Source organism: Rhipicephalus sanguineus, chromosome 11 (genome assembly GCF_013339695.2).
Source record: "Rhipicephalus sanguineus isolate Rsan-2018 chromosome 11, BIME_Rsan_1.4, whole genome shotgun sequence".
In the NCBI taxonomy this organism is placed as follows: domain Eukaryota; kingdom Metazoa; phylum Arthropoda; class Arachnida; order Ixodida; family Ixodidae; genus Rhipicephalus; species Rhipicephalus sanguineus.
The window spans coordinates 123,690,935-123,763,023 of NC_051186.1; positions in this window are offsets into that span (position 1 = coordinate 123,690,935).

The following is a 72,089-nucleotide window of genomic DNA, read 5'->3' on the forward strand; positions in this document are numbered from 1 at the left end:
GTGACGTTTCGAGCTTGATGCATGTAACGTGTTGACACCGACGCTGGACGACGCCGCCGACGGTTACGTTTCGAGCATGATGCATGTTACGTGTTGACACCGACGCCGGACGACGCCACCGATGGTGACGTTTCGAGCTTGATGCATGTAACGTGTTGACACCGACGCTACACGACGCCACCGACGGTAACGTTTAGAGCATGATGCATGTTACGTGTTGACACCGACGCCGGACGACGCCACCAATGGTAACGTTTCGAGCTTGATGCATGTAACGTGTTGACACTGACGCTGGACGACGCCACCGACGGTTACGTTTCGAGCATGATGCATGTTACGTGTTGATACCGACGCCGGACGACGCCACCGATGGTGACGTTTCGAGCTTGATGCATGTAACGGTTGACACCGACGCCGGACGACGCCACCGATGGTGACCTTTCGAACTTGATGCATGTAACGTGTTGACACCGACGCTGGACGACGCCACCGACGGTTACGTTTCGAGCATGATGCATGTAACGTGTTGACACCGACGCTGGACGACGCCACCGACGGTTACGTTTCGAGCATGATGCATGTAACGTGTTGACACCGACGCTGGACGACGCCACCGACGGTTACGTTTCGAGCATGATGCATGTTACGTGTTGACACCGACGCCGGACGACGCCACCGATGGTGACGTTTCGAGCTTGATGCATGTAACGTGTTGACACCGACGCTGGACGACGCCGCCGACGGTTACGTTTCGATCTTGATGCATGTAACGTGTTGACACCGACGCTGGACGACGCCACCGACGGTTACGTTTCGAGCATGATGCATGTTACGTGTTGATACCGACGCCGGACGACGCCACCGATGGTGACGTTTCGAGCTTGATGCATGTAACGGTTGACACCGACGCCGGACGACGCCACCGATGGTGACCTTTCGAACTTGATGCATGTAACGTGTTGACACCGACGCTGGACGACGCCACCGACGGTTACGTTTCGAGCATGATGCATGTAACGTGTTGACACCGACGCTGGACGACACCACCGACGGTTACGTTTCGAGCATGATGCATGTAACGTGTTGACACCGACGCTGGACGACACCACCGACGGTTACGTTTCGAGCATGATGCATGTAACGTGTTGACACACGCTGGACGACGCTGACGGTTAGGTTTCGAGCTTGATGCATGTAACGTGTTGACGCCGACGCTGAACGCCACCGACATTTTACTCCTGATGTATCGAAGGCTTTTGCCTTAATAAGGTTTTAGCCTAAAAAAAGGCCTTTGAAAACACACTGCAAATCACTACTAAACATGCAGATCATGAGTAGGTGGGAGGGAGGGGGGGGGGGGTTGAACGGCTGGCCCCAAAATGGCGGCGCACAACCAAATTATGCTAAATTTGGCGGAAGCTGGCAACAGCGTGCCCGATTGCCCGCTGATTTTGGCTGAGTTTTTTTGAGGGCACTTATTAAGATGTCTCCACCCTAAAAACGGCCGTTCATGTAGGCTCCCTACGGTCGGCGGGTTGGTGTTGCCCTCTGGGAGCGGTAAAGTAATTCGTCAATACTGTGGCCGGCGCGATTAGCACATGCAACGCGTTAGATGTCCGTCCCATTCGGCGTGTTTTCACTAGAAGTTCAATTTTGCCAATGCCTTAACACACCTCGAGGTGGCCATCTTATGGGATCTTCGGCTGAGCCACACGGGCACCGTGCCAGTACGCCGGAAATTACGTCAGGCACGACACGAGTTCCGCGCCCCGCGCGATGCCAGACGAACGTCCGATTTGCTGGCGCCCCCTATGCTGCGCGTCTTAGCAGACGACATTTAGCAGACGACACTGCCCCTTCGCATTACGGAAACCTGAATTTCGATCGCGTTGCAATGAACACGGTGGAGCTATACGTCGACGGCAAGTGTTTTAGATGTCAGCTGACAAATGAGCAGTTGGAAAACCTCCAGGCAGGTAAGTATAACATTTTAGTTGACATGTTTCTGTGTCGGAGATAACATGCGCATGCTTCGACTTTTGCGGATCTCAAGTGTTTCTATTTGCGTTTGGACTTTTTCCCTCTTTGCACGAAATATTAGATCCATCTCGAGTTCCTGGTTTCGTTGCTTCATTACAAGCGAGTGGTGATGAAAACACCGAGGGACCGGCGGAGAGTTTTGCAAATGGTAAGCTGCGCGATGCTTTCTCATTGATCAGATGCTGTTTTGGGCTTTGTTTCAAGAGATCAACGTTCATGGAGCATAATGAAGTTGTAGGCATCTCATGCTCACAAGAATGTCACACATGTACGCGATAAATAGATAAATAAATAAATAAATAAATAAACAAACGCGTGCATATGTCTGTGCGAGCGAAACTACGTCAAGGCTTAAGGTGTATCGCTACATCCTTTGCAGGGGACACAACTGCAGAAGCCCAGTCGAAGGATACAACCTTATGGAGTGAGGGTGAAACGCGGAAGCTGCTGGAGAAATTCACAAACTGCATGCCAGAAGTTGGACCGATGAAAAAATTCAAAGACAAGAAGACCATGTGGACAGCCATCGCCGCAGAACTGCGCCATGAAACCGGCATCGAGAGGACACCACTGCAGTGCGAAAACCGCTTGAAGACGGTGAAGAAACGCTATAGCAATGCCCGGAAGCACAACAGGCAGTCTGGGGTTAGCCCCGTAGAAGTCCCCTATGCCGAAGAAATGAGCAAGCTCGCCGCCGTAGATTACAGCGTGTTCCCTGAAGTAATGAGAGGTGTCGGGCGCGTAGAGCGGAACCCGCCTCATATGAGCCAAGTCAGCGCCTCCGCTGGCCAAGCGAACGTACAAGCGTCTGGCGTTGACCACGGGTCGGGTGCTGCTCAAGAGACTGACGTCGCAGCTTCACCGTCAGCTTCAAAGCGACCGAGAACCTCTCAGTCGCTCGCCAACGTTCTGTGGATGATCCACAAGGACAGAGAGGAGGCTAGGGAGCGAAGACATCAAGAAAAGATGGCCCTCATCGGGCAGTTGTTTTCCGAAAAAAATTAGATGTATTGACAGATGCCAGAGATTGCACATAGTCAGCAAACATAAAATAGTTTATTTTCTTGATCGTTGAGGGAAAACGTAATAAAGGTGTTTTTTTGTGTGTGTGGGTTCGTCTAGCTGCGTCCGCTGCATCTTCAGCGGAAAGAACGTATCAACTTACATGCTTTTTCGCATCGTCTAGCAGATCGTGATTTCGGTATCATCTGTGGCACTTGTTGTCGCCTACCGGTTTCCTGACCTCCGAAACTTTTAAGGAAGAAATAATTCGTTGTTGTTTCGTTGTTTATTCGTTTTTATTAACACGAAAGTGTTTTATGCCGGGGTCCACCAAGTACATCCGTCACGGATATGACGTTGATAAAATGGACGCCAACGGGTGCGAAAGAAAAAAACCAAGAAAAAGATACCCCGCTGGGAATCGAACCCACGACGTTGCGGCCGCGACGGCAAGCGCCCGACGCTCTACCGACTAAGCCAACTCGGGAGATGCTAGGCACGCCGCGAACGCGCCTTATATCTTTCACACCTTCTCTTTCGCGGCGGGCGGAGCGGGGCGGTGCCGCCGTCTGTGAGAGGTGAAAAGAAGTAATGCTTCACGATCGACACTTACTAGCGCTTACTCCGAGATTGCACGTGATATCGGCGGTCATGGTTAAAGCGTCTCGATACCAAAGAGGTAGACTGGCCGCGTTGGCGTCGCCGAGGCACCCTTGACGCAGTTACGTTCTTTGCCTTTGGATTCGTGTTAGCGTGCGTCGGCTCATCGGAGTAGTGCAGCTTCCACGTGCACGAACGGGATTTCTCTGCCGCCGACTGCTTCAATTGCGAGAGCACCGACTAAAAAAACTGCTGCAATATGCGTTGCAGAAAGGACGCGATTTCGACGGGCGAATGTCGTGCCTTGGTGGAGCGAGAGCAGCGCCTGCGAGACAGAGGCCAGCGGGACGCACGCGTTTGCGGCTCAGGCTACGAACCTCTACCTCCCGCGTTGCTGAAGTGCAGTGTGTGTTATGAATGCATGAGCACAGGCGTCGGCTACCCATTACTAGAAAGCGGACACCGTGCCGTTTCTCTCCTTAATTGACGACGCTTTGAAGAAGTGCATACGGGGTACCGATGTTGATTATGAGCTTGTTGATATCATCCTTACGCGGGATTCACGATTCCCTGTGTCCAAATATATGTTCGCACCGTAAGCTACCACAATGGTTTAATCATGATCATGGGCGTTAGTCGTCGCGATAGAGACATGCTGTCAACATGGGTGCATCCACGTTAAACGGTGCTATAGCTGCCGAACACGAATAGACATTGTACAAGCTCTCATATATCACTACACAATAAGCACTACTTCTGTGAAGACACGTTTCACTTTCGTGTTATACCGATTCCTATGACGGAGGGATCAGCCATGTTTTTTGTGTACAAAACGAGCTCACATAATACATACAGCATCAGGAGGTCCCAAAGTGAGACACTGTCAGGGGGACCTCCTATCAATAGTATGGTACATAAAAGGTAAGTAGCAGCAGCAAAAGTTAAAACTGCGAACAAAAATAAAAAATGCATTCAATAGAGAACAATGAATAGTGAAATAGAAAAAGTTAATTTACCAGAACAACATTATACAAAACTAAAAAGTACACAAGTAGGAATACGAAACAAGGAAGTGATAACAATAACAATAGTATCTGGGGTTTAACGTCCCAAAACCACGATATGATTATGAGAGACGCCGTAGGGGAGGGCTCCGGAAATTTCGACCATCTGGGGTTCTTTAACGTGCACCGCCTAAATCTAAGTACACGGGTTTCGAACATTTTCGCGGACCTCGAACATTCACGGGCCTCGAACATTTTATTATACTCTAGCAGTAAACATGGCCCTAAGGTCTGCTATAATTAACAACATAATTAACATTCAGTTGAAAGATCGCGCCAAGGCGCGCCTTTTTTCCTCCCCGAGTCGCCTAAGCAACCGAGTGGTGACGGTGCTATCTTGCGTGGTTTCCTCGTCGGAGCTGTCATCCGTCCCCGACTCGTCATCCAAATCCTGTTCCCCGTTCATGATACATATGTTGTGCAGCACGCAGCATGCAAGCATGAATTTTGTTGACCTCTCTGGTGTGTGAAACTCGAGGTACAAAAGTTGCCGAAACCTACTCTTGAGAACTCCGAAGGCGTTCTCGATACGCACGCGCGTTCGGCTTAGCCTGTAGTTGAATCGCTTTTCCTCGGCGGTCATGTGCCCGTGGTCGCGGTACGGCGTCATGATATACTCACGCAGTGGGTACGCCGCGTCTGCAATTATATGGAAGCGGCCAGCCTCGCAGATTACAGGCAGCTTTGCGCTCACAAAAGATAAATCATAGACGTTTGAGTCATGACAACGACCCGGCGGTCCGCAAAATACATCTAAAAATAATCTATCTGCATTGCAGATTCCCTGCAGTGTGTACGTCGGGGTGTCGTGCCTGTCGACGAAGCTGGCCTTGACTTTTTTGTTAGGGCACCGGGTCCGAATATGTGTCCCGTCCATTGCGCCAAGGACGTTCGGGAATCCCGCTATCTGAAATAAAATACAACAGGGAACAGTAATCATTGGTAGCGTGGACCATGCGTATGTAATAGTGTCTAAATTTCCAACATGAAAACTGTTGAGGCGAGCGCTGCTCTTTAATTTTGCTGACCGTTAATAAAACCGTGATGAGTTCTTGCCTTTAGATACTGCAATTGGCATGCGCGTCAGCTTCGCTTACGTGGGCTGACCGTATGCTGGCCCTTGCACAATCGTTCATGCACAGAATACATACATACCGCCTCAAAGCAGACACTCGTCTGCTGTTTCTCCTCTTCTGTGAGCGGCATCTTCAGGTACTTAGGAGCAACAGCCTCGAGGAAGTCGGCGACCCGGTCCACCACTTCATGGAGCGTGCTCTCCGACATCCCAAATAGCTGGGCTACAGATCTAAATGTGGCCTTGTTCCCAGCATACCTGTAACAAATAGGTACATCCAGATCTCAACTGAAAATGTCCTCGTGACTACATTTTTTCGTAGCTTATTATAATTGTTTTCAACAACGTTTGAGCATTCTAATGTAAGCGCACTCTCACCAAAGGAAAGCTAAAATGTGTTCTTCGGCACTCTTCTGTGGCGTCCCGCCATGTGAGTGGTTCTTGGGGTATTGGGGTGAAGCAGCGAACTGCCTCGTCAGCAATTCGCAGGTACTGCGACTCAGTCTGAAGTGTCTTCTGAACTGGAAAGAAATAACGAAAACAAACGTTACAGGATCAAACGTCGAACCTGACCCAACTGCTTTGTACCTCTTCATCATCGAACGATGCCACAACATCAGCGACGAAGTTGTCCACCTTTGGCCGCTCGCGTCGATGCTCTTGGATGGTAGCGATGATTGTGTCGTCTTCGCTATCCGATGAGCTACTCGATTCTAGCAGTACAATTAGCTTTTTGCAAGACGCGGCATCCATCCTGACCGTCTGCGAAAAATGCCCTCTGAACTGCGCGGCCCTCCTGCTACGTCGTCTGCTGCCGCAGTGTCGTCTGCTAGAGCGCGCTGCACGACGGGATTGCACCGCGCTCCACCGTCGATCTCCGCGGTGGCGCGGTGGCGTGCACTCGTGTCGTGGCCGGCCCAGCCGAACATGCGGCACCGCACGCGTGGTGCCCAGACGAACGTACGGCACCGCACGAGTGCGCAGAATACGCCACGAGTGCCGCCAGCCGAAGATGCCATTAGACGAAGCGTCGTAAAAGCGTCGGCCTCGCTCATAGCATCACGCTAATCCAAACCAAAAATAGCTCTGCACGCGCGCCTGCCTCGCCGGGCTGCATAGAGTCATACAATACCCTAGAGAGGAAACTGGCACTGCGATCGTTCAACCACCATGGGAATGATGGGAAGTACAGGCTTCGGATTGGATAGCGTTAGCTAGCGAACTGTCTACGAATCTTTTTCTATAGTTTCAGCTTCGTTCTTCGCGAGGCGTGGGTAGTGGGGTGCGTTTCAAAGCATTCAAGCAGCGCCTTTGTTGTTCAAAGAGGCTGAAGACCGCTAGATCTCTTGGTTTGCTGCGACGCTGCTGCTTTACAGGTTGTATTTGACAGCTTTAGCAAAGCGTCGTGCACTCACCGCTGCGCACAGATGTAGCGTCCCATGTCAGTGCAGCAAACTGCATCGAGTTCACGTTTGTTTGATAAGCGTGTCTTACCAAAACTCGTTTAAATCAGCTGCAAAACGACGGCGAAGCTAAGTAGACGCACCGTCGCGCTCCTCTGGCTCGACTTCACAGCAAAACGAGAGATGCGCTGGAGGCAGACCACTTGAACGGACGCACCTGGCATCGCCGCAGATGATACGTTAAGTGTTTCTCACTGAATACAGTACTGTTATTTCCATAAATTGATAATGCGTACTTTCGAGGGAAAAACAAGCGTGTTTTTTTCAAATGTTGTACAAAAATAATTCATTATTTGGTGATGCCAAATCTGGAACACAATTGCAGTGCAATGCATACCCTGGTGGTTGAATTTGTCCAGGTTTCAGTTCCATCTCACGGTCACGCAAACTTTTTGCAATAAGTTTTACATACAAAAGAATGAAGCAAGTTTTATTTGGAATTAACTTCATATCCCTTTGTTTTACACTCGGCAAACAAGCGTTGCGAATCTCAAGAACCTAATCCATCCGAAGCAAATCCGAAGCCTGTACTTCCCATCATTCCCATGGTGGTTGAAGCGCGTCTCAAGGAGCACGCGTAGACACTAGCGCCAGGTTCCCCTCTAGGTATTATTGTAAGAAACTCTATGCCTGGCTGTAACACCGCGTTCACCGCTGATGCGCTCGCCCCGAAAAAAATCGTGGCTGGGCTACCGGGGCGGCCGGACGCGTTTTGCGTTTCCTTCTAGTCCGGCCGAGGTGTTCAATCACATTTTAACATGCCGCGATACGGCGACCAAGTTCAGCGTCCAATATGCGACGCTCTTCTGGCTATCACACCTCGTCCTCTGAATACGCTTTCACCGTTAACTCCTACAGCTACCACAAGGGTTTGTTTAATCTTTTAACATGGACGTCAGCCGTCGGGATAGAGATGTACCACCAATCATCGAAATGGGTGCATCCACGTTCACGTGCACCTAAAGCTAAGTACACGGTAAACGGTGCTATAGCTGCCAGACATCAATATACATTGTGCAACCTCTCTTATATCAATTCAGTTACTTCTGTAAACATTCAGTTACTTCTGTAAGGGCACGCTTTACTTTCGTGTAATTCCGATTCCTATGAAGGAGGGATCAACCATCTTTTTCTTATTTCGGCCACATTACCCCAGAAAAATCATTTTACGAAAAAATCTCTATCATATCGGTTTGTAATGAATTTCCAGGTTTCTTTTAACAACTCCTTTAAGTGTCTATCCTCACCGTACGTGGGCAAGCCAGTCATACTGTCTTTCGTATTAACACGATATAACGAGATAGCGTTAAAGAGCTAGCTTTGCTGAAATTCCGGTGTCGGCGTCTGGTTGTGAGCGAAAAATCGCCGTTGTCCTTGAACAAAAAATGTGAGATAGATGAAAATAAATAAATAATAAAAAATCTTCTGTTCGGGTGAGAATCGAACACAGGCCTTCTGCGTGGCAAGCATGTGTTCTACCTCGGCGCCCCGCCAGGGCGTGAAACTGCTTCGCAAAGAATGCTATAAGGATTTCATGTACTTAACGCCTGTAATATTGCGTGGCAAGATCGCATATTCTCACCAGGAGCCAAAGCATTTGAATTGCCCAACGCAGTTGCGCGTGACACCTTAACGGGTGCGTATCGCGTACCTGGTCAATTTGCAAAAGGCAGAATTATGGCCTATTGGGCACTTCGCAACTGAACTTGCAGTAGGAATTCTACGATAGTTTGAAACGTCAATGTCACCACGCGCATAAATGTTCTTTTCCTTGCAGCACGGCTGAAGACGATATACACGGGGCCGGATACGCTATCGCGCTCTATACTTTTGCAGGCGTACTCAAGCGTCCTCCCAAGTTCTTTTCCGCCAATTCTCCTCCATACACGTGCTCGTAATAAGTTGCGTTTGCTCGTCCTTGAGTTGTGTGATCGCACAATTGAGTCGCTGAAGCAACACATCCACTGTGCTAATACCATATATTGCGCACAGAATGAATAGATGCGCACACACAAAATAGATTCTCTTCCAATAATGAATCCTCGACGGCAAAATTATCGACAATACAGTTCGCAACTAGTAGGTGATAAGTTTAAACTAACTTGGTATTTCACTATAGTCTCCGTCTTAAGCTGCGACAGCGGAGCAGTGAGCAGCGAATATTTAAACACCGTTAGGGGTATGGGAATATTCGACTGTCGAATTCGAATCGAATAATACTTAATCGAATAATTCGATTCGACTTTCGAGTAGCTAATATTGGAAGTTTTGAATAATTCGACAGGACGAATATCTAAAACGTGACAAAGGCCATTGGTGCAACTTGGTCAGTGTGGGGTGTCTAAAACTAACGCTAACGTCGTTACAGTAGGCCTTTCGTTTCAAAAGCGAGCGCATGTTCACAATAAAGTAGATTATGTCATTTCTGCAGGGGAAAAAAACGCATGAGAAAACAGTCAAGCCCTTCAAAACTTTGCTTCCGAAACGAAGGCACGGACTCCTTGCTTAGTTCGGTCGCGTACGCCGCATGCGCCGTACAACGTCGACACTTTGGCCCGGAAACCCTCGATGATTGGCTTCATTTGTGCAAAGTTGTTCACGCTGTGAAGTCGCCACTGCCGCACAGTAACACTCGTTTAGAAACTCCCATCTTTCGGGCGCGCAGTCGACGAAATTTGGGCCCGGAGCACTCATGACGATGGAGCACAACATTGCCGTTGTCAGATGAGCCGTAAACACCGTAACATCACGGCGAGAGAGCCTGAAGCCACGTCATATGGAACAGCTTGTGTCTCTCCATGATAATTTGCAGTCTTTCGGTAGCAGTCACTCACCGCGTTATGTTCTCGAGGGCATGAGCAGAATTAATTTCTTTGTTCTTTCTTTCAAATTTCAATAACATATTTTGTATTCGATATTCGATATGTTTGACCAATATTCGGCACTATTCGATTCGAACTCGATTTACATAAAATTTCACTATTCGCGCACCCCTAAACACCGTAGCACTTTTTTTTCACGTGTTTGAGGTTTGTTCCTAGAACAACCAAGGTTATGGTGTGTTATCATATTTCCTCCAAGTTCTGCTTCTTGCCATGCATAAAGCGCAACTTTCTGTGGCAAAATATACATCGTAATTGTGGCTAGGCCAGAGCAAGTCGGTTTCGGTTACGAGTGCCGTAATCTTCAACAATGCTCAATACTGACTGTACTAACTTTGCAGTGAATTGCAGAATAACGGAAAGGTAAGCGCGTTGGTTAGGGTTCATAGTGTAGTGTAAGGGGCAGCGCTAGAACGAATACAATATATAAGTGGCGTTTTGTACAAGAAAATTTTAGTTGTGAGTACAGCGCATGTCCTGTCTTTTCTCGTCCTTGTATTCGTTCTAGCGCTGCCCCATACACTAACCCTCGATGATTGGCTTCATTTGGCAAAGTTGTTCACGCTGTGAAGTCGCCACTGCCGCACAGTAACACTCGTTTAGAAACTCCCATCTTTCGGGCGCGCAGTCAACGAAATTTGGGCCCGGAGCACTCATGACGATGGAGCACAACATTGCCGTTGTCAGATGAGCCGTAAACACCGTAACATCACGGCGAGAGAGCCTGAAGCCACGTCATATGGAACAGCTTGTGTCTCTGCATGATAATTTGCAGTATTTCGGTAGCAGTCACTCACCGCGTTATGTTCTCGAGGGCATGAGCAGAAATAATTTCTTTGTTCTTTCTTTCAAATTTCAATAACATATTTTGTATTCGATATTCGATATGTTTGACCAATATTCGGCACTATTCGATTCGAACTCGATTTACATAAAATTTCACTATTCGCGCACCCCTAAACACCGTAGCACTTTTTTTTTCACGTGTTTGAGGTTTGTTCCTAAAACAACCAAGGTTATGGTGTGTTATCATATTTCCTCCAAGTTCTGCTTCTTGCCATGCATAAAGCGCAACTTTCTGTGGCAAAATATACATCGTAATTGTGGCTAGGCCAGAGCAAGTCGGTTTCGGTTACGAGTGCCGTAATCTTCAACAATGCTCAATACTGACTGTACTAACTTTGCAGTGAATTGCAGAATAACGGAAAGGTAAGCGCGTTGGTTAGGGTTCATAGTGTAGTGTAAGGGGCAGCGCTAGAACGAATACAATATATAAGTGGCGTTTTGTACAAGAAAATTTTAGTTGTGAGTACAGCGCATGTCCTGTCTTTTCTCGTCCTTGTATTCGTTCTAGCGCTGCCCCATACACTACACTTTGCAATGAATTCACGGACGTGGACACAAAAAGAAGCCGCAAATAAACTGTTCACTGGAATTAGATTATGCCTGCCTGCTAGTTTGTTATTCATCCAATCTGCGACGCTTATCCACATATGGTTCAATGCGGCTTTTCAATTTTCATTTCTACAATTCGCAGCCGCCTTGTGCTGTTACTTTCCACCACTCGATGCGCACGACAAGTGGCATGTAAGTGTTGACTTCACATTTTCTTTTCATTGCGTCAGCTTTCGTTGCGACAGCCTAACGTGCGTACTGTATTTGTTTTATCATGCAGTCCAGGAGCCCGATTATCACATCTTTACGTATCGCGTTTCATTTCACCGCAACTGGTTGAACGTGATACGCGGTATCGTACGCCGTAGAAACCTTCAACGCAGAATTTATTTTTTTTTTCTTCTATCTAGAACCATCCGAACGGCTCGTCCGCCTGCACCAGCACCAACTGCAACCAGACAGCCCAGGAAAAGCTCGGATATAATACAGTAAACGCCCAATGAAGACGTGAATAAAATGGGCCTTGTTAAGCGTAAATATGTTTACAAGCGTCGTAGAGTAAACACAGCTTAATCGTTCCATGGCATTTGCTGTGTCAGCGTGAAGACGCAAAAGTAATAATAATATCTGGGGTTTAACGCCCCGAAACCACGATATGATTATAAGAGACGCCGTAGTGGATGGCTCCGGAAATTTCGACCACCTGGGGTTCCTTAACGTGCACCTAAATCTAAGTACACGGGCCTCAAACATTTTCGCCTCCATCGTAAATCAGCCGCCGCGGCCGGGATTTGATCCCTCGACCTTCAGGTCAGCAGTCGAGCGCCATAACCACTAGACCACAGTGGTGGGCAAGAAACAAAAGTCCGGCAGTCACAATTCAGCTGGGGTCAAGAAAATGACGTCATCGTATTTCGCCAAAATATACATCACACGTGTGCAGCAACTGAGCACGCGAATTACGTGGTCAGAACAGTTAAAAATGGTTAGATAAGAGGCTTAAGAATGAGTGGTTGTCAATACATGTGTATATATTGCAACGGGTAGATTTAAGGGCGCCGGTTAGCTGGAATGCACTTAACTTGCGAATAAGATACGACTCTGTCTATTTTCTGTCCCTTGGCGACCGGGTGTCGGGAAAAGTACCGAGAGAGAGAAAAGAGAGTTCTGCATGTTACCCGCAGTTGTGCAGGCATTCTTGCAAAAGCTGACATGACATTTCGGAAATGCTGATTTTAATTTCTCTATTAAGATGACCACGGTAATAGTAAAAGCTAAAATGTTTGCCGAGAAATGTTTTCCTAATTAGGGACTAGTTACTATCTCTCAACATGCAACACATGGCAGTCTCACTGATGGCGTCTGTAAGGCCGAACTGACAGTCCGAAGGGGCTATTTTCAAATACCGAATAAAGTATTCCTAGAAACACCATTCATATAGAGTAGATCAAAAGCTCGGGGATAAGCTCGAGAGCGAAATCACGAATGATCAATATAGCGAAAGATCAATAGCACTTTTTCTGCAGCGGAAATTAGTATAATTAAAACCATTTAACATAGACACAACGACAGGCTGAGTATGTCTACGGCTACTGCATGCAACGGCCCACAGATATGGCGCAGATTAAGCCGGAAAAACCAATAGACTGCCATGAGTTGCCCATTGAACTGTAGATGAACTTAAGTAGACTCCCGAACGATTCCCGAACAGACGGTTCCACAACGAGGCCAATTAGTGCCCCGCTTCGTAAAAACTCCGCAACGTGAACGGGTCGACTGCCCTTATGTGAGGCTTAGGCAAATGACAATGCGCTCATCACGATGTTCAGAAAACTAGATGTTTGCGGTTTTGACAAAAAAATTCACAGTTTCGCCGCAACGGCGAAGCAATGATTGCGATAGCAATACATTGTCATGTAACGCGAAGAACGGAAAGCAGCTCGAAATTGCCAGCGCTTCGCTCGAGCCGAAAAGACGCACGAAAAGAACGCACACAGGGCCCGTATTCCCAAAAGGCGACAATCGCAAAAGTATCGCCTTTGGTGCGCGCTGATTGGCTATTGAGCAAACCGGAAAAGTTAGGGCGCCATCTGGTAATTCCGCCGACGTCAATTTTGCGTCATGGTGCTCGACGGTGCTCTCGACATATTTGCAATAAGCGAAGACACCGTCAACCGTCGGTTCGTGGTGAAGTCTAGCATTTCAGTGACGTAGGCGGTAGCTTCTAGTATTCAATCCTCGGTGGATATACGCAGCATTTTTTACGCTGAAGCTTTCATCGAGCATTACCTTGGGGTGTCATCAGCACTCGTTCTTTGCCAGCGCGTGTTTTTTCGTGGTTTGAACGTCCCAGGAGCATGAACCGTGCGTTGCTCGCCTGGCTTATCGCGAGCCGGCAACATGTTGAGATCTTGAGACAATGTCGCTGCGGCGGCACGCTACAGCTGAACTCTCCGAGTACGCCGTGTTAAACTCTCAACGAAAATACGTTTCACGCAAAGTTGCATTCTTTAAATATTATAATGTGCATTAAATAATCGAACAAAAAAACGTTGAAAGCACTTTCAACATGTCTTACACTTCAAGTAGCCACAGCCAAGCCGGCCAAGCCTGGCCACTGCGTAGAAGCAGCAGCACACGCTCGAAAACGCCGTACTCGGGTTGCTCTGCACTCGTACAGTGCGCTCACTCCAGTGTTGTGAGACATTCATACTACCAACGGCCAGTTGCAACAATGACGTCACAGGCAAATCTTTTTTTTACTTATTGAACGCATCATATTCTACGTCACCAAACGCGATACTATCGCCTTTTGCGATCGTTTGAGAATACGGGCCCAGGACGAGTGCGAACTAATGCGTCACAGCTCGATACTTGAAGCGCACTGCTCAAACATAAAGCAGGACGCACGAAACAAACGAACAGGTACACACAAGACGAGCGCGAACTAATTGTCACAGTTGTTACTTATTTCCGTTTGAACAGCGCGCTCCTTTCGCAAACGCGGCCGCTGCAGCGAGCGAAGCGAAGCACCCCACCGGCCGCCCCTTCTTTCCTCGAGATAAGCGCACGAAAGCAACGACGCCCTGTAGAGCGAACAGCAACGGCGTTCGCAGGGGCGGGGCGACGATCTTTAAAGCGCGCCACACGCGCGCACGTCGCGCCATCTATGTGGCCACTAGGAAAGCATGCTGAATTACATGGTGTATATAAATAGCTCGCCGTTAGCAGGCTGAGAGACGGTGCTGTCGTGGCCTAACGTCTAACGCGGCGGGCTGCAAAGCGAGAGGTCGCCCGTTCGATTCCGCGCGTCGGAAAGAATTTCTTAATTATTTTTCTTTGTGGCCTTTCTATATATATACATACTTATACATATACGGTGAATGACGGCGACGGGGACTGACATTTTCCAGCCGAGACTGTCCATATAATTGCTATCGCAATAAAAAGAATCACAGTTTCGCCGCATTAGTGGCGCAGTGAACACGATAGCAATCCCTTCGAATGTAATAGGAAGAGAGAGAGAGAAAGCATTTTATTAAAAAATATAAACCAAGCATGCGGGAGGGAACCCTAGTGCCGGGTCCGTAGGATGATCTCGGCAACGACACGGGCCCGTTGAACCAAGACCTGGCGGACCTCGGGAGGGCCTCCGCAGAGGGCATCGTCCCACAGCTATTTGGTGCGGAAGGGGCGCGGGATGGTTGGGAGGAGAGAGAATAATTTTGCGGCGTGCTCCACCGTGATATAGAACGCCGTTAGGGAGCTGCCACAACCCGGGCACGAGTCTGCGTAGCGGCCAGTGTAGAGTTTATGCATGGAGGGTAGGTTGGGGAAAGCATACGTTTGAAGTTGGCGGAGTGCCACCTCTTTCTCTCGCGAGAACGATGGTGGTGGCGGGTACATGGTGTGTGCAGCTCTGGTGTAGTATGCTGATATGTCTCGGTATTTAAGTGAAGGGCTCACTTGATCCGGACTCTCGGCCTCGCCATGCCAGGCAGCTCGGCGGGAAATATCTCGAGTGAACGCGTGAGCGCGATTATTAACCGGCAGTGAGGCATGGCCAGGAGTCCAGAGCAAGTGGATGCGTTGCGGGCTGAATGTGTCTATGTTTGGTGACTTGTGTAGGATGTTGTGAGCTGTCTCGAAGAAGCCGCATCTCATCAAAAGGACTCGGCATGCTTGCTGCAAATCGGTTTACATGTACACCTCTCCAGGAATCTGAAGGGCGTGTCGTACAGCAAGCGCGGCACCAACGACTTCGCCGCCTGTAGGTTTAGAACTCCACGAAGAGGCGGCCGCAAGTAAAATTTCGGCGTCTTCCAATACTACCGCGAAATGCCCGTTGCAGCACCGTGCAGCATCAGTGTGTAGCGTATTTGTCTCAGGGGCGTCCCCGAGCATGCGCACCAGTAAACGTAGCAGCTGACTCCCTTAGAATGCGACCTGGCCTAACTCAACAAAATGCTAGCATAAGGGAAATACCGCCGCTACACCTAGTGAAGCAACATTCGGGCGGTCTATGGCTTCAAGGCAACCTGAGTGTTGAGAACACAGCAGAAAAAAAAAGCGCCGTGGGAGCCGTCTGTTTATACCTTTCAAGATATATACCTTTCAAGATTTCATCATCCGGCACGAAATGATTGCTAAAGCCAACAATTTGTGCTTTATTCTCAGATATTATGATTTTGAGGGGTTTCTGGTGTACTTCTTTACGTTTCCACCAAAAGGCTACTGAAATAGTCATTTGAATAACAAGGTCGCAGTCGTTTTCACACACGTGTGGCTACTTTTGGCTACTTTTAGTGCCCTTGGCTCAAGTTGGCTACTTTCTGGCTAGTTTTTCTGATTTATTGGCTATTTTTTGTCTTTTCGACCTGGCAACCCTGGCTGCGGTGTTTTTTCCACTGGTTCCGTACACCGTGCACGTACACACTGGGTGAGGTTCCAGTTGAGCGGTTGACATTTCCAGGTGTTGTTTGGATATGCCAGGACTATAAGAACTGTCTTTTTGTGTGGCTGCCTTCCGTGTCGATGACCCGGGCGTCGTCAAAATTGATTCGATCGTCCACCTTTTCGCTGTGTTCTGCGAGAGCGTTTCGCGCAGCGTTGAAGCTACGCACGTGGTTTTGATGTTGCCGTATCCTTTCGGGGAAGTTTTTTGTGTCACCGATATAAGTGGCGTCACAGTCCGTGCATGGAACCTCGTAGACTAACCCGGGGAATCTTTATTTTGGCAACCGGTCTTTTCGCCGTGGCAAGAGTCAGCCGATTGTTGAAACGGGTTTGTGCGCCACCTGGATGCCCTCCTACCTCAGCACCCTGTACAGTTGTTTGCTGATTCCCGGAACGTATGGAACCGAGATGCGGTAGGAACGTTTGGGGAAGGCTTCATTGTTAGTGTCACCCTTTGCAGAAGAATGAAAGTGGAGGGGGGGGAGAGGGCGCTTTCCCGGCCATCACGTCGCTGGCGTACTCGGTGAACAAGGCTCTTCGGGCACCCATTGTCCAGGAGGTCGGTGGTGATCGCTTTTTCTTCTTTTCTCCGTATTTCTTTGGAGCTGCAGATGGCCCCTGCGGGATTTCAGGAGTGTGTTGACCACTGATGTTCTGTGGGCGGTCGGGTGGTTACAACTGAAGTGCAGATATCGTCCGGTGTGCGTAGCTTTTCGGTACACCGAGAAGCTCAAACGTCCTTTTAGCCCCGCTTTTTGCCGTTTCACTAGCACATCCAGAAAAGGAAGAACGTTGTTCTTTTCACGTTCCACGGTGAATTGAATCGTCGGTTCCATCGAATTTAGGTGTGCCAGGAAACTTTTGATGTTAGACTCCTTGATCACGCAAAGGTCGTCATCCACATATCTCAAAAATATTTTTGGTGGTTCAGCGAACGTGTCCAAAGCTCGTGCTTCGATGTGTTCTGCCGTAAAGTTTGCCGCTGTGGCTGAAATGGCGGCTCTTATGGAGGTTCCGCTTGTTTGTTGGTAGAATTCACCTCCGACAGAAACATATGTTGCGTTGAGGCAGAACTCCATCAGACGGCACAGTTCGTCCGTGGTGAGGTTCGTCCTTTCGCGGAGGTTCTCATCCCTCTCCAGGGCGGCTCGGGCAGCTGAGACCACGATGGGTACGGGCACACTCGTGAACAGCGAAACTACATCGAATGACACGAGGCTCCCGTCACTGCCGATTGTCACCTCCGACATACGCTGAACAAAATGGGTGGCGTTTCTTACATGTGTGGCTGTCTTCCCCACTAGTGGTGACAGGGTCCTGTGTAGATGTTCAGACAGCATGCGAAGTGGGGATGATCTAAAGTCAACTATCGGGCGTAGCTGTATCCCCGGCTTGTGGATCTTTGGAAGGCCATAGAATTCCGGCGCAGAACTGTTTCTGCATATGAGGCATAGGTAAAGCGTTCTTGATTCTTGGTGGTCTTTGAAAATGTCAGCCGATAGCTTGGTTAGCTCCCGTTGAATCCTGGACGTGGGGTCTTTCGGGAGTTTCACGTATTGAGGGTTGTTAAGAAGGCTTTTATCTTGCCCTCATAGGATTTGAGATCAAGTATAACGGTCGAATTACCTTTGTCTGCTGGTAGGATGGTTATGGTTGAGTCTTTTTGGAGTTCTTGAAGTGCTGCTTTTTCAGGTTTTGTAAGGTTCCCTCGCTGTCGAGCTGGTACCTTCGAGAGGATTCCAATGGCTTTGAGTCTTACGTTGTCTCTTGAGTCGCTGCTGTCTATGTGTTGTATGCCATCTTCAACAGCTTCGATGATCTGTGGAAGAGGTGCCGGAGTTGTCTTGAAATTGTGCCCTTTAGACAGAACGCTTGCCTCGTGCTCCGATAGCTGTCTTGATGAGAGATTGACGACGCTTTTGGTGGTTTTGCTGTCGTTCCGGGGCTCTTTGCTGTTCTTCAGTGCCGCGAGTTTACTCTTTAGGGCTGTTTGTTTGATTTGGTCTGCGGTTGCGGCGACGTTTCTTGCGAATGTGTCCAGGGACCCGAATACGTAGGGCATCTGGTATTATAGTTGCTTACGGAGGAAGTATAAGTCCAGTTCCTTCTTCCTGAGGATGTTGTGGCATTCGTGTACTTGGGCTTTCACGAGGCGGCGTTGGGCTTGTGTCATGGCGTTGTTTCCTTCCCGCGTGTGGACAACGCGCTTGTGGCGTAGGCTGCGTGGTATCACGTTCAGGTACTGGCACGTCTTCATGAAGGAGAGGTGGTTCTTGTAGGTTGACCCATCCCGGGTTAGGTTGACGTACGGCTTCGCTAGCGGTGTTGCTTCTTGGCCGTAGTCAGAGCGTAACGCTTTAAATGTCAACATATTCGACAGAGATTTGTCTGGCTGGGTGAAAATTCATACGAAAAAATAATAAACTGGATGGATGTGCTAGTGAAACGGCAAAAAGCGGGGCTAAAAGGACGTTTGAGCTTCTCGGTGTACCGAAAACCTACGCACACCGGACGGTATCTGCACTTCAGTTTTAACCACGCGACCGCCCACAAAACATCAGTGGTCAACACATTTCTGAATCGCGCAGGGGCCTCCTGCAGCTCCAAAGAAATATGGAGAAAAGTAGAAAAAGCGATCACCTCAGACCTCCTGGGCAATGGGTACCCGAAGAGCTTTATTCACCGAGTACTCCAGCGACGTGACGGCCGGGAAAGCGACCCTCATCTGTATTCTTCTGCAAAGGGTGACATTAACAATGAAGCCTTTCCCAAACGTTCCTACCGCATCTTGGTCCCATACGTTCCAGGAATCAGCGAGAAACTGTCCAGGGTGCTGGGGAAGGAGGGCATCTAGGTGGCGCACAAACCCGTTTCAACAATCGGGCGACTCTTGCCACGGCCAAAAGACCGGTTGCGGAAAGAAAGATTCCCCGGGTTAGTCTACGAGGATCCACGCACGGACTGTGACGATACTTACATCGGTGAGACAAAAACTTCCCCGAAAGGATACACCAACATCAAAACGACGCACGTAGCGTGAACGCTGCGTGAAACGCTCTCGCAGAACACAGCAAAACGATGCACCATCGCATCAATTTTGACGACGCCCGGGTCATCGACACGGAAGGCAGCCACACAAAAAGACGGTTCTTAGAGTCCTGGCATATCCAAACAACACCTGGAAATGTTAACCGCTCAACTAGAACCTTACCGAGTGTGTACGTGCACGGTCTACGGAAACAGTGAAAAAACGCCGCAGCGTCAAGAACGGTGGGAAGAAGGACGATGGAGAGGGGGACACCAACAAAAAAGTCGCTAGCTTCGGAACCGGGCGAACAGTCACCCCTGACGAAGGGACCAAATCGGTCCCGAAACGTCGGGTCAGTCTATAACTTTTAAATTTTAACTTTAGCAACTGTGGACTGTAAGTGGCTGGAGAGTTTATTATATTTTCGTATGAACTAAGAGAGAACGTTAAGCTGTTGCTTACTTAGTCTGCCCTTGTGACGACACTGCTACTTTGTGTGGAAAAAAGTAGACAATTCATAGCATTATTTGCTCCGCTGCGAGAGAGAGATCAGCCGTCTTGTTACGCTATGTTTGCGGTGTGTTTATAAGATATGGTAGACGATCTAAAACGTTTAGAAAAAGAAATGGGGGGAGTTTGCGCGAAGTTGTGCAATACTTGGCACTGCGAAGCTGGTTGATCCTCAGGTCGTCGTGCTGCAGGACGGAAAACACAATGCCGGCGGCGATTGGATCCAGAGTGCATTGATGAAGAAGCGGCAGCCAGGAGACGGCGGCGGGCGTATCCGGAATACGGGCAAAGCTTGTGTTGAAATCGCTGTCTCTGAGCCGCGGTGTAAGAAACTGCGGCGGTCGCTATGGCCACAGCTTGGTAGCTTGGCTATATTTAAACCAGGTGGCGCGCAACACTGGCGGTTGCTATGGCAACGGCGCAGCAGGTTTTTTTTTTTGTTAATGGACCCCTTACTGTTACTTTTAACTGCTTCACTGTTAAAAATGTAAAGCGAGAGAGAGAGAGAGAGAGAGAGAAGGAGAACAGGAAGGCAGGGAGCTTTACCAGAAGGTACTGTCAGGTACGCTACCCTGCACTCCCCGAATGATTTCTGCACCTAACGTGCTTTTTCCCTGCCACCAGAGTCGGAGGCATTGTAAGCATTCCTCACCTCACCTGGTTTTGCAATAGCACCGGGATCGGCGCATTTCTGACCGTGCGATGATATCGTGTAATGACGTCACCACATGACGTCTTGATGAGGTCACATGGTGAAGTCACCAACCGTAATCTCTGACCATGTGACTGTGCGTATTTCGTGTTAAACGGTGTTTCAGCCCACGATCCAATGTACTGAGTCGCCCTGAAAGTTCTTTTTAGTGTGCTGCTCCAGTGCATTAGCACAGCCTGTATCAAGGGTAATACGGTGATCATGCTGATTTTGCGTTGTTTTTGTAGCCAGTGCTCTCGAGAACGGTGGAATATATGGGAAACAAGGCCAATACGAGTTGTGGGGAGCTGTGAAAATTTCTGTTCAAACTTTGCTGGTTTGTTTAGGAATATTTATTATATCACAGATGGTTAACATGAATAACAATTCAACATAGCATGTGCTTGATAGGCATACGTTTACGAGAATGACAAAACAGACTACAGTATACTACATGCTCAAAGAGGCAAGACACAACAAGACCAAATAGTACTAGAGTACGCGGTTTGACATACCTCTGCTGGGCTTCTTGGGAGGCAGGACCACATTGTAAGCACGACTATTTGCCGCTCAGCGCTCGATTTCGACCACACATACAGTACCTTGAGGGTCGGAATGGAAAGGGGAAACGCCACATTCACCACATGCTCTGGTCTTTTATGCAAATGACCGAAATTCTAATTTCAATAGCAATGCACGCATTGGGGTGACGCTGTGGTTTTATTTGATGGGACTGCTTGTTAAGATGAAATGAAGAGGTGTAGTCGAGGTGCTTTCCTTCTTCTTTCCTTTCGCTCTCTATTTCTCCTTCCTCTTTCCAAGTCTCTCTCTCTCTTTCTATTTGTCTCTCTTTCTGTCTTTCTCTAGAGTTTTTTTGTCTCGTTTTTCTATGTTTCTTTCTCTCTCTCTCTCGGTCTGTTTCTTTCTCTGCCTTTCTATTTTTTATCTCTCTTTCCTTTCTTTCTCTCTCGCTGTACTCGTTCTCTCGCTCATCAGAGTTATTGCATCCCACGCTAAACAAACCGGCGCACGTGTTCTTGGAGCGAAGAAGAAGGCGAAGAAGAAGAAGAGAGAGAGCCCGAGCCCGCCGAGTTATTGCGTTCACGATGATGCTATTATTTGTTCGCGCCTAGCGGAGTTCCTCGGAGCGTAGAAAGCTCCGCTCTTAAAGGGCCCCTAAGCCACCCAGAGATCGAAATCAAGTTGTGGCGTTGCAGTTGTGCACGAGTCTACAGCGAACGCTGGCGGAGTTGCACGCGCTTTCTCGTTTCGCTCTTTCCTTCGCTAGGCTGCGTTCGTCGGCTCGTTTATCCACCTCTCCGAGTGCCCTTCATCAGCGTCAGAGGTGGAAGCGCAAGAAGCGCGCACATCTGCTAGTAGAAAACAGACTCTTGTATGCCCGCTGACAGCGTCTCTTGCTCACTACGTCACCTAATCATACAGGTGACGTCATGACAGCTGTTGTGCACGAAGAGGAGCAGGCGAGCGTCTGTTGGTGGTTTAGAGGCCCTTTAAAAAAACTCGCATGGTCACTTATGCACTCACCTAAGACGCTTGGAAGAAGGCGAAAGCCGTCTTGTTTTATTGCGACAGCAATTATATGGACAGTCTCGGCTGGATTTTTCGTATATGTATAAGTATGCATATATATATATATATATATATATATATATATATATATATATATATATATATATATATATATATATATATATATATATATATATATAAAAGCCCCAAAGAAAAATAATTCAGAAAAAATCACAGCATATCCACGGAGTGAATGATGATGAGTGGGCGAAGCTGCGGAGGTTCATCGGTAAACCGTGAATCTTTCGTGAATTCTGCCCAGTACATCATCATCGACGTGAGATCGGGCGCGTTTATACTAAAGGTTCGATGAGAGATATGACGATTTGCAGCTCACTTTAATTTTACATGTACGCTGTGACTTTTCATTGTTTAGAAAACTATTGCTTTAGAAAACATCTGGCGTCTTTCGTTAAGCAGCTGGCGTCTTTTCGTTTTGCTTTAGAAACATCTGGCGTCTTTTCGTTTTGCTTTTAGAAAACATCTGGCGTCTTTCGTTGGTTTATTTCATCAATCAACGGCGTTTTAAACAATATTTTTATTGTTTAATCACGCACAGGAGAAATCTCACCAGGCACTACCTTGGAGGTAAACAATGGCTGCTAATGGGAATGAGAGACAGAAGAAGTCGGCTTTTAGCTAACAATTACACTTCTACTAACGTTTCCTACTGGAACATGCCAATGGCTGCTAATGGGGAATGAGAGACAGAAGGATTCGGCTTTTAGTTAACGCGCACGCTGCGAATTTTTTATTGTTCAACAACGCACAGGAGAAATCTCCCACCGGGACCACCTTGGAGGTCAAGATTTGGTACTAGCGTTACGACTGGTTACGCACTACGAGGGACGAACGGGTGCCGCTTCAAGGAGCTTCGCCCCTAAAATGCTTCCGATTCCCGGAATCGCAACCAGGGACCTCTTGCTCCGCAGCGAGTGGTGCTATCCACTACGCCACGAAACGCAGATCCTCCACGTAGCTAACGGCGGGCGTTATATACACACCCTTTACCGCTGGACGGACTCAGAGACGGGAGGCGCTTATAAGCGTTTCTTCATTACCAGCGCGATGGCACTAGGAGCGCGACGGGCGCACTTAAATGTCGTCGGCGAGCTCGCTGGCTTCTTCTATTTGCGCAGGAAGAACCTTGCCCTTCCGCTGTCTGCTCGCGCGGCTTTCTCATGGTGAGGGGAAGAGGGGTGTTTCAAGCTTTTACCGTGATGTCCGCGCTCATGTTACGGAGCGTACGAAAGTCACTCGAGCTCAAGAGACGCCGCTAAACCAACAAGCAGAAGAGCGCGAACTATCAAGTGTCACAGCCCGACACTTGAAGCACGCTAGCTTCCTTCGCTGCTTCGGCCGCCTTTGCAACAGGAGCGCTGTTCAAACTGAGAGTATCCATTGGCAAGCCTCATTTTGTATAGCATTAGTTATCTTGCTATCGCATTCATTGCTTCGCCCATGCCGCGAAACTGTGACTTTTTTAAATCTCAATCGATATATTGTTCATCTCCCGCTACCCTGTGAAAGCTTTTTGCACCTAACGTGTTTTATTTTGCACTGCCTCCAGGATCGGAGGCACCTCACCTGGTTTCGCACTTCCTCCGTGATATGCCCACCGTTGACCAAGCTACGATGCCGCGTGATGACCTCATCACGTGACGGCACGTGACGTCACGATGATGTCGTATGGACGTCCCAAAATTTATTGATCTGTGACGTCATGATGACGTCATGATCTGTGCCCTACACATATCTAGCTTTAGCTTTAGTTAAGCGACGGACGTACGTATACGCTAAAGCAATCATCTGCCGAGCGCGCACGCTTTCGTTGAAGTATGGGATCGAGTGTCGTGAATGTAGTTCACATAACGAAATCAAAAGAACTTATCATTCGCACCACAATATGACACTAGTATTAGTCTAATAATAACATCAACCTACTCTACCAGTCAGTCCTTCCATGTGGGCTCGTACCGCTGAAAGCCGCACCATGGCCGCACGTCACCGTCAACAGTGAACCAATGTAACGCTCAATCTCGGCGTTTTTAGCTTCTGATTTGTCTAATCGAAGGTGCAAATTTGGTCTCGCTTTAGTCAGGTATGATCGAAACTACATTTGAACGGTTATTAGATACTTCGTAATTGAATATCCGCGTTCTTCACAGCGGTCGCGGCGCACGGAGTACAGCTCTAAGCATAACGGTTGGTTCGGCTAGGGTGAACTATACTGCGGCTGTATATTACGCGGACCATAAAGAGAGAGGACGGAAATATGTTAAAACGGGTGACTAAAACTAAAGTTCCTAGTGTGCAGTTTAGATAAACATTTTTTTCTACATAGGTAAAACTAACATCTTATTGAGTCAGTGCGATCGCCGCAACACATCTGCGGTTACGCTAATATTTTTTGCGGCAAAACGTGCAGCACATAAAAAACAAGTGAACTATCTTCTGTTAGGTTCTCGCGAGCTAGAAGAGACTGAAATATGTGTTTCTAAACGAGAAAAATAAAAATAGTGGATACCGGAAGTAGTTATAACATGAAGAAAAAAGAGACTGACTGTCGTCTTCCAGAGTCAGGATGCGGGGTGCGTCGAGGTGGTGGGTTCGACTCCCGCTCGCTCGTTTTTGTTACATTTTAAAGGTTTTTCTTGCCGCAATGCTCGTATTTCAGCCCTAATTAATATCTGGGCCACAGTTTTTACAAACAATTTAAAAGCCCGATTTCGGCCCGTAACGGGTGTCCCAGTGTGCAGCGCGCCAGCGTCCAACGTGCCTCGCGTAGCGTGCCAGCGTCCCAGCGTCCCAGTATCCAGCGCCACACTGGTCCAATAATTATGCATGGCACTGGGACAGCGCCACTGGGTTTTCCAATAGGGTCGCGTTGACGCCGCCGCTGCCGGACGCCGGTCAGTGTTCTCGTTTGATGAGGCATCTAAGGCTTTCGCCTTAAGCTCTCACGTCGCGTTTTCGGCTGAATCGCAGCCAGCCATCGTCCACCCTTCATCTCGCAAACGTACTCTTTTCGGGTGGTGCCCGGTCAATAATAAAGTCGTTTCGCCCTGTTAATGTAAACGCTGGGTTAATTCTAAGATAAAAGATAATTGTTCCGGAGAAATGTAATATATCGTGATGGGTGTGATGACTTGATCTCCAACATAATTTACCAAGACTTTTATGTTTGTTAAACGAACCAGTAACACAGAGACACACAGTCAGCAGTCCGAAAAAAATCGCAGCATATCCACGGAGTGAATGATGATGAGTGGGCGAAGCTGCGGAGGTTCATCGGTAAACCGTGAATCTTCCGTGAATTCTGCCCAGTACATCATCACCGACGTGAGATCGGGCGCGTTTATACTAAAGGTTCGATGAGTTATGACGACTTGCAGTTCACTTTAATTTTACATGTACGCTGTGAATTTTCATTGTTTAGAAAACTATTGCTTTAGAAAACATCTGGCGTATTTCGTTAAGCAGCTGGCGTCTTTTCGTTTTGCTTTAGAAACATCTGGCGTTCTTTAGTTTTGCTTTTACAAAACATCTGGCGTCTTTCGTTGGTTTATTTCATCAATCAACGGCGTTTTGAACAAAATTTGTATTGTTTAATCACGCACAGGAGAAATCTCACCAGGCACTACCTTGGAGGTAAACAATGGCTGCTAATGGGAATGAGAGACAGAAGAAGTCGGCTTTTAGCTAACACTTACACTTCTACTAACGTTTCCTACTGGAACATGCCAATGGCTGCTAATGGGCAATGAGAGACAGAAGAATTCGGCTTTTAGTTAACGCGCACGCTGCGAATTTTTTATTGTTCAACAACGCACAGGAAAAATATCCCACCGGCACCACCTTGGAGGTGAAGATCTGGTACTAGCGTTACGACTGGTTACGCACTACGACTACGACTACTACGACTACGAGAAACGAACGGGTGCCGCCTTAAGGAGCTTCGCCCCTAAAATCACAGCATGTCCACGGGGTGAATGATGATGAGTGGGGCGATGCTCCAGAGGGAATCATCGGTAAACCCTGAAACTCTTCCGTGAAATTCGCCCAGTACATCATATAAAGAGTGCAAAACAGCGTGTATAATAAACATCAAACTTGTATTGTACTGTTCGTTTACGTGGTCCCTTCAATATCACCACTTTGTGATCGGTGAAATGCAGGGAAAGTGTCCGCTCCCGACCGAAAGAGAAAGTGCGCCAAGAGCGAGCGCGACTCCGAGCGAAAGAGAAAGCGCGCCAAGAGCGACCGCGTTCCCCGCTCGCCCTGTGAGAATTACGGGAAGTCTAGAGGGAAGACACGACGCGCGTAGCGTTACTCTTCGCGTTCCACGATACGAGGTCGCTAGCATGTCCAACGAAAGCCAACGGAACGCGATCGTGCAAGTGCTCCGGCTTCGCGAACAAGGCACGGCGTTTACTGCACATAAAGCGTCCCAAAACCAAACATCTTGCTCAAGGTGTGCTTTGCGTTTTTCGTAGAAATAATGTTTTCATCATATACATTAAGACGAAAAGTTGAAAGCTTACTAGAGCATATCGCCCGCAAAGTATCTCTTTTAGTGTGATTAAATGAAGGAACACCACGATGCCTTGTAAATTATGATATCCAATGAATTGCTCATCTAGTGAGCAATTCATTAAACTAGAGCTGGCTACATACTACTACTACAGAGGAGGGAACGACCCACACCCCAAACCCACACCTCTTTTATTAGGGGCTTCTCCCCTAAAAAAACGTTGCTTATTAAACTTGTAGGGCACCGGAGCAAAACGCTCCCTTCGGTGAGCGCTAACATTTTGTCCTGACACTACTGAGATGGTGACCGAGGCGGCCATTTCATGGATGGTACAGCTTCAGTCTTGAAGCATAATTTCCACTCTTGAATTCTTTTCAAAGGTTCTTCCTCTTTACCTTAATCTGTTGTCTTCCATCTTTGTATAAAAGTACTGTAGGCGACCTTGATCCTTGGTTTAGGCGTCTGGTAGTTGCACTCGCACATCGGCGTTCGTGTGCCCTGGTGTAGTCCTTGGAAAAACTTTGTGTTTCGTCTCACTGCCGAAGCGGATCTCAGATGCCTTGTGTGATGCAGGTTCTTTTAGGGGCGAAGCTCCTTAAGGCGGCACCCGTTCGTCCCTCGTCGTGCTTGTAGTAGTGAGTAACAAGTCTTACCCTTTGACCTCCAAGGTGGTGCCGGTGGGAGATTTCTCCTGTGCGTTGTTGAACAATAAAAAATTCGCAGCGTGCGCGTTAACTAAAAGCCGAATTCTTCTGTCTCTGTAGAAGTGTAAGTGTTAGCTAAAAGCCGACTTCTTCTGTCTCTCATTCCCATTACCAGCCATTGTTTACCTCCAAGGTAGTGCCTGGTGAGATTTCTCCTGTGCGTGATTAAACAATAAAAATTTTGTTCAAAACGCCGTTGATTGATGAAATAAACCAACGAAAGACGCCAGATGTTTTGTAAAAACAAAACGAAAGAACGCCAGATGTTTCTAAAGCAAAACGAAAAAGACGCCAGCTGCTTAACGAAAGACGCAAGGTGTTTTCTAAAGCAATGGTTTTCTAAACAATGAAAATTCACAGCGTACATGTAAAATTAAAGTGAGCTGCAAGTCGTCATAACTCATCGAACCTTTAGTATAAACGCGCCCGATCTCACGTCGGTGATGATGTACTGGGCAGAATTCACGGAAGATTCACGGTTTACCGATGAACCTCCGCAGCTTCGCCCACTCATCATCATTCACTCCGTGGATATGCTGTGATTTTTTTCTATGACAGCTCTCTAAGGCTGAGCGTCGGAGAGCTTTATTAAAGGGCCTGTGACCAGGTAATATAACGAATTTTATTTAGAGATTGGAAGTTGTTGCGAGCCCAATAAAGAGCATTCTGACAAAATAATTTTTCTAATCGGTCCGTTAGACGCTGAGAAAAACAATAATTTGTAGCGGCGCGAAACCATGATGCGAGGAGGCGACCTGCAAACAGTTGCCGCTCGCCCCGTGTAGCCTTCGCAAGCAAAATACCTTCCACATAATGCATACGCATGAACCAAGGAGGTTTGCAATGAACACGTCTTGCGCACACAATGTCACGAGCGCATGACGTGCCCGAGCCAGCCCGAGCCGAGACGCGAGCGGTGTTGTGGCGGCGTTCTTTGCACTTCCTCTCTGCAAGTTATGCCGAACGCGCCCTCGCCGATCGCTTGGCTTTCAACCGATTACCTTTGAACATGCTAATCTGTTACCTTTGAACATGCTAACCTATTGTCCTTTCAGCTTGTTTATCTTGATGTTAACCTTGTTTCATATATTTTTGTTGCTTTTCACTGTAAAACATGTAGCATATGATCCTACAGATGTCTCCCCTGCGATAACGCCTTTGAGGTAACGCAGGTATCTTCTAAATAAATAAATTACTGAGCACGAAAGCTGCGACATTTGTATGGACGCGAGACTAGCGGTGTGCCGCATGAACCACTGACCTCCATTAAAAAGGCTGGACGGCGCATCCCCTCTCTGCGAGGCGGGCGCTTGTGAAGCCACCGGAAGGTCCCCTGTTTGTCCCGGAAGCTGGCGTCTTCTGTCCGTCTGAGTCGCGCAATTCAAATATTCTCGGGTTGCAGCTGTTGTTATGATCGTTTTTCTTTTTTATTTTTTCAAACTCTGCGATTACGCCTCACTTTAGACGCCGACGAGCGCTACACGAAAGATCACAGACGCCATGCCGACACCGTCCGAATACGGCGGAGTGCTGCAACGTACAAAACGCGTAAAAAGTAATGCAACTTTGATGTACTTACGCGTGAAATGTCTTCCCTGACGAATTTTCCGATCGATTCGTACAGTTTACTGCGCTAAAGGCACGTATTTCTTTAAAAAAGAAGAGAAAAGCTCTCTTCAGGGACAAAAAAAAAATCACAGCATATCCACGGGGTGAATGATGATGAGTGGGGCGAAGCTACGGAGGGAATCATCTGTAAACCGTGAAACTCTTCCGTGAAATGCGCCCAGTACATAATATAAAGAGTGTGAAACATCGTGTATATATTAAACATCAAACTTTTATTGTACTGTTGGTTTACGTGGTCCCTTCATTATCACTTGTGATCGGTGAAATGCAAGGAAGAAGTCCGCTCCCGAGCGAAAGAGCGCCAAGAGCGACCGCATTCCCCGCTCGCCCTGTGCGAATTAAAGGCAAGGCTAGAGGGAAGACAGGACGCGCGTTCCACGACGCGGGGTCGGTAGCATGCCCAACGAAAGCCAACGGAACGCGATCGTGCAAGTGCTCCGGCTTCGCATCGCCTCATGGTTCCATTTAGCGTCCCAAAGCCAAACATATTGCTCAAGGTGTGCCTTGCGTTTTTCGTAGAAATAATTTCTTTATCATGTACATTAAGACGAAAAGTTGAAAGCTCACTAGAGTGTATCGCCCGCAAAGTATGTCTTTTAGTGTGATTTAACTCTCGTACGGCAGGGTCCTCGCGCCGTTGCCGGTCCACCTCGCCCGTTGACGAACGGGCGAGGTGGCTACATACAAGTACTACTACTACACTTTAAGAAAAACATCTGGCGTTCTTTCGTTCTGCTTTTACAAAACATCTGGCGTCTTTCGTTGGTTTATTTCATCAATCAACGGCGTTTTGAACAAAATTTTTATTGTTTAATCACGCACAGGAGAAATCTCACCAGGCACTACCTTGGAGGTAAACAATGGCTGCTAATGGCAATGAGAGACAGAAGAAGTCGGCTTTTAGCTAACACTTACACTTCTACTTCTACTAACGTTTCCTACTGGAACATGCCAATGGCTGCTAATGGGGAATGAGAGACAGAAGAATTCGGCTTTTAGTTAACGCGCACGCTGCGAATTTTTTATTGTTCAACAACGCACAGGAGAAATCTCCCACCGGCACCACCTTGGAGGTCAAAGCGTAAGACTTGTTACTCACTACTACGATCACGACGACTACGAGGGACGAACGGGTGCCGCCTTAAGGAGCTTCGCCCCTAAAACGGCGGCTTCCGGTGGCTTCACGCCCGCGTCGTGCTCGATGCGCCATCCAGCTCCTCCTAGTGGAGATCAGTGGCATGAACATCTAGTTAGACGCGGGAGGCTAAATGAGCCTAATGAGAGCGGGAACGCGGTACAAATCAGTTTCGTGGTAAAGGGTGATGTCTGCACGATGTGCAAAGCGCGAGAACACGAACGCGTGGGAAAGGTAGATTAGTCTCGAATCTCACTGCAATTCGCAGAAAAAAATTAAACAAGAAAACGCACACATTCCGTTTGTATGATTTATTAGGGGCGAAGCTCCTTAAGGCGGCACCCGTTCGTCCCTCGTAGTCGTCGTGATCGTAGTAGTGAGTAACAAGTCTTACGCTTTGACCTCCAAGGTGGTGCTGGTGGGAGATTTCTCCTGTGCGTTGTTGAACAATAAAAAATTCGCAGCGTGCGCGTTAACTAAAAGCCGAATTCTTCTGTCTCTCATTCCCCATTAGCAGCCATTGGCATGTTCCAGTAGGAAACGTTAGTAGAAGTAGAAGTGTAAGTGTTAGCTAAAAGCCGACTTCTTCTGTCTCTCACTGCCATTAGCAGCCATTGTTTACCTCCAAGGTAGTGCCTGGTGAGATTTCTCCTGTGCGTGATTAAACAATAAAAATTTTGTTCAAAACGCCGTTGATTGATGAAATAAACCAACGAAAGACGCCAGATGTTTTGTAAAAGCAGAACGAAAGAACGCCAGATGTTTTTCTTAAAGTGTAGTACTAGTAGTTGTATTTAGCCACCTCGCCCGATCGTCAACGGACGAGGTGGACCGGCAACGGCGCGAGGACCCTGCCGTACGAGAGCTAAATCACACTAAAAGACATACTTTGCGGGCGATACACTCTAGTGAGCTTTCAACTTTTCGTCTTAATGTACATGATAAAGAAATTATTTCTACGAAAAACGCAAGGCACACCTTGAGCAATATGTCTGGTTTTGGGACGCTAAATGGAACCATGAGGCGATGCGAAGCCGGAGCACTTGCGCGATCGCGTTCCGTTGGCTTTCGTTGGGCACGCTACCGACCTCGCGTCGTGGAACGCGCGTCCTGTCTTCCCTCTAGCCTTGCCTTTAATTCGCACAGGGCGAGCGGGGAATGCGGTCGCTCTTGGCGCTCTTTCGCTCGGGAGCGGACTTCTTCCTTGCATTTCACCGATCACAAGTGATAATGAAGGGACCACGTAAACCAACAGTACAATAAAAGTTTGATGTTTAATATACACACGATGTTTCACACTCTTTGTATTATGTACTGGGCGCATTTCACGGAAGAGTTTCACGGTTTACAGATGATTCCCTCCGTAGCTTCGCCCCACTCATCATCATTCACCCCGTGGATATGCTGTGATTTTTATTGCTCACAAGTTTAATTCATCCATTCAAGCAACACATTACACAAACTACACTTCGTGTCAAATAATTATCGCAGTGTCACGTGCTACTGTTGGCGACGTCAGAGCACAGTCGTCTACGTAAAGGAGCGACGTCAGAGCACTACCATCTACGTAGGGCCATTCCACCGTGTACGTCATCCCTTGATTCGCTGGGCGCGCGGCCGCGAGAAGGGCAAGCAGCGTTCTGCTTGAAGTTTGACCCATTTACGCGGCGCATAGCATTGCAAATTTTGGCAGACGTAATCGTGAACACCCAGTGCATGCATTGCGCTCATGAGCTTAAATATGTTAAACCTGGTGAGGAGGTCTTTTATTAAGGACAAAGCGGTTGGGTTCAGCACACACACACACACACACACGCACGCACGCACACATACACACACTGTGTGTGTGTGTGTGTGTGTGTGTGTGTGTGTGTGTGTGTGTGTGTGTGTGTGTGTGTGTGCCTGCGCACTCTGGGACTCCCGGCAACGAAGCCGCCAATGACTACGCCCGAGGTCTCATCAATTAGGCGGCGGCGGAATCAGAGTCTGGCTCTTCCAGGGAGTGCATGCATACGTTCAATGAGACGACCCAGGCATATCATGGCGAACGCCAGCTATACCCGCCACCCCACCAATCCCTTGACAACTGTCACCAAATATTATGGCGCCGCCTTCAGAACTGAAGCCTTCCCTCCCCCTATCTTTTTTTCCCGTATGAAACCGGGAGCATACACACTGCTCGGTGTTCACTGCACCCACCCCCATGTTAACCTAAATCGCATTTAATCGCATTTAAATCGCAGCAGGCTAGTACCCGCTATGCCATTATTCAACATTCTGCGGAGGAGTGAAGTACCCACTGCGCATCTGTAAGGTATTAATGTGTAGTTAGTTGATGCTGTGGCTGGCGATGAACAATTATTGCTGTTCTATTGTTAATGGCTGGGAAGCTTTTAACTACCCACTCGTTACGCAATTCGCATTGTGTGGCACCTGGTTCTTATTTAACCCTTCTACCACGCTATATTAAATCTCTTAATGTCATTCCTTGCCCTACATGCCTCCTGCATAGGTTCATTTTGCGAAGGCGTTTCATGCAACTGCATGGCTTTGTGGTAGAATACTCGTCTGCCACGCAGAGGGCGTGGGTTCAAGTCCCTCACGATCTTGGGTATTTTTTTCTCAGTGTGCGCGATAGCGATTACGGACACCGACAGTGGCGGCGGTCAACTAGGCCACAAAAATAGGCTGTTGTAATCTCCAAAGGACATTCGCTGCAAAGCCGCGCCGAGTGATGACGCCACCATGCTTCGCCTAGCAACGCGTTTCCAGCGGTGCCAACTCCTCGCCAACTTCAATAGCTGCGCGCTCTATCTAGCTATGCCTTCTTCCTCAGCCCCTCAATACAGCTGCGCGCTCTACCTAAGTTTGCCTCCTAGAACAAACCCTCGCCACAGCTGTGCGCGCTTTACCTAGCTCTACCTCCTCACCCAACCCATCGCTACAGCGGCGCGCTCCACCTAGATTTTTCGCCTCGCCCAATGCACTGCCAATGCTGTGCACTCTGCTTAGCTCTACCTCCTCGCCCAAACCCTCGCCACAGATATGCGCTGTACCTAGCTTTGCCTCGTCGCCCACCCCTCACCACAGATGCGCGCCCTACCTAGATTTGCCTCCTCGCCCACCCCTCACCACATCTACGCGCTCTACCCAGCTTTGCCTCGTCGCCCGCCCCTCACCACAGCTACGCGCTCTACCCAGCTTTGCATCGTCGCCCGCTCCTCACCACAGCTGCGTGCTTTACCTAACTTTGCCTCCTCGCCCGCCCCTCACCACAGCTAAGCGCTCTACCTAGCTTTGCCTCGTCGCCCGCTTCTCACCACAGCTGCGCGCTCTACCTAGCTTTGCCTCCTCGCCCGCTCCTCACCACAGCTGCGCGCTCTACCTAGCTTTGCCTCCTCGCCCACCACTCACCACAGCTACGCGCTCTACCCAGCTTTGCCTCGTCGCCCGCTCCTCACCACAGCTGCGCGCTCTACCTAGATTTGCCTCCTAGTCCACCCCTCACCACAGCTACGCGCTCTACCTAGCTTTGCCTGGTCGCCCACTCCTCACCACAGCTGCGTGCTTTACCTAGCTTGGCCTCGTCGCCCACCCCTCACAACAGCTGCGCGCTCTACCTATCTTTGCCTCGTCGCCCACCCCTCACCACAGCTTCGCGCTTTGCCTAGCTTGGCCTCGTCGCCCACCCCTCGCAACAGCTGCGCGCTCTACCTATCTTTGCCTCGTCGGCCACTTCTCACCACAGCTGCGCGCTCTACCTATCTTTGCCTCGTCGCCCACCCCTCACCACAGCTGCGCGCTCTACCCAGCTTTGCCTCGTCGCCCACCCCTCACCACAGCTGCGCGCTCTACCTATCTTTGCCTCGTCGCCCACCCCTTACCACAGCTGCGTGCTTTACCTAGCTTGGCCTCGTCGCCCACCCCTCACCATAGCTGCGCGCTGTACCTAGCTTTGCCTCGTCGCCCACCCCTCACCACAGATGCGCGCCCTACCTAGATTTGCCTCCTCGCCCACCCCTCACCACATCTACGCGCTCTACCCAGCATTGCCTCGTCGCCCGCCCCTCACCACAGCTACGCGCTCTACCCAGCTTTGCATCGGCGCCCGCTCCTCACCACAGCTGCGTGCTTTACCTAATTTTGCCTCCTCGCCCGCCCCTCACCACAGCTACGCGCTCTACCTAGCTTTGGCTCCTCGCCCACCACTCACCACAGCTACACGCTCTACCCAGCTTTGCCTCGTCGCCCGCTCCTCACCACAGCTGCGCGCTCTACCTAGCTTTGCCTCCTCGTCCACCCCTCACGACAGCTACGCGCTCTACCTAGCTTTGCCTGGTCGCCCACTCCTCGCCACAGCTGCGTGCTTTACCGAGCTTGGCCTCGTCGCCCACCCCTCACCACAGCTGCGCGCTCTACCTATCTTTGCCTCGTCGCCCACCCCTCACCACAGCTGCGCGCTCTACCCAGCTTTGCCTCGTCGCCCACCCCTCACCACAGCTGCGTGCATTACCTAGCTTGGCCTCGTCGCCCACCCCTCACCATAGCTGCGCGCTGTACCTAGCTTTGCCTCGTCGCCCACCCCTCACCACAGATGCGCGCCCTACCTATATTTGCCTCCTCGCCCACCCCTCACCACATCTACGCGCTCTACCCAGCTTTGCCTCGTCGCCCGCCCCTCACCACAGCTACGTGCTCTACCCAGCTTTGCATCGTCGTCCGCTCCTCACCACAGCTGCGTGCTTTACCTAACTTTGCCTCCTCGCCCGCCCCTCACCACAGCTACGCGCTCTACCTAGCTTTGCCTCCTCGCCCACCACTCACCACAGCTACACGCTCTACCCAGCTTTGCCTCGTCGCCCGCTCCTCACCACAGCTGCGCGCTCTACCTAGCTTTGCCTCCTCGTCCACCCCTCACGACAGCTACGCGCTCTACCTAGCTTTGCCTGGTCGCCCACTCCTCGCCACAGCTGCGTGCTTTACCGAGCTTGGCCTCGTCGCCCACCCCTCACCACAGCTGCGCGCTCTACCTATCTTTGCCTCGTCGCCCACCCCTCACCACAGCTTCGCGCTTTGCCTAGCTTGGCCTCGTCGCCCACCCCTCGCAACAGCTGCGCGCTCTACCTATCTTTGCCTCGTCGGCCACCCCTCACCACAGCTGCGCGCTCTACCTATCTTTGGCTCGTCGCCCACCCCTCACCACAGCTGCGCGCTCTACCCAGCTTTGCCTCGCCGCCCACCCCTCACCACAGCTGCGCGCTCTACCTATGTTTGCCTCGTCGCCCACCCCTTACCACAGCTGCGCGCTCTACCTATCTATGCCTCGTCGCCCACCCCTCACCACAGCTGCGTGCTTTACTTAGCTTGGCCTCGTCGACCACCCCTCACCACAGCTGCGTGCTTTATCTAGCTTTGCCTCCTCGCCCACCCCTCACCACAGCTGCGCGCTCTACCTATCTTTGCCTCGTCGCCCACCCCTCACCACAGCTGCGTGCTTTACCTAGCTTGGCCTCGTCTCCCACCCCTCACCACAGATGCGCGCTCTACCTATCTTTGCCTCGTCGCCCACCCCTCACCACAGGTTCGCGCGTTGCCTAGCTTGGCCTCGTCGCCCACCCCTCACCACAGCTGCGCGCTCTACCTATCTTTGCCTCGTCGCCCACCCCTCACCACAGCTGCGTGCTTTACCTAGCTTGGCCTCGTCGCCCACCCCTCACCACAGCTGCGCGCTCTACCTATCTTTGCCTCGTCGCCCACCCCTCACCACAGCTGCGTGCTTTACCTAACTTGGCCTCGTCTCCCACCCCTCACCACAGCTGCGCGCTCTACCTATCTTTGCCTCGTCGCCCACCCCTCACCACAGCTTCGCGCTTTGCCTAGCCTGGCCTCGTCGCCCCCCCCTCACCACTGCTGCGTGCTTTACTTAGCTTGGCCTCGTCGACCACCCCTCACCACAGCTGCGCGCTCTACCTATCATTGCCTCGTCGCCCACCCCTCACCACAGCTGCGTGCTTTACCTAGCTTGGCCTCGTCTCCCACCCCTCACCACAGCTTCGCGCGTTGCCTAGCTTGGCCTCGTCGCCCACCCCTCACCACAGCTTCGCGCGTTGCCTAGCTTGGCCTCGTCGCCCACCCCTCACCACAGCTGCGCGCTCTACCTATCTTTGCCTCGTCGTCCACCCTTCACCACAGCTTCGCGCTTTGCCTAGCTTGGCCTCGTCGCCCACCACTCGCAACAGCTGCGCGCTGTACCTAGCTTTGCCTCCTCGCCCACCCCTCACCACAGCTGCGGACTCTACCTAGCTTGGTCTCCTCGCCCACCCTCGTTACAGCCGTGGAAGCGGAGCGCCGACGCACTTCCTAGCTTTGCCTCCTCGCCCATGCCCTTGCCACAGCTGCGCGCGTTGCCTAGCTTTGCCGAGCCATTGCTAGAGGACTGGATTCGCCGAGTATAGTGTAGGCTCCCCAAGCAACGCTTAGTGGCGCTGCTGCTCTTGACAGCCAGCGCCATCTCTGGCATAAAAATACAAACTGCGTGCATGCAACGCGCGTTTTCCCTTCTCTCCAACGCGCTGCCGCTCTCATCCGTGCACGTGCAGAGCTCTCGCGGTGCACTTGCGGCGCCTCAGAATGTACCGCCTGCAGTGCAGCTTCAAAAAGATCTTCAAGCTGGACAGGCACTTCCCAAAAGTGAACTTGTTAAAAGGAGAAAGGCTCGTCAATCACGTTTACGGTGAAGAGCAGACGATCGACTACAACGACGCCCGACTCAAAGCGAAATGCATTTCCCAAGTCGCGATTACACCGTGTAGGACGTATACCTCGATTCTCATTCTGTCATGGTAAATATGAATAAAGGTCCACATGTACTCCGAAATGAAGCCGTACACGCTATCGATGTTCTGCGGTGTGGACTACGAATCATATGATTGTTGTTTTGATATGGCATGCTTACAGTAGCAGCCTTGTACTTTCGTGATAAAACGTTTGCGGTGTGCGAAAACAAGAAATTATACGGCCATGGCGCTGTTTCCTGAGACGATTAGAGTCAAGTCCTCCGTGCCGCTGCATAATCATCCGCCGATTAAGACGCGAGGCAGCTAGCTGAGATTTAACCACTGTGAAGCAAGATGAACTGCTCGCCTCGTTTTTTCGGCTGTCGCGTCGTGCTCGCACTCTCGTTTTGTGAGGATATCGATTTACAGACGTATAAAACCTGCTGCGCGAACGCGGCTTGAAAATCGCACAAAGTCAGAAGGTGGTTACTTGAATGTTGCAAATGCAAAGCATGTATTAAGTGCCAGTTATAATTAGCGGCTTAAATATATATCGCCCTTATAAAGTGACAAAAACAAAGCAAACCTGCACGCTTGCTGAAAATGCACAGACGTCCGTTAAGGCAGGATAAAGCAAGCCTTCCCGACGCGTGAATTGCAGGCACCGAACTTCTGACAATGTGCCGAGTTCAGTTGCTTTCAACGAACCGCGCAACGCTAATGGTATAACACGAGTGTGAACGTCCAACAACGAAGGGTAGGTCTCAGGAACATGGGGAATCAAAACACAAAGTTGTTTCACCTATAACCGTAACTGGACTTTCACAATGCGAGAAGACAGCGAGTAATCATTACTGTAGTCGCTGCGTGCATGTGCCGCGTTACGTACCGATTCAGGTAGTCGAAACGAACGAAAGCGATGAACTCAGACAGCCAAAATAGAAGGCGAGACAGCGCTGTCAGCTATCCACGCTTACCGCCTTTATTTCTCGTTCGACACGTCCGGGAACCGATACAGTTTTACAGGCGGATCGCGTGCCTTGGTGTTGTATGTACTGTTGTGGCAGCCCACGACAGAGCAATACTTTCGACCTTACGTCCACTTCCGTGGGATCGCTTCTGCCATCGCGGAATTGTGCAGCTTCGCACAGCAAACCTCTCGGTTCAACGTGCCGACCTGACGGCCCCCCAGTTACCCGCACCGACAGAAGAACGCGTGCGCACGTGCGCTACACCCTTCCCTATAGCAATGGGGTAGGAAATGGAAGTGAAAATGAGGAGCAGTGATCTGAGGGTGAGGAGGCGAGAAAGGGTGAAGAGGAGGAGGCGGAGATCACCATCTCCGAGTTTACTCAGTCTTCGCACCATTAGTGCGAGCTGTCCCAACTTTTAACACGAGCGTGTTTTATGCAGTAATCCCTCAAAACTTCACTGACTTACTTCCGTCACGGATATGACGTTCGTAAAATGCAACACTAACGGATGAGACAGAAAAAAACTGAAGAAAAAGTTCTGCCGCCGGGAATCGAGCCAATGACTTCTCGGTCCGCGACGATAGGCACACGGCGTTCTACCTACTACACCACCGAGGCACATGCCACGATGTTCTACAAACGCGCCTCACCTCGCTCACACACATTCTCTCTCGCACGGTGCTCTCTTTTGGCGGGGCTAGGTGATGCCGCCATCTGTGAGCGGTGAAGTACCGCGTCATGATACTAACAAGCGCCGATAGGGCGCGATTTGGGAATGACGCAGTTAGAGCATGGCCTCCGAGATTTCGCGCCGGCAGGCGTGAAATCTCTGAAGCCGTTGTTAGAGGTTCTCGATGCCAGTGAGGGATGCTGGCCGCGCTAGCATCGAGGAGCCGCCCTAGACGCAGTTACTTTGTCTTTCGCTGTGTGTTAGCGTGCGACGGCTCGATGTCGGAGTAGTGCAGCTGCCACATGCGCCAACGTTGCTTCTCCTTCGCCTACTGCTTCGAGCGTGATAGCACCGACTAGTAAAACTGCTGTAATAAGCGCCGCAGAAAGGCAACGATGTCGACGGGCAAATGTCGTGCCTTCGTGGAGATGGAGGCCAGCGGAACAATGTGTATCGCCTTCGCGTGTTCGCGGCTCAAGCTGCTAACCTCTGCCACCCGTGTGGTTGAAGCGCAGTGTGGTAGTATATGCATGAGCGCAGGCTTAGGTTACCCTATTACTCGGGAGCGCACGCCGTGCCGTGTCTCTCCTGAATTAACGACGCTTTGAAGAAGTGCATACCGAGTACCCGTGTTTTTATCTTGTGATTTCATCTTTGCGCGGGATTCACGATACGCTGAGTTCAGGTATATGTTAACAACTTCATCTACCTTAACGGTTCAAACTTGATCATGGTCGTTAGTCGTCGCGACGGAGGTGTGCCACTAGACGTGAACGTGGGTACAGCCACGTCAAACGGTGCCATGGCTGCCGAGCACCAACAGACATGCATGGCAGAAGATCTCATATATCACTACACATTAAGCACTTCTGTGAGGACACGTTTCCCTTTCGTGTTATACCGATTCCTATGAGGGAGGGATAAGCCATGTTTTTTATGTATATTCGGAAAACGGTAAGGTAGCGTTCGACCGAATATGCTTAGAAGAGACACAAAAGGTGTCACTCGGTGCTTGTGCCACTGAAAGAAAGAAACATGTACGGTGCTTCAGTGGTTTTGCTTCCGACGACCAAATAACATTACGGGAAAGGCATTAAAGGGGCCATGACACGCAATTTTGGATCATAACCTGTGTTGTGAGGGTTAATGCTAATGGGTTCACAAACAAGCTGGCGAAATTTTAGCATATTTGGTCGATCGCTTAATTTATAATTGAATATTTTTACCAGCACAAGTGCTGCCTGAGAGTCCGGCAATACTGGCGGACTCACGAGCTGTGACGTGACAAGCTGCTTGCTTTGCCAGCGTGTGCACTCCGGCGAAAAATTTTGTTCCGTTGTCAGCGGCGCGTGCGGTCGAGCATTTCAGCTTTCCTGAGCTTGGCACTGAATTGGAAGGATTTGCAGCGGCTGAAATTTTGGTAGAAGACGACAGCTCCGCACCATGCAGCGCACGACGTCACACAAGCCATGGCAAACTGGCGATTGCCGGGGGTGACCTGGGTTTAGAACAGGCAACTTTTAGCACTCATTTTGCACTGAAATGTTCATTCACCGTGCATTCGTGTGCCGACTTTAAACAAGCTAGAGGAATAGCCACTCTTGTCTGCAACGACGTCAGCTTTGTGGAGAGGACTACCCTCGCATACAAGCAAGGCCTGGAATCACAGCTGGTCGAAATCATCCCCGGTCGTGCTACCAAATCCAACATCTTTCTTCTGAACGTTTACAGTCCCCCGCGGGACAGGCTTTGAAATTTTAACAACCTATTTCTGGCAGCTACAAAGCAAATCAAGGATAAACCACTAATCATCGTTGGAAACTTCAACGTGCACAATAGAGCGTGGCGTTATTCTAAAAATGATGGCAAGGGAACAAGCTTGCCGAGTGTTCGGAAATCTTTGGCCTGAAACTCATCACGGACCCGAGATTTCCGACACGCAAGGGCAAGTCGGCACAGAGAGATACAACCCCAGATTTGGCCTTCCTGCGCAACGTAGAAGGGTCATGGGACAACCTACAGGAGGCCCTGGGTAGTGAACACTTCATTACGGAAATCAACGTAAGCATTACACAACCCCCACCTAGAATTTACACGTACATTGACTGGGATGTGTTCCGCGACATCCGGACCAAAGAAGAAAGGCCCCGGCAAATATTCCAAGACCTCATTAGTAATCTCAAGGAGGCGGTCCACAAGGCCACTAAAGACATCTCCACGGAACTGGAACTAGCGGTGCCTGCAACGGACTCTAGACTAGCCCATATCCTGGAGGCCAAAGACGCCCTCAGTGACAGGTGGAAGAGACAAAAGATGAACAGGAGGCTCAGAACCAAGATATCCGAACTCAACAAGGAGATCGAAACGCATGCCAAGAAGCTCGCCGCGAAGCAATGGGATGAGGTATTCAACGAGGCAGATGGGAAAATGCGCAAAGGCAGCAAGTGGAGCCTACTCAAGCATCTGCTTACTGACAGCAACAAACCATCCAAAAGCAGCGCCCGGTTGGAAACTGAAAGGCTTGTGCACATGAACACCAAGGACGGCGGCGATCCGCAGACCTTCGCTGACAAATCAGCGGATATTTACATCCCGCTTGAGGGCAAGTTCATTCCGTGGAACTCAAGGCCTGAATACTAAGGATCCCTGCAGTCAGCCTTGGACAGACCTTTCGAGGTTGCGGAGATTGCTCATGCCTTGCAGGACCTAAACGGACGGTCGGCGCCCGGCCTAGACGGAATCATCAACAAGCTCCTTAGAAATCTGGACAACTCGGCGATAGAAGTCATTACAGAAAACATCAACCAAGTGTGGTCCGATGGCACAGTACCCGAGGAGTGGAGAACAGCCAAGGTCGTATTCATACCCAAACCGGGAAAGCCCCTTCAAGCAGAGAATTTGCGACCGATATCGCTCACGTCATGCCTCGGGAAAGTAGCTGAACATTCCATTCATAACCGAATTAGCGAGCACATTGAGGACGAAGGCCTCTTTCGCTACAACATGGTGGGCTTCCGGAAATGTTTGTCCACACAAGACGCTATGCTCCTCATTAAGAGTGCCATAATTGACAGCACATTTGTGGACACCAAAGGGATACTGGCGCTCGACCAGACAAAGGCCTTTGACACGGTCAGGCATTTTTATTTATTTATTTATTTATTTATTTATTTATTTATTTATTTATTTAATTATTTACAGGTTCTGCAGGCCTATACTTAGGCCCAAGCAGGAAGGGCAAGAAAAAAAAGAAGTTGTACATTGTCACAGCACTTAATCAGACAACGTATAGAGCACTTGAACAACAGTGTTGCGGCACATAAACAGTGAAGAGAGCACTCATTCGCAGCAGAAATCAACTAACTACATTACTCAGGCGCTGCGAATACACGCCATATGGATACATCATTCAGAACTAAACAAAAATGTGTCAAGCTGTTTATCAATATCTTCGGACTGAAAAGCACTTATTGGCAAATAGTTCCAGTCAGCAATAGTCGTAGGGAAAAAACTATTTTTAAAAGCAGTGGTACGGGCAAAAACAGGCGCCAATGAACATTTATGCTTATGTCTTGTTTTTTCTAGAAGATAGAGGTTTCACACAGTTGGGCAGACTTGTAACTTTACCGGAAAGGCATGAGTATATTCGGAATGAAATTTCCAACTTGAGCCTTGGCGAAATATTTCACACATTTGTTAAGTCTTTTCTAGCAGACAGAAAGGCTACAGTTCATATTGGCCAAATCAAGAGCAAAGAATACACACTGGGTAACATTGGCACACCGCAAGGGTTGGTGTTGTCCCCGCTGTTATTTAACATTGCAATGCACAACCTATCCAAGCGGCTCCCCGACGTTCCGGGAAGCGGCCGCATAATATACGCAGACGACATCACCACATTGTCGGCGGATGGCCCCCTTGGCAAACTGAAAGGAAACCTACAACGGGCACTCGACGTCACGGAAGATTTTCTGGCCACCTAGCAAGTCAGAACTCCTCCTCCACAAGCATTTCCCGAGACGGGGGCCGGAGAGTGACGGGGCCTTTATTTGCCTGCGGTCCAAAAGCGGAAAAACAATACCCATCTGTGACTCAATCAAGGCCCTTGGAATGACAGTAAGAAAGTACAGCAATAACAACGCTGAGGCACTCAGACGTATCGAGAAGAGTACTCACAGCTTTACCAGGGTCATCTCCAGAGTTGCCACAAGAGGAAAGGGCTTAAAGAGGACAATCTCATGAAAGCCTTCCATGCATTCCTCATCAGCCACATTATCTACCCTGCCCCTTTCTTGAAACTGAAAAAATATGGAGCTCAATGAAACTGATGCCCTTATCAGGACAGGGGTTAAAGGGGTTCTTTATCTTCCAAAAAGCACCAACACGGAGCGGCTATTGCAGCTCGGACTGCACAACACAGCAACGGAGCTCTTTGAAGCTCAACGAACAGCTCAAATTTGACGATTGTCCCTCACAAAAGCAGGCACCAGGATCCTCCTGGAGGCAGCAACGTTACTAGAACAAACTCAGTTTCAAAGCTCCGTATCTCCGCCAGCGGAGGAGGGTGGTCCGAACGGCGGTCGCGAGAACTAGCGGCGCTGCAGTTCCGTCTTGCGCCACTATCGGCGCGTCGTCTGCTGCCACGGCATAACGCTGCGGTCCGCCGCGCAGTTCCTCGCGGCAACTTTCTTATTGTACTAGTTAGGTGGATACTTAGGTGGATATGCATAAGGTCGTCTGTATGCATTGGCCCGCGTGCGTTGTTCATTGATTGGCTAAGAATCGATGATCGGTCTATATTGCCATGCCCACTTCTTGTTTTATTTTGATGTATTCGGGTTTGACCAGCAAGGACGGTTATCAACGCTCGACGCTGTCCGCGAAGCAGTGTTCGAGAAGCTTCGCGATTGTAGTAGATCGTTTTGGTATGATTGCGCGCTGCACGCGAATGTTCCGGCTTTGTCGAGAGATAACGCCGCCACCAGCGATATCGCTGGAAAGTTCCATAGCGCCTGTATAAAAGCCGACGCGCTTGACCGCTTGTCAGTTGATCGACGGTCGACGCTCTGTTCGCCGCTATCAGTTTATTGCTGTAAGCTGGAGTTTCATTTTCCCGGCCACAAGTTCGGCCTAATAAAGAGTTTCATCTCGGACGTGCTGACTGCTGCCTTCGTCGACGTCACGACCCTGTGACAATATTTGAGCTGTCTACATTGCGCTTAATTTCCAAGCATAGGAGTTTCTAAGCGAATGAGGGTTTTCAGCGTAATTTTTATAACTACCACCGCAATTTTAGCCGCTGCCGTCTTATCTAGACCAAGAACAACTCAACATGCTTGTAAAAGCCTTTATAGTGTACAAAGAAGCGTACTTACTCGAGATACAAAAACGTTCTAGAAAAACAGTACTCATGTTTCTACAATTTATTGAAAAAAACTTTCTCGAAAAACATCACCAATGCTTTGCAATGTTTACAAGACACGTTTTCGCGACGGTTAAAGGGATACTGACCCAAAATGGGAAAATTTTACGAGAACTCGGTAAATGAAATCTCAGTGTGCGATTACATCGAATAGATGTCGTCTCTGAGCAATTTTTTTCAGCGGATAGTTGTAGTTTCGGTGTCTCATCTTTCTACGTCGCATCCGTCTACGGTGCCTTAAACAATTCGAACAGAGCGGCCGTGATGTGAGCACCGAGCAGTTATTCGCGCGTACTCTGTCGCTAGAAGAGTCGTCAGTATTCAACTTCAGTTTTTCAACTTCACCGAGCAGATGTTCCATGCCCGCAGCACTTCTTACACTGTACGACAGCCGTCTGCGTTTCGTGCTGTAGCCGTTCACTACGCAGTTAAACTGCTCGTCAACTACAATTATCTTTTGCACAAGTAAGTCTCCATTCCCGAAGCAAAGTGTGGGATTGGGCTAGTTGGTATTCCATTATTAAACTGCTCAGCGCAAAAAAGTTGACACGGTACACTTAGAAAAGACGAGGACCAGCGCTGGTCATCGTCTTTTCTATGTGTACCGTGTCAAAGTTTTGCGCTGAGCAGCCCGTTCCCGGGCCGGCGAGTGTAAAATATTCCGCACATCTTGTTCGATACCTCGTCGTAAAATCTCTAGAAAATCCACTGCTTTGAAGGCATAGCGACAGCTGACAACTGATCGAATGTCAGTGTGATGCAACTCTCAGTTTCGGTAGCGTATATAGGTAATCGCCTGCCTTTCGTTTTGCGGTTCTATTTCTGGCGGCTCCTCCAAATTGGGCACCGGGCTTTCGCTGGACGCCGTGCGTTTTGGGGGGGGATTAGCGCCTAAACCCCGAACATTTTGGCTTTGAACTGTGGGGTGGAAGTGCTGGGAACAAGCGCGGCACGGCACCTGGCGCGAGTTCCCACTTTCCACGTGGGATCAAAACTTCTTGTCCCGCAACGACACGACGATAGTGCTTTACAATGTCGTCACTCTCAAAATGAACGTCACAGACCTTGCGCAGTAAGCTTTCTATCTTTGCGATGCAAAGCTTGAATGGCGTAGGGTCTTTTGGAGGTCCGAAGAAGTGTCGTGAAGCGGAGTCGTCGTTGCGGTAGCCGCTCTTGCAGCCCAGCGCAAAGCAAGTCGGCATACCGCACTGTGAATCTGTTCGCCCTCGTTACGCTTCGTACATTATGCACGTGTCTTCGTAGAAGACGCTAAGCCTGGTCAAGAACAGTCGCAAAAATGACGAGCTAACAAAGCGCAGACGACGCTGTATCCCACGTGCGCTCGTACATCGGCGGTGCCGATCACAACAAGCGCCAACCGCGGGAGCTAGACTAAAGCCCCTATACTTCGTAAAAGTACCGCCATCTGCTCTCCCCTCCGCCGCCTCCTCTCCTGCACGCCTTTCCCGTGCGACGGCGGCGCCCCCTCGAGCGCTCCACGTGGACGCGTGAAGCTTTCAGGCTGGTTGCGTGCTGGCGCTCCCACTTTAGCCACAGCCTTTCTAATCCAGCCGTGGCCGCATGTCATGTCTCGCATACGGCTGTGTGTAATGATTATCTTTATTTCTGCGTTAATTTTGTCAGTTGGTGTGAGTGTGCGCACCATCTAATTCCCTTATAGCGCGCCAAAAGAGCTGCTGCAAGCCATGTACAATTTGTAGCAAATTGCACGTCGCTTACGGTTCTTTTCGGAGCGTATAGCGTTTCCCTGTGTATGTGGCGCGGATATCGGTAACTGAAACTCTTATCACTGGAAGTAACTGGAAATCTTATCACGGCAGCTAAACACCATGAGCGTCGGAGAACGTTAAAATCATGAATGAACGTTTATAAAAGTAAGCGCATGGCTGCGCTTTAACTGAAAATTTATTGCTTTGATCTACTGCGCGTCAAAGAGGCATCTGCTACAACTACCGCAGCGTTTCGAAACTTGTGCGCTAAGTGCGACGCGATAATTTAGGATGACACGCCGGCCGATGAGCCGCGGTCCGCTGAACTAAAGCCCCGCTCATGTTCCGAATTTGCAGAAGGTTCCTACTGTCACCCAAAAGTGGTTCGCCAAATTAGACAATATGATGGAGGAGCTGCACGTAAATGCACGGCGTTCGATAAATTCTGCGCGCTAGGTTCTTTTTTTTTTTTGCTATCGCACTTTCATTCCGACGCTCGCTCCGTCTTCGCCCTTCCGTCCGCACATCACAGTGAAAGGTTAATAGAATGTGTGGAACACAACATAGTGTTGCAGTGCACGACACTCGTTCTTTCAGTGGTAATAATATGTGGGGTTTTACGTGCCAAAACCGCGATATGATTATGAGGCACGCCGTAGTGGAGGGCTCCGGAAATTTCGATCATCTGGTGTTCAAGCAGTCACTTGCTCGAGAATGTGACTGCCTTGGTGCATGACAAATTACACAAAATTTCGCGTGACATTGAGTAAGTAATACACCACATATGTCACACGGCAAAGTAAGACGCCTGTCAAGAGTAAAAACGTACGAGCACTTACCTCACAAAACCGCGCCGATCTCTGCTCGAAGTTTGCTCGACCTATTCTAGGGAGCCAGACTTTGCGACGACCTGCATTCTTTATTCCTCCCGGAATGGCAAAAAACTTTTTCCCTTGGTTGTCACGGTTATGGCAGCCAAACGCATAGCAAACCGGCATTGCGACAAAACGAGCGAGACGCACACGTGCACTTCACACTTCGTGCACTTCACATGGGGCGAACACACAGCACATGGCACGTTGGAGCGTTCAACATGGCGCCGAGAGGCGAAGGAAACAAAATACCGAGAAAGAGGGCGCGCGGCTACCACGTGACCGCAGCCGCCCTATCAGAGGCGTAGAGAGGAGGAAGCGGCGTAGATCAAGAGAAAGCTGTACTTTTCCGAAGGTACAGGGGCTTTAAGCTAGACGTGACTGCAGCGCCAGTAGTTCTCGCGACCGCCACGCGGACCGCCTCTCCGGCGGAGCTTTTAAACTGAGTTTGTTCTAGTAACGTTGGGAGGCAGGGCTGCAACCCCGGTTCATGCCCCCAGAGAAAGACAAGATCTTCTCGGCGATAAGAGGGGCCATATGCGTTGACCCGGTCCCCAGGACCATCCATCAAGAGCAGAGGCCATCCTGGGGAAGATCGATTCCAGCTCAACTGCCCTCTTTGTTGATGCAGCCAAATACTCGAAGAAGGACGGGTATGTCGTCACAGTCATCAATGCCAAGGGATCACTAGTTAACGCGGCCACGGTGGTCACTGGCTTCAATCACGAAGCCGAGGAACTGGCTATAGCGGTAGCTGTGCAAGAACGAAGAAGGGACGTCACCATCTTTTCAGACTCACGAACTGTCATCAGGTCATTTTCATCCGGCTGCGTCTCCGCTGCAGCCGCAAGCATTGTTAATAAGACGACTATTCAGGCTAACGAAGGGGAAGATCTCCTGTCGCACATTATATAGTTCCCGGCCCACATGGGTAACATCTCATCTTCCCCAACCGGCAACCCTAACGAGAGGGCTCACCAGCTAGCGCGTGAACTAGCTACCCGCGGCGGTGACTGGCCATCTCAGACGGGACGGGAACGGGGATCGATGGACTTCAAGCATCCATTAATATCATTCCACGAGATCACCTCAGCTCACAAACTAGGGCGCAGGCTCTTACCCCCTCCACACCCTAAATTGAATAAAGCGCAAGCGGTCACACTACGACAACTACAGACAAAACGTAAGATCACTCCAGCCATGCTAAACAGAATCGATCCAGACTTTTCACCTCACTGTCAGCACTGTAATCACATGCACTGCAATTTCGAATATATGCTCTGGCTGTGCCCCTTTAATTCGCGGTCAGGAATATCAGACAAACCCTCCTTGGAGGCTGCCATGCGCAGCATGGAGCTCAGCAACCAACTCCTGGCAGTCCAGAGGGCCCGGGACATCGCCGAGAGGCTCCAGCTTCCGGTACCTTCCTGGGTGGAGCCACTTGGCTGAGCTAGCGGGACCTCCAGTCGCGTTCAGCTTCTGCCACGTTTGGACCACAATAATGTTCTCACTCACTCACTCACTCACTCACTCACTCACTCACTCACTCACTCACTCACTCACTCACTCACTCACTCACTCACTCACTCACTCACTCACTCACTCACTCACTCACTCACTCACTCACTCACTCACTCACTCACTCACTCACTCACTCACTCACTCACTCACTCACTCACTCACTCACTCACTCACTCACTCACTCACTCACTCTCACCGTGCATTCTTCATGTACGAACAAGGCCAATAGACCCCCTTCATATATTTTTCACTAAAAAGCGCAAGTTTTTGGGTGACCGTGTCACGGCCCCTTTAAGGGCACCAAACCCGTTCAGGCGCACCTGTAATGACTTTAAACAAGGAGGAATAGTTTCACGACGATAAAAACTGCTTCTGTTTCATATTGAAAGGGTCTAGACGCTTCTTTTGCCACGCGGTAACATACAGAGAAACCAAGAATTTTCAGGGCCAGAAAATTGTATGCGCTCTTGGAAGACGATAAATATGAAATATGTTTGTTTGTAAAGGCGAAATTGCCCATGTAGTCTGTAGTATCACGTACACATACGCAGTGACCAAAGTGTTGTTGCGGGACATTTTCTAAATGTCCGTACATACCACGTGCATTAACAAAGTTGAATTACGGCCCTTCCCTTCCGCCTCCAAACGAACGAAACCGAACAACAACAACAATAAAAAACAGCTCGAACTTAAGGATATGAGCTGTGTATTAGCTGAATGCCAGCAATGCTGAATTAAAGTCATCGCCCGTGTAATTTATGAAGTGCTCTGTCGAAAATTTCATTCTACCTGGAGCCCCGTTTGTGAAACGCCTTATTACAGGTTTTGCTTGTAATAATTTTGTCGTTGCGAAGGGCGCACAAAATGGAACAACTTACCCCTCTGCTTAATTACCCTATCTAACGACTCACATGTGTAATGTCTTGTTTTACAGTGAGAGGAAATAAAGAAATCAATTAATAAATAAATGATATAGTGTCCATAAATACGTATACAGTTCCGGAGAAAGAAGGGGGACGTGTGGAAGCAACGAGATTTGAAGACGCACTTTGTGGCGATATTATTAGACAGTGAGCGCACAAAACTGTTACTTTAGTAGTTTACGGCGAACGTAACAAGGGCTCGTTTCCTTATTAGAAACAAAATATTTGTCGGCTAATTTAATCATGTTCAGTAATTTACGTTACCTATTACCTACCGATGCAAAACATTGTCATTGAGCGTTCGACATAGACGTTCACATGCACTGCATTGTCCACCACAAAGTTGAGCGCGTCTTGACAAGGCTAATTTTCATGGCGGTAATATTTGGGGGTGTACGTTAAACACGGAACATGTAAAGCCCTCCTGATGTCTTACCGTGAAGTTATAAATGCATACATACAAAGAACGTTATTAAAAGACCAGAGGGACTAGTGTAAGGAAGTCCTAAGACTCCCTCAACCGGTCGGCGGCTCCACCCAGGTCGGCACCGGAAGGTGAAGACCCTCCACGATGGCCCGGGTCCTTTTTCATTTTTTCTTGTATGATGGATAGCGCCGGTCAATAAAGCATATTAAAATTAATTGAATTGCACCTTTAGACCAATACGGAAGTACACACTATTACAACCGACCTTACGTATTGTAAACACATTGTCCCCTTCGGTTTACTTGGAAGTATGCAAAACGAAACCATTTATGATTGCCAGTCAATTAGTAAACACCATTTAATGAAAGACGTCTCCGTGCGCCATCATGGGGTATGAAAGACCGGTGACAACGTGATAAAGAGGCGCATGGCATGTTATACCGGCACACGCAAACACGATACGTTGCGAAAGAATTTGGCGCTCTCGCTGGCAACAGCAGAAGCCGCATGGTTTAGGAAGAAGTAGGTCCGGTTTGCCGCACAAGATTTTCTGAGCAATATGCCCTGGGGAAGCTAAGGGAAGATGATGGACGATCATGAGTGGAAAGAACGAATCCTGCAGGGCCGCGATCACTACCGTTACCAAAGCTCAGGTTGTCAGAGCAGTAGTAGAGTATAGCACAGATGGCGATAATAATAATGTGTGGGGTTTTGCGTGCGAGAACCACGATGTGATCGTTAGGCAGGTCATGGTGGAGGGCTTCGGAAATTTCGGCCATCTGGTGTTCTTTACCGGAGACTGACATCGCACAGTACACGGGCCTCTGGCATTTCGCCTCCATCCAAATGCGACCCCCGCTGCCGCGATCGAACCTGTGATTTTCGGGTCAGCAGTCGAGCACCGTAGCCACCATTCCACCACGGCGGACTATGGAGATTTGGGTGGAGAATTTTGTCATTTGCACGTTCTGTTGCTGTTTGGCTGTTGACGACGGCCACACTGCCTAACAGGCGTATTCACTTCGTCCCGTCCTTAATTATTTAGCAGTAACTTGCTTGCATGCCCAAAACACAAGCCATAAGTATTTGACCTGTCCGGCTATTCATCATTTGGCACTGGTATCGGGCAGCACATAAAAAATAATGTGGGGTAACCACTGCAAGCTCGCTGAACGTCAATAAATGAACTTAGCGGCTGTGTTCACGCTGCATACGGTAGTGTTCTTTGTTCAGGCGAGTCCTGAAACATCTGTAAAACGTTGAGGGCCTATTCAGGGCTGCAGTGACAGTGTGCAGGATAAGACGGATTGAAATATCATGATCAAACATGCCCTGATGACATCTTGGAGAAATCGCACCGGTGTGCGCCGAGGTGCCCCGGTGCGCCGTCATCGTAGCCCACGGGTGCTCCGGCATGCACCGGTGCGATTTCTCGATGACGCCATTACATACGACTACATCACCCTTGCGTTTCATTTTGGAGAGTCCTTTAAGAGCGAACAAATCCTGACTTGAACTAAGAAAAAACTCCACAAATAACCTCTTTTGGGCGTTGTCTAAGGGATGCGTAAGCGTAGGGTTCTTTCGCAGGAAACCTTTTGTTCATACAAAAGAACTTTAAAGAACGAAGAGTTCTTTCACTGTACAATTACGGGTTTCCCTGTAACGCTGTTTTCGGGCGGCATCAGCATGGCGTCTTTCATCTTTCTAGCGTTTGTCATCGTCCGAAATGGCTCCACAGACGGGGCGTCTCGCATCGCCGAAATGTGAGCTTAGTAGTAAATTTTCTAAAAGATGGAAATTTCCTGATATATACGATCCTCGATTTTCGCTTTAAATGTTGCTTTAGAGAGGGCTTTTATACCAGCTCCTCGAAATATTCCTACGAAGCTCTCATGGAAAGTGCTTTCCTCTTATATTTGCTTCGTATCGCCGGTACATCGCATTCGAATGATTCATATATGTTTAGATTCCGCAAGGGTGGTGTTGAGCCCAGCAGGAAAAAAAGCAATAAAGGGTTTAGCCCAGTGGCCCAGACACTTGGCTTAGGAGCGCAGTGCCCTAGGTTGGAAACCCTGAACAACCAAAAAACTTATTTCTTTTCATATTATTTTTTCCTCGCTTATTAGCCAGTCGTCTCACGCAACAAAGGGACGGACACACGGTTTTCACGTTCAATCTGCATAGAAACGAGGCCCGCTTTTGAAATAAACATCTTTTACACGCCTTAGGCAACGCCTCATTGTCGTGAGAAGTTCACGGACACATTTAGGAAACGCGTGCGTCAAGCACAAAGGCACTTGCGCGCGACCTTATTTCCCGCAACTCCGTCACAACAATCCCCCCTCCCTCCTTCTCCTTCGAATAAACGAGGCGGCACGAATTTACGCTGAACTACACTATATGAAATTTCGTTAATCGCATAATTTTGCGCCTGAAAAGCGAGCAACCGTGAAATGGCGCTAAACGTCACGGTTACAAGGGTGCTACTCAGAAGTGAAGGATATATGCTCGGCTTGACGAGCAGGGGGCTGTGTTGCGAGCGCAGCTGTGGGTTTAGTGCGCTGAAATTAAACGTCACGCTGAGGTGACTGCCTATGCGCTACGTAGCCCTACAGGGAGCATCTTTCGCTAGAAGATATGACAAGGTTTTTTTGGTTATCCAGCTACTTGTGCGGCGATACCTATAAGCTCCACGCATTTGTTATACTAACAGCACTGTGTATCGATATTTCTTGAGTCTCCATCTACGACACTGTGTCTAAACTTGCACAATGCTGGCTCAGTCAATGTTTCCATGGGCCAATAGCAAATCTCCGGATGCGTTTATATTTTCTTCGGCTCGTAGTTTTATTCATTTTGACCCTTCTCTTTTTATTTCCTGTCTCATTTCTATTCAGTCTCACTTGAAGGACATGAACGTTTGCATTCTTTGCCCGTCTTAATGTACAGTCATGAATAAAGCGCGAACAAGTGATGACAAAGTATAACATAACAGGTTTTGCTGGTGATAACTCTAGAGCACTATCTCGGGCCACTAATTATGCGGTTACCTAAAATAGTTTAGGCCTCGAAATGAGCGAGCACTCCAAGATCACGCTGATATTCCACGCACTAGCAGTAACAAGAAAGCAATAGCGGGATTTAGTTGCACCCAGCATGCTCACATTTGATTTTTCCATGAATGGATGTCATGCTTTCTATTCGGGACGATTATTATATTAAGAAGATTCGTAGCGGGGCTTAATGAAACAATCAGCGCACGTGTCAAATTTTTCACACGGAGACCGCCACGTTATTCGTGGTTAGCTAAAAAATTATTTTAGTCTAAATATGCAGCATTATTGGTCATGCAACAGCTGCATATGTATTCTTCAAGGAGAAGCGGCCCATCGCCTGCTATTTATGCTTGATATGCCTATTTTTCATTCGGAGACATTTCAATGAATTAAAACCGCACTGAAGCTCACTGAACGTCACTGAAGTTCACTGAACCACACTAAAGGTTGTGGCGTTTAAGCGGCAGTGCGATTTATCACTGTTAAATGGGAGGCGTTGCTTAATCTTCGAGAGAGGGTAAAAGATTTCAGTTCTGAGACTCTGCCGCAAGTGTTCGCAAGCGATGTCGACACTTTCTGGAACACGCGCGACGCTCTCGTTCGTTTGAAAAGAAAAACCACTTACAGCAGCGCGTAAACGTACCCAGGAGTGCGCGTCCCAGCGCACCAATTGAAAAAGAGAATTAAGTGACGTGGGGAGCTGCAAGCCATTTCTTACAGAACAAACTTCCTGACAGCTCAAGAGAGCAGCCCCGAAAAAGGTTTCCCAACTGCTTCTGCTACTTAAGGTGCGTTTATCCGTAGAAGCTAGCCCCGGTGCATCCAGTTCCCCTTCGTCACACGGTGCTCGGTCCAGGATGATGAGGCACGCGCTCCTGACAACCTTGCTGGCGCGTAAGTACACGCTGTTTCAATGCATACAGAGGTGTACCTGTGCGAAATGTGCCGTGAGGCCAGTGTGCTTGAACGACGCTAAACTTGCAGCGCTAGTCGCTCAGTATGGGGCCATTCAGTTTGGAGCTTCTCAGTTTGCATTGGTGCATGTAAGACTTTGCAAAAATGCGGAAATCTTTGGTTTGAGTTCCTGACCTTGTGCGCACTCGATGAATGATAACAAACCGTCTTTATTGAACGTATTGGTTCTTGCCTGGAAAAATATTTACCAGCTGCGCTTAAGAAAACAGGCTACCACTTGTAGTGAGAGAGAAGAAATAGTAGAGAAGGAAAGTCAGGGAGGTTATTCAGTTTAGGAAAATCGGTTGGCTACTCGACACATAGGAACAGGGTTGGGGAGATTGAAAGATGGAAAGGAATCAGAGAGAAAGTGAGCAGGTAACACAGCACACACAGTTAGTCAATCTTGTGTAGTACGCGACATCACTGTCACAACCGCTCGTCCAAGTCCGTTTTTCTTAAGAACCTCAGTAGTGCCTTTGTCGCCTTCAGCTGCAATGCCTTCTGTCGACGAAATGTAAGAATGCTTTCAACAGACTTTTGTCTATTGTCAAAGCACGCTATGGCGGACGCAAGTGACTGTCTCTGGACATTATATACCGGAAAGTTGCACAGAATGTGGTGTAGCGTCTCCTCGCAACGACAGGCATCGCAGAGAGCTTAGTCGGCCATTCAGATGCGAAATGATCAAGATTTCGTGAATGCTACCCCTAGCCACATGGGATAAGGGAGCGTGGCCTTTCTTCGGTGGAGTCGAGTTGGCATGCAGAGATGCATTAAAAAGGACAGGTGGTGCTGACGATTGCTCCGGTTGGTATGGCAGCTTGGTGGGCACCATAGAGAGAGCGAGATCTCTTGTGCAAGCACTCGAAGACTGCTTCTCCATACACCTCATGAGAAATGGCATCACGTGACATTTCAGTAGCTGCCAAGTCACTGCGGCGTCATAGGGAACGAACACGCCGATAATGCCTCTGGGGCAGCTCTTGAAGGCACATGGAAAGAGACCATACCACTTTCAAGGTACCACTTGTAGTGAACTGCGCAAAACATTGCAGGGTGGTAGCCTGTGGGCGTAACCGTGCTTAGTTAAGTGACATTGTGAAACAACTATAATTGTCTCTGATACTGTTCTGGATCTGGCGACGGAAATTCCTTTAGAACATTGTATAACTACGTGCGAAATGGGAGTTGTTTTTGTGTTCGAGGCACTGATTCTGTTTAGGCAGCACACTGGAGTTAACTAGTGCAATAAAGATAAACCGTTGAGGTATATAAAAATAAATACAATAGATTTGACGGGTGCTAGGAGAGGTGTCATTCAATGCAGCTAGGAACGTGCTTGCATTCTCTTTACACAGTTTCATTTTTCTCAGTTTTCTCATCAGCGACTACCATTTGATTTCATGTTTAATTGGATGGCTAGTAGTACCGAAATGTTGAGCTTCTTTGAGCCTGCTAGAAAGAGGTAAACTAGTTGTGGTGCCCGAAAGTAAACAGACGTTAACTGTTTACTGAGGTACAATTGCATTTACATCTGCATTGGCTTACACGTATATTTAATGATATAGTTCAAGAAGTTGATATGAAGATTGCAAGTATGTGCCAGTGTTCGCGGGGCGTATCAAGCCTTTTGCATTATTACCGTGTTTTTCGTACATGCTTCAGCTTTGTGGACCAAACAAACAAAATAGACTACCGGAAAAATTGTGCCTCCAAAATCCGAACCAAAATGTCGTGTAAGCCTAAACACCATATTCAAAGCAAGTTCATGAAAGGTTCCTGCTCCCAAGGTGTAACTTTTTTCCTCCGCAATTTAAGACATTGCGCCCATTTTGGCGGCTTTCATTTTAGTTGCAAGGAGCTTTTCATTAAACATGAGGTTATTTACTTGAACAGCTGCTTGTGGTGCATGCGATGGTGAAATAATGACGAGAAACAAATCTTAAGGTCGTGTTGCTCACACTTTGAAGTACAAGATTTTTTTACAGCCTGCAAGTTATTGCTTGAACAAAATATTATGTCAAACTCTAGCCATAGATATGTATGTGCGCTCTTAATATTTCAGTGGAATTTTTAGGCGCTCTTATTTGATGTCCCCGTTGAATGTAGCTGAAATATCAGCGTAAACATGGCTCGTAAAATACTTAAAATTGCAGAGACCCACTATTTCCCTGTTGTACTCCATGAACGCTTTCAATGCCCGCATTCGTAGAGATGAAGGATGCATTGAGGATGAAGGTTTCTGCACTTCTTTTTTGCTTTGCGGTGCAACATTACAAAGCACTTTGTATGCATATTTGATCATTCAAATGCATGTCGACTAACACATAATATGTATATCTTTTTAAACTTCCAGTACTCGCCGCATTGACGAGGCACACAAGTTCTGCCCAAGTAAGTGGAACAAGATAGGCAACTTTTATAGAACTCTTCCCTTGCGTACGTAGCGTTTTACTGCAAGCAACCCACTGCATCGTAGCTCAAACCTAAGGTTCTTAGTGAGGTGAGCACAGTAGGTGCGACTGCCCGGTGAAAGGACCCTGACATCGAAACTTTTTTTGTGATTTTTCACTGTAATTTGTCGCTTTGTGTCTGGTGATCCCGAAATTGAACTGTAAGTGCTCTGACGTATCGTATAATTAATGCTAGCGCCGTTAATTGTGACAATTTTAGCGTCAACTTTGAAATGCCCGCCTAAATGTCATAAGAAACTAGCGTCCCATGAGAGGGAGAGACAAAAATCGCGTGCACTCAAGCTGTGTTGACGTTGAACGCGCGGTCTTCAAATTGAGGCTCCGCGAGCGAGATTGAAGCGATGTGGGTGCCTCGGTATGAGTTAAACCTGTTAAGCGCGCGTCCTCTCACAAAAACTACGTCGACAGCAGCAAGACAACAGAGCGAGAGGGGTGAGGAACAACAGCCCTCACCGGGTGCCAGTCGTGGTAATATTGTGTGCGCCACGCAAATCTCCTCTGACGTCCACAATACCTGCGTTACTCGTGGAACATCACACGCGGCCTCGACCTACGTCCCACCAGTGGCGATGTCACGAGCCGCTGCCAACTTAGACGAGCACTCACGCTTACTTTAAAGCCACATTGAAATATCTTAAAGGCAATGTTCGCCACTAATAATCGGTCAGAATTGCCGTACACAGGAAAGTTAAACAGCACAAACATCTCAAGATTTTCAATTTTAATGTCAGACGTCCGTTAAAGGAACGATTGAAAACGCGCCAGTGACTCGATTTTTCTTCTTTCGTATCCCTTAACTATATGTTGTAGCTACATTCTCACCTTCGGATGTATCGAATGCTTTCTAGCCACAATACTATACGACCTAGCGGGGAGGTTTCTGTAATTTATTTATTCTTTATTTAGTCATTTGACTACTGAGAGCCTGAAGAACCCAGCATGGTACAGATGGGTGCGACAGCATTGAGAACAAGGCGAATGAAATTGCTAGTTAAAAAATATAAGCTCATTTGCCACAGCAACAACAATATTGATGTATTACGTGAAGTTCTCAGTTGTGCACTAAGATTTCTGCTCATGGAAGGTAAGGTAATGATTCCTCAAAACGAGCAATGATTTGTACAGGAGTGATTTATTCGGGAAGGTGGTTTCAGTTCTACAAGTTCAATGGTGATTCAATGGTGACGAGAGGCTTTGCCTTCCGTGTGCATTACCTCAATTTCCTTCCGCATGACAAAGCATCCGTTGGCTCCTCATTCGTGTACTGTACTAACCTCATTCTTCTTGATAGGCGATGCGCCAATCCGTGAGCTTTCAGCATCTGTAAAGACACATTTAAAAATAAAGGTGGAGCGAAGGGGAGGCTCATTGCTCTTGATTGCGGAGAGCATCTCCTGGAATATTTTCTCAAAGATGACTGAAGCTGTGCATAACGTGGGCCACAGGGATCACTCTGCCGCGCTCCGCGCTGTTTTATAGTGATGCAATTGCGGCATCCTCGGCTCGAACGTGCCATGACGCGCCACAGTTGCCTTGAAGTCCTTAACACGGGGCTTGGGTTGTGATGACGCCGCGAACCCTATTGATAGGCCCCGTTCCTTTCTCATCGTTGAGCTTCGACAACCAGTTGAATGTGGTTACGACGTGGAATGACCTCATTTACCAACGAAGCAAAAGAATATAACTTAATTGAAACGAAACAGAACATAATTTCACGCACAATGTCTCGTTTTGGTCAACCTGGGCCTCCATTTCTTCTTTAAATCGCAGACTTGAGTCATTCATGTGGTGTGACACGCAGGGCGAATATCGTAAGCAGGCACCGAATGCAAGTCATTTACTGGTTCGCTCACTGGCAAAAAAAAAAAGAATGTAGCGGGATGTGTGGCAACATTCTGAGCTTTTCATGTTGCTAACCGTCAAGGATCGTTTAAAAGGCGCGCAGTTAAATGTATATCATAATACAGACACCATGCGGGGACAAGTGCCGCATGTGTGAACGCAATCAACCATGTTGCACGACTCATGATACGGCAAACGGTCTAGTCCTGCCAGTGAGAGATATTTTTATGCAAGAATAAACTATTTAAATATAATATTACTAACATATATGGTGCACGCTTAATACTGCTTCGCGGTGCTGTAATACATGGAGACGTTGCCTACTGGAAGTTTCAGCAGAAAAGTGTGCATAAGTATCTGTCGCCTTTGGAATATAACATTTTCTTAGATAGGAAGCGCTGTGTATAATGTGAACGATCATCTAAGACAGCGCATGTAAGTGGGCAACGCATGGCAAGATCATTGGACATTGACGTTGCAATTTTCGTAGAACTTATAGCGATCTCTCATGGCGTTGAGCAGAACGTAACGCAATCTGCATCAAGTCTGCAGTTCGTACATAATATTTTGCAGGGAGGATATTACCCAGGGGCATCCATCAAAGGAACCAAGGGAGGAGGATATTATCCTTATCCATACCCAACGCCGTCACCCATTGTGAGAATGAAACGCTTGTCTTCTTAAACTTTGAACATTCTTGCCTGGTCTGCAGATTTTGAAATTAGTTCGAATATATTAGTCCACATATATTATCCGCGATACATGAAAATTTTTTGTCTCCCTGTGAATGATATACTACGTTTATCAAATATCTACACTACTGCTATGCCAATACACATGGTGAAAGAAGCAAAGTCGCTGCTGGTTGATGCGTAGTAAACAACAATCACTCATCTGGTTCAGCCGGTGCGGTGAACTCAAGCAGGTGGCGCTCCTAAATTTTGCTGCGTGGAGACTATGAATAAAGTTTTGTCGATATTTATAATATAATGGTAATTGTTGTGGTTTTACGTCCCAAAAGCACGACGTATCATTAGGGACGCCGTAGCGGAGGGTTCCAGAAATTTTGACCATCTGGTGTTCTTTAACCTGCACCTAAATCTAAGTACGCGGGCTTCTAGCAATTGGCCTCCATTGACATGCGGCCGGCGCAGCCGAGGTTCGATCTCATGACCTTCAGGTTAGCATGGCGGCTAAGCTTTGTCGACGGAGCTGGTTGTTCTGAATATTACATGATTGTATTCGGAAAGAGCATTTGCCAATGTCCATGCGTCGGCAGGGATGGAGAACGTGTCCTGTCCCAAACGGTAACTATGAAAAATGCTTCCGTGGTATCCGATTAGCCATGCTACGATCATGGAAGTCAGAACGGTGTTGTTATAGGCTTCCTCGACTCTATAAAACACCCGCGAAACTAAAGCACGTTCCGACAAGCACATACAACTTACTACACAATCACGTGCCTGGCGATGCTCATAGCGAACATAAGAAGAACCAGATATGTATAATTTTGCTCTCATATATTGCGAAACATTTGCCACGCGACAGTACAGGCGTGTGATCTCTATATGAAATAGGGATTTCTAGGATATTTCTTTTGTATGGCTCTATTGTCATGTAGTGACACTTTACGCCGAGTAATGAATTCTCGAAACACGCGTTATAACAATATTGCTGCCTTAATTTAAGTAATAAACCAGACACAAACTGTATATGGCCCATTTTAATGTATTGTAGCTACACTAGAAATTCAAGGTCGGTGGCTACAGAGTGTTCCTGGGCTCCAGCTTAAAATGATTGGTGCGAAGGAATTAAAACAAGTCTCTGGGGGGGCCTATTTCTCACGTTATTAATCTCATGCTATCAACCGATGCTTTCCCACAGAAACTCAAAGTAGCACGAATAACAGCTATATTTAAAGGTGGCCTTAGAAATTATTTATCAAATTACCGACCGATATGGGTCCTCCTCATTATGTCGAAAATATTTGAAAGTGTGATTGACCAAAGGTTCATTTCTTCTTTTTTTTGAAAAACATAAAATCTAGTCCAGTAGCCATTATGGTTTTCAAAAAACAGATCAACCGAAAAAGCATTGTGCTATAAGATAACATACTTACAAATATAGATAACAAGAACTTTACGCTTGGTTTATTTCTAGATTTAAAGAAAACCTTGATTCCATAAAGCATGATGTCCTGCTGGAGAAACTGTCTAGATATGGGGTGCGGGAATAGCACTAGAGCTCATTAAAACTACCTGAGTCACCGGTACAAAATTGTGCAAATAAAAAACGCCACATCATCGAAACTTAACACCAGGAGTTCCACAGGGGTCGATACTGGGAACATTTTTATTTCTTGTTTACATTAACGACATTGTAACTATACCCAACTCTCCTGAACTAATTATGTATGCCGATGACACCAACATATTTTTTAAGTCGACAGGCTTAACAGATATGGAAACTAAGGCAAACATGTACCTTGCGTCGCCCTCGGCTTGGCTGAGACAAAATTGGTTGCAGCTTAATATATCAAAAACAAACTATGTTATATTTCTTGCTCTTTGCGAACAACTAAGCCGGGAAATAGTTCTAACTTTTCAAGGGCAACTGTTGACCAGGGTTAAAACCAAAAGTTTCTTGGTGTTTGGTTTCAAGAGCATCTTTCGTGGAATATGTTAACAATTCAGGTACCGAACTGTCCCGAGCTGTGGGATGCTCGCATAAAATTTCACCCTTGATACCTATCTGGCTAAAGCAGAACTTATATAACTCATTGTTCTACTCCAGACTATCCTGTGGAATATTGGTTTGGGGTACGACCACGAAAACTAACTACAAGAGGCTTATTCTTCTACAAAACGAATATTGCGCATTTATGAAAACTATCAGGGACCATGCCATCAACTAAGCACGTCACCGTTGTTTTTAAAATACAGAATGCTTCGAGCAAACGAACTTTGTAATTTTAAACTACTGCAGTATATACATACCAATGCATTATATCTATACGACGACATTAATGAAGTGCCTTACGAGATGAGACTGAAGAGAAGACGGACATTAAAAACAAGGACTAATTATGGTGAACAAACAGCCAGCTACCAAGTACTGACAATCCTAAATAAACTAGACGGTAATACTGAATTTCATACGACATAGGAATGCATTCAAAAATAAAGTGAAGGAACTGTTACTAGCACAGGGTTTGAGAGAGTGATTGCTGGAAAGTATATGGTATATATATATATACTACCTGCTTTGCATTGTAGTTTTCTCTTGGTTTTTCCTAACGTGAATACGTCTATGTTCATGCTCGTATGCTTCATTTCTATGCACTGTGGTAATCTACGTGCACAACATTGAATTTTAATGCTTGTAAATCTTTTTGTTTTACATCTTTTCTGCTTAGTTGTATTTGCTATCTTTCAGCATTGTACTCTATGTCAAATGCATAACGACATTGCGTATTTTGTTCACTGCCAATGAACTATCAATATACCATGTAACATGATGTTCTAATATGTTACGAGTACAGGGGCCCCTGTTAGGCGTTGCTCGCCCTTTGCCCCTGTACCTTTCTTGAACTTGTATCAAGATCAAATAAACATTCATTCATTCATTCATTCATTTAAAAGTCCTACTTGCTCGAGCATCGCGCCAGCTCTCATGACGAGGCCGAACTAGGACGTGAACGCCTTCACAGCCACGCCACTAGTAACGCGTAGCTGAGTCATGAACTCAAGATTAAAATGGCGCAAGACTCACGAGTCTGTATTAAATCGACTCAAGAGTTGCAGTATTAATTTGTCAGCCATGTTTTGCTGCAAGTGCGAAAGATTAAAGCCTACAACTAGAGTTGCTTTTCCTGTTTTATGCTGTGCTGTTGAAAGTTTGGGGACAAGTCATCAGAATTGAAAGCGAGGAAACCTTGATGCAATCTCTTTTGGGAACACCACTCGTTATTCGAACCCTATACATAACCTGAGAATATTGGGAGTACGGCAAATTGGCGTCGAGCCCGATATGAAGAAAAGATTCCGTTGACACCTGAAGTGTCCATATTATGTCCGATGTTCACAGTGACGCCGTCACCAAAGACTCAACGTTGTCCTCAAAACAGTGCGAATTCTCCTTTAAAAACCAACTGCAAATATTATATGCGCTATAGTAATTCTAGTTTAAGCTCATGGCGTTCTATTGGAGGACCTTTGTAAGCAAAACCACGCAGTAGATAGCAACAACTGCCAAACAAATAAATCATATCATTAGACATACCACACACCGAATCAACAAACATTTACATAGAATTAGGTCACCGCACTCTGTACATGGAATTACTGTACTGGAACTGTACATAGAATTACAGCATAGATATAGGAGCACCTACGACTTTTTGACGCAATTTAAGAGAAATTGCTTTGGCCCCCACAATTTGTAGGTATCACTCCCCACTTTCATTTAAGCTGTGTTAATATCACATCACTGCCATCACCACATTAGAAAAGCGCTGGGAACGGCTTGATGCCGAACTTATTCTTCATCTTAGGGTCACCGACAGCTCGAATATTTGCGCAGTTTATATGTGACAAGGAGGAGCAATAAAATTTATTGAGAACCAGTACTTTGAGTGGCGCGGCCTAGGCCTCCCACGTGGGACGTCGAGGCCTTGCCTCAAGCTTTGCCGCCTCGCGGGCTTGCTGGCGTTATCTCTTTTACAGCGAAAGCTGTTATGAGATCGTTTCAACGGCCGTTTTTGGCGCCGTAGTTGTCCGCCGCCGCCGCCGCCGCCGGTGTCCGTAACCACTGTCGCACGAAATAAGAAAAGAAAAACGAAATAAGAGAAAAATTCCAGGATGGAACGAGGGAGCCCAGTGTTCTACCACAGAGACATGCCGGTGCTGGAAACTGCATTGCAATGAGACCCTATACAGGCTTCATGCCGCGAAGGGACCACATTAACATATGTGATGTAGTGTGTTAGAAGAGTAAAATAACAACCAGGCGTCACACAAACGCGAATTCTGTAACCGGGCGTCACACAATGCAAATTGCCCAACGAGTGGGTTGTTGAGTGCTTCCAGCCCTTTACAAAGGCCTCTACGATAATTCTTCATCGTCATCAGCCACAGCGTCAACAAAGTGCACATAATGCCTTACAGGTGTTTAGCGTGTACCACGGTTCTCCGCAGAATGACGAAAAATTGCATAGTGGCTGCTTCCCTACTTCACAAAAATTATGATGATTTATAGCGTGCTGGGTTCCTGTCAAGTACACTTCTATTGGTTGCCAAGGAAGCCCATAAGGCTCCCATGATCAATTTCCTCAGGCTCTCAATAAAGTTAATTCCTTCTCTCTCTCGCTCTCCGTTTCGCCGGTTAACGTATGTTATAAAGCGTGGTGGGACAGGTAAATAACGACCGGGCGTTACACAATGTGAATTACGTAACTAGTGGGTCGTTTAAAGCTTCCAACCCGTTACAAAGGGCTCAGCCGTAATTCTTCATCGTCATCAACCACAGCAATAACAAAGTGCACATAATGCCTCACAGATGGTACCTCGCTTCTCCGCAGAATAACGAATAATGTCATGGTGGGTGCTTCCCAACTTCCCAAAATTTATGATTTGTGGCGTAGTGGGTACGTTGCTAACGTACTTGTATTAGTAGCCACAAGAGAGTTTATAATGAGCTTTAGAAATGCCGCTCTTCCAGCTTTCGCTGTGACTGTGCTGCGCTTTCCGCGCAGGCCTGGCGTTTTGTTTTTTTACACTGAAAATCATGTTAATCCAATTTTACTGATCACGAATTAGTTGCGACGAATGCTAAGCAATCATACATATATATTTACCCGAAAGTACGCCTCGCTATGGATGCATTCAACTTAATAAGATACCCTCTAACACTCTTCTAAACTACATATAAACCCGGACAAATTATGTTGACCTCTTCATTGTGAACAAAGCTTTTGTGCGGGATTCGAGACGTGATGTTCTGGAATATTTTTTTTACTTCGAAAAGCACCCGATTGGTTTTTCGCAATAGCGTTTGAAGTGCGGCCAAGAGCGATTTCGCCGCGACTTCAGGGGAAATTCCTCGACACTTCCATTTTATCTCGCATAAGCACTATACATAGAGAAAATTTGCAGAAGAGCTGCGTATTTCTTTTCTTATTGATATGATATTAGGAGATGTAAGCACCGACATAAGGCACCGGCTACACATTTGCTCTTATAGGGGTCGAACATACAACATACCGGGCCAAAAATTTGCAGCGTTCTTGCAGTAAGACCAAGATAGAATGGACACGCGGCACATACAATGTACAGCTTGAATAACACCATCGCAATCCTATATGACGTCTCAAATATACAGCGAATAATGTCTCCCTATCTGATGTTTTCGGTTCAGCAGGTGCCACATACCTCATGTAGTTAACTACCCACATATAGACAAGTTGATACGTGTGCATACACGGTGACGCTAAAATAAAACGTCACATACATAAGCTCCAAGACAACGTAGTCAACGATCACCTAAATGTGAACTGTGACGGTAACACAAAATAAGGATGAAAGATTTTGAAAGCTCTACATGACGCGGAAGCTTCATTGACTTTCTTGCGATGTTTTTTCATCCTCACGCAGTATCCGACCCCGCCACTGACTTTGCCATTCTTGGCCAGAGGAACTCTAACCATCATACAAACCCCCGGATGGTACGGAGGCTCGAGCGACTACTATCAGCAGCAACAAATCGTCCCGCCGCTAGGGTCCGCTATAGGAACCTCGGGCACCATGTAAACGCAAGGGCTTAAGGCGTGTTTTATACAAGCCTTTCAGAAAGCCCGGATACCGTGGCCTGCTCGTAACCCCGCTTTCGTTTTGTCCCGTATGTCCTTGCGGTAATGTAGTAGATATTGCTGCAGCCTTCAACATTAAATGGACCACTGACCAACCTGCCCCCACAAGGAAAAAAAAAACAATGTAAACTGACTTCTCGACAGTCCACTGTTCCCGTGTTTAACCTTAATAAAAACACTTCCGAAAACTCGAACAGATGTGCGTCCTTTCTGATTTTCTTCTTCCTCATTGCGTCATTGCAACAACTGCTGCACTGGCGTAGCCAGGCTGGGAAGGGAAGGGGGGGGGGGGAGAGTTCAAACACTTCCCGAAATTTTTCAATATTTCATGTGTGTATATGCACGCACACATACAAGCGCCTGCACGAACATACATAAAGCATGGTTAAACCCCCTCCCCCCACCCCTGAAGAAAGTTTCTGGCTACGCCACTGAAGTGCGGTATAGTCTCGAGAAAAGACACTAATAAGTGGAAATTGCAAAAAATCATTGACAGGCAGGAAGCAGCGACAGTGACACAGACCAAGCCACCTCTGTGTCTCTGTGTCTACGTTCTGGCTCTCAGCTTTTCCTATTTGCACGTTTTAGTGACTTTCTTCGAATGCAATCCCGCACGTACCAACTTGCCCAACAAGCAACTCTCTCGAACTGCAGTATAAATACCGTGTGGGAAGCTCCAGCGTTCTAACGAAGAACGGGCAAACTGCACAGTAGTGCCAGCCCGCAAAAGGGAACTGCACAGTAGTGCCAGCCCGCGAAAGGGCCGGGCCCGCGGGCCGGGCCGTCTGAAGCGTTTTCCGGCGGACCCGGGCTGGGCTCGGGCTTGAAATTGCGGGCCCGGGCCGGGCCCGGGCTTGAAGCCGCGGGCATGGACTGGGCCCAGGCTTGAGGCTGCGGGCCGTGTAGGGCTCGGACTCGCTCATTAAAAGGCGTAACTCGGGCCTTCGAGCACACGCGAACGTTATGCATTGCATGGTCTAAGGTACTGTGCCAAGCTGAAGTGACAGGTGCAAAGAGCTGGCTCTTAGCATAGTCCCTGACTATGCTCTTAGTAAAGCTTAGCAATAAAAATTGAAAAACAATTGAAGTGCTATTTTTTTCACCAGTGTAGATATAGATTGGCACTCTATATTTTCACTAACGTTTCGTCTGCTGGACCAGACTTTGTCAAAGTAACAAGTACATCGTGGTGGGTTTCCTAATAAACACGCCAGATCACGCGTATATATATCTCTATATATATATATATATATATATATATATATATATATATATATATATATATATATATATATATATATATATATATATATATATATATATATATATATATATATTAACAGCACTAACAATGGGCCAGATCACGGTTGTTCCCATGGGAGCAGTAAAGATTTCGGTCTTTTATACGAGCCCTATCGAAAAAACTACCATGGTGGTTACTGGAAAAGGTGGTGGATGTAGTGGAAATAATACTGGGTATGCTGGAAATCATGATGTTTATAGTGGACAGTGGTGGGTGGCATGGTGTACGTTAGCCAGTGTTGTAGGCGTTACTGAAAAAAAGTAACTAAATACGTTACCCGTTACACTATAAAAAAAGGAACGCGTTACCGCCCTACGTTACCTACAAAAAAATGTAACGCGTTACCGTTACCGTTACCGAAAAAAGTAACGGACGTTACCTCTGCCGTTACTCCGCAATCATAAATTATAATCGATGTGTCTTTGCTGCACGAACCCACAATAGCAATAATTTAAATCTGAAATTTGTTTCACATAAAAATTCTAACCCAAACAACGAATATACCAAAAATTCTGATCTAATGAGTATTACTTGCACAAATGTACCGGACCTCAGCAATGGTATAGGGGCTTAAAGTTGCCTTTAGAGTTACGTGTGATGGCTTCTGACTCTGACACATGGCGAAGCCGTTTTTGTCAATGTGACATTATACAGAATATGAGAGTCAATCATCAACGCTATTCGCAAAGAAAGCATCAATGAAATCTCAAGAAATTTACAATAATTCTGATGGTGTGCTTCTGCTAGCAAAATAAATGCGCGAATTTTGTAGTAATAAAGAAATGCTTAAACGGGCTAGTTACGTAAAAAAATATCTGTGCATAAACATTTTTTGTTCACTTTGGCCTGTACATTTACCGCAAAAATTGCGAGCGTTTATGTGAGGGTGTTCAAGATCAGCCTCACTCGCTCAGGAGTTCAATAACCAGAAACTTCGCTGCAGTTGCAGATAGAAAAAGCAAAATTTATTTTTAAAACAAAGTTGATAGGCCTTATCAACTTTTTAGCTACTATAAAACGTCGCATATTTAGACATTTTTCAAAAACAGTTTCCTTAGCTCTACAAGTTTCAAACAATGTTACTTTACTCTTTGTTGCGCATACATTTCATACACAAAATATCTTCTTTGTAACGATAATATTTCTGTTTACAACGTCGTGAACTTTCGAGAACGACAGGCAATGAAATTGGTCCCTCCGGATTGAATGTGTTTCATATTTTTACCTCGTAAATTATGCAGTTAATAAGGAAATTAAGTTCCTTTTCGGGCTACTGGCATGGGACATGCATAAAATATAAAATACTCAATTAAACTTAAAATGTTTGTTTTCGGATCCGTGTCGATCTCTCGTGGAATCACCCGTTTGCAATAACCACGATTAGTACACTAACTGCGGTAATGTTTGCCGTGTAGCTACCTGTAACCGTGGTTAGCCGTAACCGTAGTTAGCTTAACCGCGGTTAAGGCTGTTCGTGTGACAGCGGTATTAAGGTAGTGAGTAAAAAAAAAGATTTTTTTGCGTTACAAGAAAAAGTTCTACGTTTCGCGTCCCGCTCGCACTCTTTTTCAGGGTTTTCTTCCAGCCGGGGGTCACGCCAATTCTCCACAATAAGGCAGACTCTTGATCGGCAGCGCACCTATAGACCGGTTGACGTTACCGGCTGTCGCCTGGATCGGCCAGAATTCCACAGAAAGCCGCTTAAGTCGACGACGTGGGAGTTGTCGAATTCGTCGTTTACCATGCTATGCTCAGCGAGTGTACTCCTTTGTCACGCGAACTTGCGGGCATCGTTTTTATGTTGTCGCAGCCTTTCGCGGGAGTTCTTTGTTTCCCCCACGTACAAAATTTCACGACCAGCACGTGGTATGGAGTAAACCAGCCCCTGCTCTTTCTCTTCGGCCGGCCTATCATTTGGGCACGAAAAGGCGCAGGTGCCAGCAATCAACCTGCTACATCCACTTCCACGAGAAGCATGTCTGTACAGTTTCTCATGGCGAATTATGCGGCTTTCATCAAGCTTTGTGTGGCGATGGCCAAAACCTCCACACAAGGAGTCGGCGCGTCTTAAGAAATTGGTCCCAACAATTTCCACAAAAAAGAAAACGATTCCGCCCGCGCTTTCTTGGTCAATGCCTGGCAGGCCGACAGCAGTCCGACGCTGCGTCAAAAGCGTTTGTCGGGGCGAGCTCTGAGAAGACTGCACCCCCAGGATGAAAAAGTAACGAGTAACGTGACACCACACGTTACCGAAAAATGTTAACGTAAGTACGTTACCCGTTACAGTTTCTAAATTGTAACGAGTACGTTACTAAGTTACCGAAAAAAGTAACGCGTTACCGGTAACGCCGTTACTTGTAACGCGTTACCGCCAACACTGACGTTAACTGGGTAAAGTGGAAAGGATGGTGGACGATGGTGGAGAGTGGCAGCTAAATACTAGGTAGGGGTAGGAGACAGCGCCCACTATGGCGCGAACGGTGGAAAGCAGCGAGGGAATAGTGGGTGAGGAAAATGATGGTGTACCATGCTGCACCATGCTGGAGAAGCTGCGCCAAACACCGTCATTATACTCGAAAGCAGTGGCAACTATGATGAGTATAATGTGAAATATCATTGCAGTGCAAATGAAGAGTATTTTGGGCGAGTTGGTAATGCCTAATGAAGCAATCTAAAACTCAACAGACAAGATCAAACTTGTTTTGTATTTGTAATACACCCCTTGTAAGCATGCCTTTTCTTTATTTCTTATTGACTGACAGGAAATAAATCTATATTTTTGTGGTGAGTGGTCGAGCCCTTTGAGCTGTAGTTTTCAATGCTACATTTGTTTGCAGTCCACCTATTGTATTGATCGCGAAAAAATGCTCAAGAGTGTATTGCTTAATTATTAGTAAATTTTAATACGATTTTCCTGGCTAAGAATATTGATTCGAGCACGAAGAAAAAGGAGAATTAGTGATCACTGTATAGCGCTTAGTTTTTGGACTTCCGTGGGATGTGCCTACACCGAGACCACGCCCATTGCGCTTTAACATTCGCGCTGAATTTGCTGCTCGCTCACATTTATGATAAGGCTGAAAGTAAACATCAACATCATGTGCGCTACGGATGTTAACGTTGAGAAAAAGGTCCGTGAAATGCATGCTGCAACCGAATCACCTCGCGTAAACAGATTGACAATGTACTGTATTGCAAAAACAATTTGCGGCTTGAGCCGAGAACCTCATTTCGACGGGGGAAAGGTGCAAAGCACAGCCGTATACATAGATTTTGGCGCACGTAAAGAGCCCCAAGTGGTCGAAATTTCCGGAGCCCCCACCCTACGGCGTCTCTCAAAATCATATCGTGCTTTTGGGACGTCGTGAAACCCCAGGAGTTATTATTAATCTGAGCCGAGCAGCCGCTTCCCAGCTCCCTCCTCCTCGTAGCGAGTATGCGGCGACGCTGGTAGCGCCTTACAACCTCGCCTCCCAGATTAATGTCTACTGCCCGTCTCTGAGGCCGCGTTCGCCATCGGCGCTGTCTCAATGGCGGCAATGACGTCACGTCCGACAGCGTCGGAAGGGAAATTTGTTTACGCCGTGGCCACTTGGGGCTCTTCGATTTTCCATTTTCTGGCAGCCCGCTGGCTGCCAGAAACCAGCCAGCGGGTTCCGGTTCTGACAGGAAATGACGTTATATCACGTGGCCTAAAAACTTCTGGCAACCAGAAACTGGTCGGGAGAAGTAAAATCGAATTTTGGGCTCGCGGCTGGGCGGCTCACAACTGCGTCGTCTGCTCCAACATGCTAGTACAAACTTTGTTAGCTACGATCGCTGGGCTGGTGGCCTTGTTGCGCGCTCGCAGGCTCCGCAGGCGTCACCAAACCGTTGTGTGCGAGGATGAAAATGTCGAAGATCTCGTTGTGTGTACTGCAACGAGAAGAACGGCATAGAGTTCCGCTGTATGTTGAGAACGTCGTGCCGGCGTTAAGGACTTTGAATTTAAAAAGTTATCCCGACTGTCTAGAATAACTTGTGCAGCCCTAATTGAGGAGCTTGAAGCTTCCTCAAGGCCTCCGGGAACGACCGAAGATTTCGGCCGAAAAGACGCTTCTTGTCGCACTGGCCGAGAGCGGCCGAGGGTCCCGAAGCCTTTGCATTCCGCGGAGACCACGCAAAGATGGTCGCGAGCGCTCATCGTCCCTTTTGGCGTCTGCTAGCCAGAAAACGGCCAGAGAGCCGCCAGACCAAAATCGTCCTGGCGAGTTCTGGCGACCCGCGGGTCGCGAGATGCAGCCAGAGGCCGAAAAACGAATGCCCACCGGAAGTGCGCGCGCGGTGGGCGGAGCAACCCAAGAAAAAACGAATGCGTTCTGGCTGTCTCTGGCAGCCCGCGGGTAGCCAGATGTAGCCAGAAGTGGTAAATCGAATGGCGTCGCCGCTGTCGTCCTCCCAGATTTTTCTTTCCTAACATGGCGGCGCGCTGCATACAACGTGGTCATGGCGTGGTGATTGTGTTTGTGCTGATGCGGTTGATTTTTGTGCGTGCCCGTGCTTTGTGTTTTATGTTGCGCTCATTGACTTAGGCGGAACATCTTGAATCAATATGATGCGCGGTACACGGCAGACTAAGTGAGCTGCAGGCGCCAGCTTCCCAAGTACGATTTCTTTGTTGGCGATCATCATCGATGAAGAGTGCTGGAACAGTTTCTCGCAACGCGCGATGTGGCATGGAGAAGCGACGTGATAGTTCGTGCACATGGGAACTCACCATATTGCCTCTAGACCGACGGATGCCTGCAAACGGGGTGGTCAGCCAACGCCGACTCATCACATCACCTGATGACCGGCGGACGTCGCAACGTGTACGCTGCATGTTTTCTTGAGAAAGGTAGGTGGCTTTGACTGCTACTCTGTGCACGTTATGCATTATTATTGCTGTATGCGTATTGCCAAGGGATATTGAATACGGTGGTGCTGAATGTCTTTGCAGTTGTGTTGAAGCTGCTCCCGCCCGACGTTTGTGAACAGCTTAATCGTTATACTGTTACAAAGTGCTTGGATATGTGAGACGGGCGCACTACCCGCCGTAAAACTGAAAGCATAGATAAAATTTTGGACAGAAAGGCGCTCGTCTTACACAGGTATTTAACAATCGTCACTGCACTTGTAATAACCAAACTAAAAAAATTATTGCTACTGCCACCGGGTTGTGCTGTGACTGGGAATCGGTGAGGCGCGATAAGTTGCATTCCGTGATGCAATAAACAACACTGGTTATGCTAGCACCCTTGTGCACTCGTAAGTTTTTACGAAGGAAATAACGGGAATTTGTTCAGAATCCCCCCTGAAGGACAATATAATGTGGTAGGTGGGCTTCTGGGGAAGGTGCAATGGGGGCGGGGGGTGGGGGGGTCGGCACTGCAGCGCTAGCGTCAACTGGCCGGCTGTGTATCCCCGTTGGCTGGCCGCCGGCATCGTCCAATGTGGATTTCATTTGCCGCTGCAACGTTTGAAAGTTTAGGCTGTGGTTTCGATATGTTTTTTTTTTCTCTAGCTCAACGCGGGCTAGCGAATCGCGCGTTCATTTTGCGAGGGGTAGGTTATCTGCCGCGAGAACTGACCCACTTGTGGTTTCAATAAGATTTATTTCAAGGGCTACCATCAAGTGAACGCTGCCGGCCTCTTGCGAGGGCAAGTATTGTCCCCGCACGGAATGCCGGCACTATTTCGCCTACGGCAACTCGCGAAAAAATAATATAACAGGCGGTAGTGCCTCACTAGCTGTATTGATTTGTAGTGCAATTTTACTGTATTAATAAAAAGTCACTTAGTCGTAAGTTCAGCAGACACCTATAAACTGCGCGAAGACGAGCGAAGCGCAGGGAACACACACACCATGCGCTTCGTGTGTGTCTCTTTATTTCTGTGTTCTAACGTGTTGTATTTCCCCAGTTTAAAGGTGTCTGCTGTATCTATGAACCAACTAGC